The following is a 72,089-nucleotide window of genomic DNA, read 5'->3' as shown; positions in this document are numbered from 1 at the left end:
CGGTTATAATCAAATCAAAATGGCACCCGAAGATACGGAGAAGACAACATTCATCACACCTTGGGGAACATTCTGTTATCGAGTGATGCCCTTCGGTTTGAAGAACGCCGGAGCCACGTATCAACGAGCTATGACTACCTTGTTTCATGATATGATGCACAAGGAGATAGAGGTCTATGTTGATGATATGATTGCTAAGTCCCGAACGGAAGTTGAACATGTTGAGCATTTGTTGAAGCTTTTTCAGCGTTTGAGGAAGTTTAGACTTCGTCTGAATCCGAACAAATGTACATTTGGAGTCCGTTCCGGCAAGTTGTTGGGTTTTGTTGTCAGCGAGAGAGGTATTGAGGTTGATCCTGCAAAGGTCAAAGTAATACAAGAGATGCCTGCACCCAAAACTGAGAAGCAAGTCCGAGGTTTTCTTGGCCGCTTAAACTACATTTCCAGATTTATATCCCACATGACTGCCACATGTGCGCCGATATTCAAGCTCCTTCGGAAAGATCAGTCTCATGATTGGACCGAGGATTGCCAGAAAGCTTTCGACAGTATCAAAGAATATCTGTCTGAACCTCCGATCTTGTCTCCTCCTATGGAAGGAAGACCTCTGATTATGTATTTGACTGTTCTTGAAGACTCAATGGGTTGTGTACTCGGTCAACAAGATGAATCAGGGAAGAAAGAATCTGCTATCTACTACCTCAGTAAGAAGTTTACTGATTGTGAGTCTCGGTACTCTATGCTTGAGAAGACGTGCTGTGCTTTAGCTTGGGCTGCTAAGCGTTTGCGCCAGTACATGATAAATCATACAACTTGGTTGATATCCAGAATGGATCCAATCAAGTATATTTTCGAGAAGCCTGCTTTAACTGGGAGGATTGCCCGTTGGCAGATGCTGTTGTCTGAGTATGATATAGAGTATCGAGCTCAGAAGGCTATCAAAGGTAGTATCTTGGCTGACCATCTAGCACACCAGCCGATTGAAGATCATCAGTCTGTTCAGTACGACTTCCCTGATGAAGAGATTCTGTATTTGAAAATGAAAGATTGTGATGAGCCTACACTTGATGAAGGCCCGGAACCTGGTTCCAGATGGACGATGGTGTTTGATGGCGCTGTAAATCAATATGGAAATGGAATTGGGGCAGTAATCATTACTCCTCATGGTACGCATATTCCGCTTACAGCAAGGCTAACTTTCAAATGCACGAATAATATGGCTGAGTATGAGGCATGTATTATGGGACTGGAAGAATGTATTGATTTGAGAATCAAACATCTTGATGTGTATGGTGATTCGGCCCTAGTTGTTAATCAGATCAAGGGTGAATAGGAGACGAATCAGCCAGGTCTCATTCCATACAGAGATTATGCGAGGAGGATTTCAACGTTCTTTACAGAAGTTGATTTTCATCATATTCCTCGAGAGGATAATCGGATGGCAGATGCTCTTGCTACGCTCACTTCCATGATTGTTGTCAAGTATTGGAATGAAGTTCCCAATATTGTCGTGATGCGCTTGGATAGACCAGCTCACGTATTTGCAGTAGAAGAAGTGAATGATGACAAGCCTTGGTATTTTGATATCAAGAATTTCCTCCAGAACCAGGTCTACCCACCTGGGGCATCTGTGAAAGATAGGAAAACTTTAAGAAGGTTGTCAGGCAGTTTCTACCTCAGTGGTGAAGTGTTGTATAAGAGAAATTTTGACATGGTTTTGCTCAGATGCGTGGATAGACACGAAGCAAACCTGTTAATGAAGGAGGTCCATGAGGGTTCATTTGGTACTCATTCCAATGGACATGCCATGGCTAGAAAGATGTTGAGAGCAGGCTATTATTGGCTGACAATGGAGTCTGTCTGCTGCAAATATGTGAAGAAATGCCACAAGTGTCAGATTTATGCGGATAAGATTCATATTCCTCCGACACTTCTGAATGTGATTTCATCACCATGGCCTTTCTCTATGTGGAGAATCGACATGATCGGCATGATTGAACCGAAGGCGTCCAATGGACACAGGTTTATTCTCATAGCAATTGACTACTTCACCAAATGGGTCGAAGTCGCGTCGTATGCGAATGTGACCAGACAAGTGGTTGTGAAGTTTATCAAGAACCAGCTGATTTGCCGTTATGGTGTGCCAGATAAGATCATTACTGATAATGGATCTAATCTGAATAATAAGATGATGGATGAGTTGTGCGCTGAGTTCAAGATTGCACACCATAATTCCTCTCCTTACAGACCTAAGATGAATGGGGTTGTTGAAGCTGCTAATAAGAATATCAAGAAGATTATCCAGAAGATGACCGTCACGTACAAAGATTGGCATGAGATGCTGCCATTTGCTTTGCATGGATATCGTACATCTCTACGCACTTCAACAGGGGCAACCCCTTTCTCTCTTGTTTACGGCATGGAAGCTGTTCTCCCAGTAGAGGTGGAGATCCCATCAATGAGAGTCTTGATGGAAGCCAAGTTGACTGATGCTGAATGGATTCAGAGTCGTTATGACCAGCTGAATCTGATTGAAGAGAAGCGATTGACTGCCATGTGTCATGGTCAATTGTATCAGCAGAGAATGAAGAAAGCATTCGATAAAAAGGTCAGGCCTCGTGTGTTTCGAGAAGGTGACCTCGTGCTCAAGAAATTCTTGTCTTTCGTGCCCGATTCCAGGGGCAAGTGGACTCCAAACTATGAGGGTCCATATGTTGTTAAGAGAGCCTTTTCAGGCGGTGCTTTGATACTTACAACAATGGATGGGGAGGATTTCACTCGTCCTGTGAATTCAGATGCAGTCAAGAAATACTTTGCCTAAAAAAAAAGTATATGCAAAAGAAAAACAGAATAGCTCGCTAAGTTGAAAACCCGAAAGGGCGGCTTAGGAAAAAATGAGCGTCTCGGTGGAGAACCCGCAAGGGTGATCCAGGCAAAAGTTAGAGACTTGAAAAAAGAGATATTTGCATCCCGCTAGATTGAGTACCTCACCTTGGGCCGATCTAGGCAAAAATTAGGGATTTGGCAATTAACTGCGTCCTGACAAGACTTTCTGTTCCACAACTGTCTGTTCGTCAGAGGTTCTCGATTCGTCGTCAACCGAAGCTTCGAATACATCGAGATTCAAATTGGTAGAGAAAGGATCATTATGTTCAATGTAGCCCTCTTCCCATATATATCACTGATTTCAAATTTGTACAGATCTATGGAGTCTTGCCATTTGCAGGCTACCATTCCATCAAATAAATTTGAGCTTTATCCAATTATTTGCACTCCTATTTGTTTCAATTCAACAAATGTTTTGCATGTTTTAATTGATAAAATATCATTGTTTTAAACAAAGAATTTTTCAAAATTTTTGTTTTAAACAAAGTGGATATTCACAATGGTGAAAGGATACTCAAGAATGTCTCAGTGCTCTCCCGAGGGTGGCATGATTTCCAACAGGTAAGACATTTGTTTATATTCCTGGCTTGGTTGTATCCTCTTTCTCCTGCTTTGTTGTTGGGGTTGTTCCCCAAGCAGAGTTTGTTGTTGGGGTGTTCCCCAAGCAGAGTTTGTTGGTGGGGTTGTTCCCCAGTATAGTCGCAAGCAGAGTGTTGTTGAAGGCCCAGTTTTTCTCCAGCAGCAGTTTCTCTCCAGCATGTATGTTGTTTTTGGAAGATTCAGTTAGTGGGTTGACATCCCTGTACTTTATCTGTCTCCTCAGCATGGTTGCTTTCCATTTTTTCCCAGCTTAGTCTGCAGAATGGTTGTTGTGGCAGTTTTTGCCTGTTGAAAACTCTCTCAATCCCCAGTAGGGTCGGTTGGTGGCTCTAGCATCCCAAAGATTGGAGTGGTTTCCTGATTTGCTTGTGATCCCAGTAGAGTGGCTTATTGCAGATTCTACTTGCGCGATCCGTCGGATGTATGTTCTCCCCGAGTAGAGTGGCGTGTTGCAGAATCTACTTGTGTGGTGCTTTCTCCTTCAGTGGTTTGTTCTCTAGAAGGATAGCTGACAGCTTTCCCCAGTAGAGTTGCTTATGCAGTTAGATTCTACTTGGATGATTCTCCTGCAGTGGGTTGTTCCCCGGAGTTGTTTGGAGTTGCTTTTGCGGCAGTTCTTGTTTGTGCCGTGAACCTTTGTTTCTCAGTTGATACTGGGATCCCCTGCAGAATCTCGAGATTCTCTCGTTCCCCTACAGATTGGTCTTGGTGGCTGCTTGCCTGTTGTGACTTTCTGTACCCTGGTTGGGTTGGTTATGGATCCATCACTCAGAGATTCTGTGATATCTCTTGTTTTGCCTCCCCCAGATCTTTGCTTTTTAGCATGTGGATCTCCGCAGATTGGCTTTCCAGTTGGTTTTCCCCTGGAAGTATAGTACCGGGCGTGTGATTCCTGGGCCTGTTGTGTTAGATATGTCTGTTTTGTCAGCATTCATCAAACATAAATTACGCATATTCATGCATATTCATAAAACATTCAGATATTCATGTTGCATTGTTTGCCATATATCTCTTGTTTGTTGCTCTCCTGCTATGGGTGATATAGATCTCTTTATAGATATCCTTAAGCAGATGTTGGGTGTTTAATCTCTCCATATAGAGTCAGCCCCGTAAGCAGAAAGCGTCTGTCTTTCCTTCTGCAGTTCCCCACTGAGATATGTCCTCGTGGATGACGATTGCTTCCATTTCCTCCCAACATATATATTGGGATGGATTTTCCTATTGAGTTATATCCTCATTAGGACGTGTCTTGATTCAGTCTGTCTTTTCGGATTGATCCCGAATTGGCTATTTGTCAACTGTTTCTTGTGCTTCCCTGTGGAATAGATGAATAATTGCCCAGTAACCGGCAACAATTCATTTATCCCCAGCGGAATCTTTTTGGGCCTCTACCCAATAACCGGTAGTTGTAAGTCCTATGTTCCCTCTTCTTGGTGGAATTGGTGGTTATATACCTTTTTATTCCTCAGCAAGAGTGTTTTGGTTTTCTACCCAATATTCGGTAGTTGTAAATCCTAGTTTTCCTGCTCTCCAGCAGAGTTTGTGGTTTGTTATAAACCCTATTTTGTTCCCGTGCGGATTTGTGATTCTTTCATTCCCCACGTGGAGTTGTTGGTTTTCTGCCCAGTATTCGGTAGATGTAAACCCTAATTCTGTTTATCCTCATCAGAGTTGATTTGGCCACTACCCCGTATTCGGTAGTCGTAAGTCCTATCTCTTTTCCCCTAGCAAAGGTAACCTTTGCGGTTCGTTCTGGTTGATGGTGGATTTTGTGCTGTTGTGGTTTTATCCCCAACGGAACTTGTGTCTCCCTGTGGAATAAGTTGAATAATCGCTCAGTATTTGGCTTCATTCACCTTATCCCCAGTAGAGTCTGTGGTCTTCTACCCCGTATTTGGTAGTTATAAATCCCATGTTGTGTTTTTCTCCCCAGTGGAGTTTGTGCCTTATGGTACAAGTGGATAATTACCAGATGCTAGCAATCTTATCCCAGCTGAGTCTTTGGTTGTCTACCCAGTAGTCGGTAGTGTTAAACCTCTTGTTTCCTCAGCCAGAGTTTTGGTATTCTACCCCGTATTCGGTAGTTGTAAACCCTAATTTCTCCCTTTGCAGAGTTAACCTTGTTGTTCATCCTAACCGATGATGGTTACTCTTTGTGGTTATCTTCATTCAATATTTGATGTTGATATTCCTCTCTTTGCTTGGTGATAATTGCCGGTTGCTAGCAATTGTATCCCCAGCAAGTTGTCTTCTGGATCATTGCCGTATGCTCGCAATGTTATCCCTTTTGAAGTCGCCAGTGGGTCCTTTCACCGTTTGCTAGTGATTTGTTCCCCGGATCATTGATTGTTTATCAATGTATCCCCAGCTAGTCCTGTGGGTGATTGTCGGATGCTTGCAATTCATCCCCAGCGGGTCTTCTTTCATTTACCCTTTTGTTGGTAATGTTGTTGCTCCTTTTGATTGGTCATCATTATATACCTAGTTTTTGTATCCCGATGCCTCTCTTTTCGGTCGATTTATCCTTTGTTAACCCAGTAACCGGTTGTGGATAATCTTCCATGCGAGTATGTTATCCACGTTCGGACGGTAATGGATAATATATCTCATGCACTCTTCAGTTGAAACCTTTTGTGTTTCCCTGGTCGAGTAAGATTCGTTATTTTCCTTTTGCGGAATCGAATATTTGTTGTTTCGGATAATTGCCGGATGCTTGCAATTTATCCCTTTGAGTTGTCTTTCGTTTACCCGGATGCTTGGTATCGATTATCTCTCTTTTTGGTTAGTCACCTATTATATACTTCGGTATCTCTGGTGTCTTTTCCTTTCGAGTGTATTATTCACGGTCTGCCGGTAATGAATAATATGTCTCATGCGCTCTTTGGTTGGAACCCTTGTTGATTATCCCCAGTAGAGTAAGATTCGTATTCTTTGTAGAATTGAATATCCATCCTTTAACCAGTTTGTGTTTCGGATGATGAGTGTTTTGGCATATATACCAATCCACGTTTTCGGTAGATCACCTATTATATACCCAATAACCGGTATCCTTGGTGTTTCTTACCTTTCGAGTGTATTATCTACGTTCTGACGGTAATAGATAATATATCTCATGCGAGTATTCTATCCACGTTCTGACGGTAATGGATATTATATCTCATGCACTCTTCGGGTTTGTGTCCCCAATTGAGTAAGATTCGTTTTCCCGTTGCGGATTCGAATGTCCATCCTGTAAGTCGATTTGCTTTTTCAAGCCCTCCTTTCGGATGATGAGTGTCTTGGCATATATACCAATTCACGCTTTGGTTGGTCACCTATTATATACCTCGGTATCCCTGGTGTTCCTTCCTTTCTGCTCCCTATTATGACCTTGGTCCCCTGTGGAGTCAGATGTTCCTGAGTTGATGTACCTTTTTCAGGTCTTTCTCAGATGTTTGGTTGATTGATATCTCTCACCCTTATACCGGTCTTAGATATTCATTCTTCCTGAGTTTGTTACCCTTATACCGGTAACACCTCATTGCCTTGTTGCTTTTTCCCCGTGAGAGTCTCTTTGTTAGACACTTCTCCAGTGGAGTTTCCCGTGGTGATTTTTACCCTTTGCTGTATTGGTGTTTTCCCCAATATATGCAATTTCCCCCGGCAAGGAGGTTCTTTGTGAATTTTCTTTCCTGGTCCGAGTCCGGATCTTTATCCGAAGTATCCTTTGTGGATAGTTTGAGTCAGCTTGTGTCTTTCCAACGGATGTGTTTTCCTTTGGAAATCTTCTTTTCCCTAGTTTAAGTCCTTCACTCCCCAGTGAGGTCTCCAATCCAGTCGTGTTTTGTCCACGCAGGGTCAGTTTTTTCCCCTAATTCAGAGTCGTGTCCTGCTCATGCATTTATTTTCCTTTTATCCCCATAAGAGTCCTGTTTGAGTCTCTGTGCCTAGAGAGTGTACTACTCCGATGGATCGTCTTTTCTTCTGTGTGAACCATATCCCCACAGAGTTTATGTCTTTTACATGCATACATTTGCATCATGAGGTCTCTTAGGGACCAAAATTTGTCTCATTACTGTTATTTAAGCCCATTCTACCGCGTCGAGATGAAGATTTCTAAACTTCACTTCTCCGGCTAGAATGACCTTAAATAGGGGCATCTGTAAGACCCCAATTTTGTCCCTAAGATCCCTCATGGCATCATATCATATCATATCATTGCCTCAAGGATCATTGTGCACCTTGCCTCCTTCCCTGTGGGTGGGTTGCCTTTTGAGAGTGGTTCTTGATCACCAAACATGTGTAGCATTTGTATATCATTGCTTTTCATTTGTTTACTAACTGAAAGTACAAAAATATTGTCATCTAACCTTGTTACTTGCAGATGGAGCAACATTAGGTCAAACCAGTCAAAGGCAGTCATTGAGCCATAAATGGTGGCCATTCTGAAGAATTTGGGCACCATTGATCATTCATAAGAGATTCATATGAGTTGTGACATCATTTTGAATCAAGATCTCAAGTGGTAGAGGCTTGAAATTCATCAGAACATGGCTCAGTCAACCAAAACCCTAGCAAAGTCAATTGTGGTCAACAGTGCATTTAATCAGGGATTTGATGGTGGGAAATGGTTTGAGAGACCTTATTCATGTCCATACAAGCCTCATATAATCTGTCAAACATCCACATTGAAGAATTGGAGGTCAGACAAAAAGTTTCCAAAAATAGCAAGTGACCTGTAATTTCCAACTGCCAAAAATGGAAAGGTCTTCTCCTCAAATTTACATGTCCAAGAAAGCTTCAAATCAAATTTTGTCCAACATGAAAGTTTAAGATCTTGCTCTTACCTTTCCAAAAAGTCCAAGAACATCCATTTCTCATTTGTGGTTGGCAAGTTATGATCAAATCATTGTCAAGAATTTTTGAACTTCAAGGAGGCATAACTTTTGAACCAAAAGGCCAATTCATGTGATTCTTTTTTGAGAAAATTTCTTTTGATCCCCTCTATTCAAATCATTCATTACATTTCATCAAAAATCATCATACAAAAAGTGCATTTTTCAAGTGAATTCATTTTGAATTTTGGTGGGAAAAAGTGATTTTGAAAAGTATGCACAATTTTCACTCCAAACCAATTGCAATGGCCTTAAAACAGAATTTTGGACTTGCTGCAATTGAATTTTGCATTGTTCCATTGGCACATGATCATAAGGGTGGTTTTGACATTTTGGCATAACATGCTTATTTCACTTAATCCATTTACATTTTGCTAATCATGTTTAACAAACTGGATTAACAGGAAGTATAAAGTGTTAATCATAACAGAATTCTGCATCAACACTTCACAATTTCAGATCCAAAAACTCTTTCATCTCAATTTCTCCCAAATTCTCTCAAACTTTTTCAACTCTTTCCATCGAATTTCTTGATTTCTCTTGCTTGCTTCTTGTTCTAATCATCATCTGCAGGCATTGTGAAGATCTGTTGAAGCAAGATTGTGCAGAATCCAAGCTAGATCGTGGCTGTAGAACTTTGAGCATTCACATGGCAGTTGGAATTTCAAGAAGAATTGAGCATTGTTGAGCTATTCTGCAGCATCCATTCATCTTCCTCATCATTGTAGGACATCTGTTTTGCATTGCCAGGCTTTGAATCCAACGATTTCAACTCTGCATCTTCATAGAGGTTAGAATTCGAGTCTTCCAATTCTTGAAATAATGATATGCATCGTATAGATCTTGGCATGTAGGTCACGTTGAGCTTTGAATCCATTGATTTCATGCAATATTGGATTAGTTATGTTGATTTGAACCTAGGCATGTGAAACTTGTTTTGGCTCGATCCGTTTGTTTTAGCTTGAATTAATTGAAATGAATGCTGGATATGTGATGTATGAAGTGAGAGGATTCCATTGATATGCGTTTCATGAATTTTGGTGACGATTTGTTCTTGATCTTGATGAACACCAAGAACACGATGAGTTGTTTAGGGTTTCTGTTTCCAGGCAGCTTTTTATCCATTCCCCGCGTGTATGCATGAATTTTGGTGTTTCTGCCCATGGACTGGTCCACTTGGCGCGTTGAGATTGGGCTGCGTTTCCTTTTAATGAAACGCAGCGTTTTGTGTATGGCGCCAGAATTCAAATGTTCGGCCTATTTACATAATTGCCATTCGTTCCATTATTTCATTTTCTTTCTCAAATTTTTATTTCATTTTGATTAACATCTTCAAAAAATCATAGAAAATTCATTGTTGATCCAAATTGAATGGGATTTTTTGCATTGATCTCCATTTTTCCTCTAGTTTTTTACTAGCATGATAGCAAAAGTTGTGCACGGTTTGTTTTTATTTTGGTCTAATGCTTTTGTTCATGTGTGCTTTTTGCCTATGTTTTGCCATTTTGATTGTGAAATCATGATGCTTGATCCTATGGAGCTGAAATTATACATGTGTAATCTAGACACTTTTATGAACATTTTGGTAAATGGTTTGTGATTTTTGCCTTCCTGGATTGTGTGATATGAGCTGATCATTGGAGGTGTGACAATGTATATCACACCATTTCTTGTCTATCTTGTTGATTTTATTTGCCATGCCATTCATATGCCAATTGCTTTGAAGTTTTGCATGTTGATACTTCTGGATGTCTAGTTTGAGTGTGATTTTTTGTAAAATTTTGAAATGCATTTTCAATTTTTTTGAGAATTTCTCCCCTGTTTGACCAATTGTGAATCTTTTGTGAGTCATGATATCATATGACTTGTGAAATTCTTGGTGTTTATTGGATGGACTTGAAATTTTGCATGTGCATTATAGACATCTTGAAGGTTGTCATGGCTTTGATTTCATTCATTTATCATGTTTGGTTCCTGTTTTATGCTTGCATGAACTTGATGTACCATTTGTGGTCTTGTATGAGCTTGTTTTTGCATGCTTTGACTTAGGGATTTTAATTTACTTGCTTCCCTTTATCCAATTGGCTTGAATTTTGGTGTGTTGCTCATTCAATGTGTTCTGTTTAGACATGATTTTTCCTGGGATTTATTGAGCCATTTTGGTATTGATATGCTTGTGTTCATTCTGTTTGCTCCAATGTGATTCCAACTTGCATAGTTTGACATGATTTGTTTATAAAATGATTTTGGTGCAAAGTTTTGACATGAGACCAATTGGACTTTGTTCTTATTTGATTAATCTTGATTTTGGTCAACTTTCATGTTCTGTTTTGGTTTATTTCTTCTCTTTTGACCCTAGGCCTTGTCCTAGTGGTCTATTTCTCATGTTTGAGTTTGATTTTCAGGTTGAAAAAGCAATTGCTTTAAGGAGTTCAATTCAAGTTGATTGAGTTTGGTTTATTTGATTGTTATGGACTAACTTGATTTGTTTTGTAGGCCTCTAGCTCATTTGATTTGAGTTTGTGCTTTGCACATGTGATTGATTGTGTTGACTGTTGGTTCTTATCTTGTCTGTTTTGACTTTGTGATTGGTATACTGATTATATTTGATTGATTTCAGGTACCTTAGTTGCTATAGTTCCATTGTGAACTTGCTTTTGCTTTGCTTGATAGCATTAGCATTGAGGTATAATATCTCTTCTTCATGTAGTCTAGAAGACCTGGCCTGTTACTTAGCCAGGCACCTGTCTGAAGTCCTCCTTAAGAGGCAATGTTTGTGATTGTTTATCTTTGTCCCCAAGCAGGAAAAGTCCTTTTGATAAGGCAATTGGTAGACAGAAGAGATGTGTAGTCCATCTCCTATTATTCTGTGTGTCACTCACCTTGCTCACACCATATGTGTTGATGCATAGTGAGTAAAAACCCAAGATCTATAGAGTCATTAACTTGTGGAGAGAGTTCCAACTTTCTGAACTCCCACACCTTCTGATATTCAATGCTCTCCCTGACCAGGGATAAGAGCAATGAGGCACACCCCTCATATCCTTTCATCTGCTTCACCTTAACTCTCAATGTTAAGGTTAAGAGCGCCATTTACCCCATTCCAGTTGACTTTAAAGTCTAACCTTTGCTTGAGCCTAATTGCTTGGTTATAGTGTGTGCTAAATGACTTTGTTTGATTGAGTGCTTGATTCATATGTACATGTTTGCTTGCATGCCTCTGTGCATTTATCATCATTAATGGTTCATTATTGCATGATCATCATTTCATATCTTTGTGATTTATTTGAGTTTGCCCATTGAGGAATCAGTTATAAGTCCAGTTGTTGGCCTCTGTTCCTATGATTTGGAAGGGATTGGGTGTAAGACCATTTCATTGGCCACTCATGTCCTCTTTGCTTAGTGCTTCTATTTGTTTGTTGTATGTGAGGATGCAATTATAAGTCCATGTTGTTGGCATTTGTATTCCTATGATCATTCTTTGGAGATTAGAGTAAGCCCAGATAGATTGGCATCTGACATCCATCTTTTTGTTTGTGTCTGCTTTGTGAGGATGCAATTGTAAGACCATGTTGTTGGCCTTTGTACTCCTATGATCATCCTTTGGAGGTTGGTATAAGTCCAGATAGATTGGCATTTGACATCCATGTCTTGATTCTTTGGAGATTGGTGTAAATCCATTTATTGGTATCAGGTATCCGCTTTTATTGAGTGAGATTGGAGTAAGTCCATTTATTGGCATCCGGTATCATTGTTTTGTTTTAGGAGATTGGTGTAAATCCATTTATTGGTATCCGGTATCCGCCTTTGTTTGTGAGATTGGTATAAGTCCATTGATGGCATCCGGTATCACCTTGCTTTTATTTGCTTACTTGCTTTGTTGCCTCATTCCAAAGGACACACTTGAATCATCTTCTATATGATTTCAAGAGGTGAACTTCTAGGAAGTTTTACACTCCTTCACCCACATCCTTTTGTTTCAAAACCCCTTTTCACTTGTTGATTTTAAAACTTGTAAATACATGTTGTGCAAACATTCTCGTCTCTTTTCAAATTAGAAACCTGGACCTTAAGTCCTTGACTTTTCAAACTTCACTTTTGATAACACTTCTTTCTGAATTGAATACTAATCATACTCTGACCATATTTTGTAAATACCCATAATCAATTAACTTCACCCATTCAATTGTTTTGTGGCTTTGTCCATTGTTAATATGCTTTCATACATTAGCCATAGGTTTCAATTACCATAGTGGTTGATGTAAATCTTACCTTATCCTTAGTGAGTTGATTGTAAGCCTTCCATACTTATTATAGGGTTAACCCCTCACTAGTATGTTGAAGCCGTCCTCGCATGGTGGATTGTTGATTCAGGTTGAGTTTTCTCCCATTGGTAATGAAAAGCCTTAATGGTCTTGTTTTAAAATTGAACCCACTGATATTTTGGAAATCTTTTAGCCGAACTACGGCGTTTTGATCCTTTACCTTTGTATGGAAAGGTACGTAGGCAACGGGTTCATCCGTTCAAACACAAAAATAATAAAATTGTACATTCTTTTCTCATCTTCCCAAATCGTGTTTGCTCAATATGTCATAAACAAATAAACTTTTTCTTATACAACAAGTGTGAAAAGGGCTCCCTAGGACGTGATGGGTGCCTAACACCTTCCCATTGCGTAATTTACCCCTTACCCAGATTCTCTGATCTTTTCATTAGTTTTCTATGTGTAAAACTTCTTAGGCTTTTGTTCGCTTTTTAGCCAATCCTTTGGATAAATAAAAGTGCGGTGGCGACTCGATTCTTTGTATACTTTGCTTTTGATTTAATCAATAAATCATATAGCGACGAATACACCGCTACACATTGGTAAAGAACTTTGAAATTTATAAGATAAAACTTTAAAGAAATGGTGTTTGTTCACACGTATATTTTCCAGATAAGACTCTTTTCTCTCACACGGGTACTTTGAGTATTTTTGCAGGAATTTTGTACCAGTTTTCACACACTTTTTCTGATAACAACTATCATATTTATATACAAACAAAATAACTGTTACTAACGAATAAATCCTAAAACTATGACACTTGGCTTTCTGCATAACTTCCTTTCGCCAGGTGCTTCCACGCGTCTTCTGCCAAGCGTCATGACTCTTTTGAATTTGAATTTATGCTTTACGTCGAAATGATGCGTCTCTTCAGACTTGTCGAATTTGTTGAAATACCATAACATCATCTATACTTGTCAAAGACGTCTTTTCATCTGCAAACATCTTCTCTTGTCGAAATGTCGAACCATCAATCTGTCGAAGTGTCGAAAAACACTTATCAACTAAACTGTTAATTTCATGGCATCATCTGTCGAAAGAACTATTCTGCATACTAATCTCATGGCGTCAAAAACGCATGCATACAATTGGCAATATTTTACATTACCATGTTGGCTTCAACTTATTTTAATGCAATTACTCGTTTATTATTCTTATCTCTTGGAGCGCTGGATTATCTTTTTTCAAATATTTTCCATTCACTTTTAACATCGAAGTGAGACGAAACATAAACATCAACATGTTTTATATAATGCTTCAACTTCGTACAAGAAAAATATAAGCATAAACACAAATTTTCAACTATGGTATACCTAGTTTCTACATCATTTAAGACCCTACTGAGGTAGTAAATGTCTCTTTCGACGCCATTATGATCCTCCTGAGTCAACATGCTCCCCAAAGTCTTGTCAGATGCAGATATGTATAATCTCATACTCCTATTCCTACAAGGTGGTGTCAAAATTGGTGGATGACTCAGGTATTCTTTTATTTTGTCAAATCCTTTTTGCTAAGCCTGCCCCCATTCGAATTGTTAAGTCGAAGCAAAGGCGAGAAGGCTTACGTTTTTCCATTAAGGTTCGAGATGAATCTCCTAAAGAAATTGATCTTGCCCCGTAGTGACTGCAATTCCTTCTTCATGATAGAGCTTTCGCCTCCATTATGGCCTTGGTCTTATTCTGGTTTATTTTGATTCCTTTTTTGTGGACCACAAAGCCTAAGAAATCCCTTGCTTGCACACAAAAAGCACATTTAAGAGGGTTCATTTTTAGACCATGTTTTCTCATCCTTTCAAAAGATAGTCGAAGATGGCCTATATGGCTCTTCCCTGAAATAGACTTAACAATAATATCATCGGTGTAAATTTGCATGAAAGTCTCTATGAAATCATGGAAGATCGAATTCAGTGCCCTTTGGTATGTTGCCCCAACATTCTTTAAGTCAAAAGGCAACACCACCCATTCATAGGTGCATAAGGCTCTAGGACATCGAAATGTTGTTTTTGGGACATCCTCTTCAGGAATGAATATCTGGTTATATCCAGAATACCCATCGAGCATGCTAAGATACTCATGGCCCGCGGCAGAATCGACTAGCATCTCCGCCACAGGCATTGAATATTCATCTTTTGGGGTTGCAGTGTTTAAATCTCTAAAATATATGCACACCCTCAAAGTACCATTTTTCTTAATGACAAGTACAATATTTGTTAGCCATTCGACATACCTGGCTGTACGAATGAAATTACAACGAAGAAGCCTTTCGACCTCCTCTTTGATCTTTGAGAGAATTGCAGATGCAAATCGCCTTCGATTCTGCTTGATGGGCTTTTTCCCAGATCTGATTGGCAACTTCAATTTGACCAGATCTCTGCTCAAACCATGCATCTCATCGTAATCCCACACGAAACAGTCCTTGAACTCTTTCAGCAACTAGATCACTTCGACTTTGAGTTGAGGGTTGATATTGGCGCTAATGTAAGTTGGCCTTTTTGTCAACCCTTCTTCTAAGTCTATTTCCTCAAGTGGATCTTGCGCCAGCATCTTGATATTTATTTCCAGGGGATCCTTCTGAATCCCAGAGGCTCTTCATCATAGATAGCATCGAGCCTCGGGCCTTGATCTTCGTCCTGAACCTTATCGGGTGGTTCTGGATCAAAGTCCTTTCCATAACCTTTTTAGTGAAATTCCTTGTTGGCTTCAACAACCATATTTTTGACTTCAACCTCCAAGGCCGATTGTTGTTTGTTTTCGGCTATGTAAGTTGAAATCCTTTTTAGCGCTTCGAACTCAGTCATCATCACTGAACTCGCTTCCCTAACTAGTTGGGTTGATTCCTGACGTTCCTATATACCCAAAATCATCTTCACCCACTACTTCACGGTCCCATTGAAAACCATTGGAGGGGTGTAGATATAAAGAACAATAGGCATTATCGTCTGGAGTGAATGCAAAGTTGTTCGGATTGTATGGAGCAATATTGGCCAAATGTTTGTTGAACTGACGCATGTCGACATGATTGATATGAGTCTTGAAGTAGCCTTGGAATGCTTATATGTTCTCCACAATACCGTCGGGGCGCCATATTATGATTCTTTGGTGCATGGAGGATGGTACAACTCCAACTCCATGTATCCATTCGTGTCCAAGTAATAAGTTGTAGTTGGCATTCGTCTCCACAATCATAAACATTGTTGATCTGTTGATAGTTCCCACTGTTAACTCAACCTGGATTACTCCAAGGGTAGTCCCCACCTTTCCCTTGTAGTTGGTGTAAGACCCCAATTTTGACCCTAAGATCCCTCATGCAATTACACCATAAGCATTAGCATTGGGATCATACCTTGGCATCCTCCTTACCCCTTTTTTCATTGGGTTTGTTTCGGGAGAGATTACCAAGCACTTTGTGATTATATCATACTTGTATTTTATCATTTCACTAACCATAATACCAAAAATATGTCTTTATTTTTTGCCTAACTCTTTTGTAGGTAGGGCATGATCTCATTGATTCATTAAGATCACATCTAGGGTTTGAGACCCTCGTGAACAAAGAGTACAACCATGGATTGATTCAAGAATGGTTATGAACATCATATATGAATCCCAATGATTCCTACATGTTATATTGATCAAGTTTTCTTCAAGAGTTTGAGGGTGATTTGCCTTGGAAACCCTAGTTTGACTGGGTATCTTGAGTAACTTCTCCAACAAGCTATCTCACCAATTGATCAAATTTCTCAAGGGGCACTTCAAATTTCATCATCTTATGTATATATTATCTACCATGAGCCAAGAAAGTCAAGAGAATTGTAAATTAGAAAGTTGGTTGATGGTGCTTGGCCAGATGAATTCATCTGATCAAAACTGGGTCTCCCTAGACCCTATCTCCTACAATTTTCACCATATGAAAATGATTCCAAGAGAAAAATTACTCTAAATGAAATTACAAAGAACTTTCATGTTGAGACCTAGAGCTATTTTTGCTTGTAAAATCATTTTCTATGTTGAAACATTATAGGTCATTTTGTCTAAACCCTAATTTGAAAGCCAACTTACCAAGGCCATAACTTGCTCAATTTTTATGAGATGAAATATATCCAAGTTGCACGAGCAAATTCTATGTGTCTACTTAAACCATTATGTTTGGAGTTGGAGCTAATTCAACTTTTTTGAGCATGTGATATGAGGCTACATTCTAGGTCACTTTTGACCTATACCATTGATCGAGTGATTTTTCCAAACTTCAAAAATGCATAACTCTATCATTTCAAATCCAAATTACATGAAATTTGTAACCATTTTTAAGATCTTTGAGAGAGCTACAACTTTGATGAAAACACTTTTCTCATTTGAAGCTCCTATAAAAAGTTAAGCAAAATGGAATATTGAGACATATGGCTTGACACTTAGAAAAATTTTGATATGTCAAATTTTTCCAAACTTCCACCTCAAATTTCTCCAAGTTCCAAGCTCCAAATGAAAAAGTGTTCAACATCAAACTTGTTCCTCTTGATCTCACCTTTCCAAAGAGCTTAAATTCATTCATTTTGGATTAGAAATGCATTGCATGTGCATGGCTTAAACAGGCTGATATCATTTGGCATGGATCAATCTTCAAGCATCAATACACATGTGCCTTGCAATCTAAGCTAACTTCAACACATCTGATCATTCAAATTGGACCTTCAGCTATCATTTCATGGGCCTATGCGCGCCCATGCACCATTCCATCATCATTTGCCAATTTTGGAAAGTGGAAGGGAGTGTGCAAATATCACATGATTCATCTATAAATTGAGCTTCATTTGCTCAGAATTTGATACACCATTGCGCCAGCTTTGATCCCCCTCTTCAAACCCTTCACTCTCATAGGATAAACCTGACAAATTCATTTGAATTTGAGCTTGAATCTCCACTGTTTTGGAAATCAATTCTCCAGGAGTCCATTGCTTCTAAACCTTTCCATTCTCTTCCTGCAAGCAAGTAGAGTGAGTCCAAGTGCAAGCAAGCTTAAGATCCATCAAGTTCAGACCTCTATTGAAGGTAATTTGCAGAAATTTTAAACTCTTCGATTCTCTTAAATTGTTGCTCAATTCCATTGATTCTTTGGTTGTCTGAAGTCCTACCAATGTAGGCAAGAAGGTTGAGTTGCTTTGAGGTCAAATCGAAGTAACTCAGTTCGTGTGCCTCAGATTTCAATTCCACATATCTCTTAATATATTTGGAATTGGAGTAATTGGAGGTCAGATTCGAGCTCAGTGCCATTTTTCCTTCAAGATCATGTCCCTGTTTTTTATTTTGGTGATGGTTCATGTTGACCAGTCCGGTGAAGCTCACTGGGGAAGATGATCGGAGCTCTGGCTCCGGCGATGATGTGTCTTGCATCTGAACCATAGGATACTCCTCTCACGTTTTAATCTTGAGCGTTGGTTTTAAATACCATCTGTGTCACGCGGTTGACTAAGGAACTTGTGGAACGCGTGTTTTGGATCATCACATCTGCCACCTCAATTAATGAGGGAGATCTGATGGTCCACGTAATTTAGAATTTTCTGATTTTTATTTTAATTGCATTTTCTTCAATAATTCATATTAAATTTAATATCGATCCAAAAAATATGGTACTTTCACCAAATATTTTCAAATATTTTTCTCTCTCATATTCTGAATTAAAATTATTTTTTGGATCATTATTAATATTTTTCATGAATTAATTGATTTTTCATTTGTTTTTAATTGTTTAAAAATATTTTTAAATGTCCAAAAATTATGAAACTTTTTCTCCAAGGTCCTTTGACCTTGTTTGACCTATGATAAATCTCATGGCCATTTCTTTGGTGTTTTGATGAGATTTTAGGAATTGGACAAAACATATTTGAATTTAATGCATTATTTTATTATTTTTAATTGAATAAATGTCATTTAAATTGTGTTGACCATTTGTATTGACTTGTTTGAGTTTCTTATTTGTTGTTGGGCCTTGGTCAAGGTTGATTTGACTTTGTTAAGTTAATACCATTGGATTTAGGGGATTGATGGAATGTACATTCCATCTCACAAAATGAATGAATGATATTAATTTGGTAAAAGTCCTCCTTTGACCAATTTGTGATCTCATTCATCCCCTTCCCCCTTCATCTAATTCCTCTTCTTCATCCATTCATTTCCATTTGGCCAATGACATCTCAAAGTCCTAATGCTAGTTGATTGAAAGATTAACATGAGTATGGATGAGATTAGGCAACACCTTTTGCATATTTTTTGTGTGTGGTATGTTTCATGAGCATATTTCATAATACTATGTCTCCAACATGCATTAACACCAAAAGTCTATTGCCCGGCCTCAAATAGTTGTGACTTCTACATAAGTCCAATTATGATTGCTTAGCATAGCGCTAAATTTGTGACACAAAAGGTATAAGCATTCTAGTTAGTGAGATTGTAAGTCTCCCCTCTTCCATGGTATTGTATGGAAACTTGGCCTTCTTTCCTTCCTTTAGAAGATGTTTTGGTTCAAGGATCCATGCTTGTGGCAAGTGGGTTGAGTGTTCTCCAAAGAATGTCTTGAAATCAAAAGCAAAACAAAACTAACTTCTAACTTACTAACTATTAACTTTTAATTTCAAGCTTTTACTTTAATGCAATTTACTTTTAGCACTCTATTATCATTTGCCATTATACATATCATCTTAATTGTTTATGTTAATGTAATTTTCACTTTGTCCATTTGGACCATATTGTGTGATATATTTGGTTTTGTGTTACTTTGTCTACTTGTTTGGTCTTTGACCATTAATGTACATAATAACAACAAAAAACCCTAAAAGACTTTTGAGTGGACTATTGGTTTGATCTTGCCCAAAAGGACTTAGAATCTAGGCAACCTCCTTTGCTAATGGACTTGGCCAATGTTAAATTGTTGAAGAATCAAGTACTTGCAATTTGAAATTCATCTGATACATCTTTGAAGATCTCTCTAAGATTCATCTACAACATGATCCTGGTTAAGCTGTTATTTTGAACCTGTGACTTGTGAAATTCATCTGTTGCATGGGCCATTTTGAAGAAGATCATGAAGTGGATAAGATTGGATGAGGCCATCTTTATTTGATGTCTTGCTCTTCAAGATAATATAATTGTGCATTTGTGTGTTGCTTGTTTCCAAAATTCCAAGGGAATTCTGGGTTTCTATTGACATACTTGTCTATTGGATTGCTACCCATTTGGTCAGATCTTTTCAACTCTAAACTTTTAATTTTTGTGCATAGGATAGTCTCTTCATCTTCTCCCCATTTCTTTAATTTCAAAATATCTCCCTCCATTTTTAAAACCTTCTTTGTGTGAACTATTTTTGTTCTAAACTTTGACCACTTTTGCAAAAAAGATAGAAACTTTGGCCTTATGCCATTGTATTTTCAAACTTATTTTCTTAAATCAAACTTGTAAATAAATTTAACTATACTTGACTTAAATTTTCAAAAAAGCCAAAAATAACTAACTCATTCAAATCATTTTAGGCCTTTGTGCCTTTCAAACTTAAATTTTGTTAAAATCAATGCATCCACTTTGAAATTTGTAGCACGAACTACGAGGTTTTGATCCCTCATTTTTATGTTGGTATGTAGGCACAAGACCGAAGGTCTTGTCAAACACAAAAATATAATTAATGAATTCTTTTCTTATCTCCCCATTCTATTTGTTTGTAAACATCACTTTATACCAAGTACATATGCATACAAAAAGGGCTCCCTAGGAGTACCTAGGACACTTTGGATGCTAACACATTCCCTCTATGTAACCAACCCCCTTACCTGTGATCTATGACTTTTATTAGTTTTTATTTAAAAACTTTTTACTTATTGGGTTTTGTTCGTACTTTTTCCCTTTTCCCTTGGAAACTATAAAAGCGCGGTGGCGACTCTTGTTAATTGATCTCTAGCTTGTCAATAGCTTGATGATCATGAATTTCCTGCTACAATTGGAAAGCACCATGTTGTGGGGCTTGGCATATGTGTCATATTTGCCTATTTTCCTTAATATGTGATGCGGCATCAAATTCATCGTTGCGCCGTAATCTACCAAGATCTTGTTAATTGGGACGTCTTCGACCTTCCCAGTAATAAACAGAGGCTTAAGATGACTCTTCATTGCCTCATCTGGCCTCTCGAAGAAAGCATTTTGCTCCTCTACGCAACCATTGTTCATTACATAATAGCACACTGGGTTGTGAGCGGCCATTTCCCTTTTTGTGATGTTATCAGTGTCTTCGACCTCTGTTATCTGGTTGAATTCTCTAGGCAGCACTGATACCACACCTACTAAGATATCCAATGAAGGCTCTGACCCAAAGTCGAAGTCATCCGTTAGCATTTCGTCTTCGGTCACCATTCGATCATATTTCTCTTGGGCCGTTTCTGCCAGAGTGTTAAACTTTCCTTTGACAAGACTCATTTCCTTTTTCTCCTTCTTTCTGGCAGGCACATTGGTGTTGGATTCAACTTTTTCCTTTTCCTCAGCCTCCCTCTATGATTTCCTCCTTCTCTGTTCCCTTCTCCACTAGGACTTTGTCAGGGATTTTTCCCTTTGTATTTTTTAAAGATGTGGGATGTTTTTCTGGCAACCTGGAATTCCTTATGGTATGCCAATGACGAACCTCTGTCTACTTCGAAATTCTGCCATGTTCCATGGCCACATTTTCTGTCCTCAACTGGATTCACCCATTTTCCATTGGAAGCCTCAACATTGGGCTTGAAGGAGATAGGTTTAGCAGCAGGACCCCTTCGTTTTGTTTCATCAAGCCTCACCAAAGTTCTGCTTGGATCGAAATACCTTCTTGGGTCGAAGGCCCTTATAGGCTCAAAAGCATGTTGATCTTTAGGGGTTCTCTGGCACCCTTGATCTTTTTCCCTCCTAACTCATTCGAGATTGTGAGCCGCTTGTTTGTCGAACACAGCACTACAATGAGGGCACAACATAACTTCTGATTTTTTTCTTTGGCACCTATGGAGGAAATCCATCAGAGTCTCCTCTTCTTTTGGGAAGGCCACTTTATTATACTCTTCTTGTCGACACTCGTTATCAACTTCCATGGAGGTTTCTTGGGAGATTTCGACCATGTTGACCTCCATGTCGACATCTTCAGTGATGCATAAATTCTGGAATTTCAGTTGAAGGCCCTCAGTATCCTTATCAGTTCATTTGAAACTATCAGCAGCTTCTTTGGTTACTATCATCAAGTTGGAATCTTCAGTAACTCCGGTGTCGAAACCATCAGTGGTTCCGTTGGTGAAGCTTTCAGCGGCTTCCTGAACGAAGTTCTTGAGGAATTACTGGTCAAGGTGCTCATATACCCTAACCATGATAGCTTTATTGATGAAGTCCTCAGTAACTTCGACCATGGTTATAGTGTGGTTGAAGTCATCAACAACTTCGACCATATTGACTTCATCTGGCTCTGTGTAGTGAGCATCAGCCACTTGCAGAGGGTCAGAGTCAATCTTCATTTGGCTTCTGGGTTTGTCCCCGAATTGGAGTCTTCCTTCCTGAATAGCATTCTGAAAAAGATCCCTGAAAAGAAAACATTAAGACGTTTTATGACCCAGAAAATTATGGTACTTACAAAACCCTCTTTTCTTCTTTGTCCCAAAGGAGGCATTTTAGCACCAAAAGGCACTATCATTTGGCCATCCTTAACTAACAAATCGAAGATTTCGTCGCATTTTGTAACGTCGAATGTGTAAGTTTTCTTAGGAAATTTATCATTCTTTTCTGGTTCGATAGGGTTTTTCCCATTCGACGGGGCCAAGACCTTACAAGAGTAAGGTGGCCCTTGTTTCAACTCAACAAGGTTGATTTCATTTACGTCGAAGTCTAAAGGCTCATTATTGGATCCTTCATTATCATTACTGAATTCGATGTAGGCTACTCTTTTATTCTTATTTGCTCTAGCCTTCTCTTCCTTCAAGCGTTCTAGCTGACAAACCCTATCAGCCAGTTGGGCCATATCTCTCAAATACTGGGTGTCTAACTTTTTCTTGATAGAATAGTCAAGGCCCCCAACGGCCATTTTGACCAACTCATGCTCTGGTACATGTGTAAAACATCTAGCTTTGAGCAATATAAATCTATTTAGATAATCATCAATTGGCTTAGTGAATTTTCGTTTAATACTGGCCAATTCCTTCAGACTTATCTTCGTTTTCCCCATGTAAAAATGCTCATGGGACATTCTTTCTAACTGATTCCAAGTGTGGATCGAATTTTGTGGCAAGGTTGTAAACCACGTGAAAGAATTCTTCGTGAGAGAGAACTTGGAAAGTACTTTATCCTAAGATTTTCATTGTTCGAAATATCTCATGCCTCTATTATATACCTAGCCACATGTTCGACAGTGGATTCAGTGGTATCCCCAGAAAACTTAGTAAATTTGGGAATTTTCATTCTAGGGGGTGTATCTGTCTGTAGGATATATTCCGACAAAGGTGATGTATAATTTGGCCTTCGAAGGCCAAAAAATTCACCCAATTTCGTGTCATAATCCTTTCGACCATAGTTGCCAGATTGTTATCTGTTGTCATATTATCATGTCGAATTTTCTATATGACATCATCAATATTTTGATTTCTATTTACCATTAATATCCTTAGCTCTCTCTCCCTGGGGATTTGTGGTTCATCCCTATGGGGTTCGACTCCTACTCCCTGATTTACCATCTCTGGTGGCATTTGGTTTTGTGGAATTTGGTTAATAGTAGGGTCTTCTTCGAAGGTTACCCCTTGGTTTTCCCTTATCCCATCCCTTGGAGGGTGTCGATGGGGTTGTGGCACACCTAAGAAGTCAGCCATCCGCACCATCTGCGTTGTCATACGTTGATTCAATTATGTCATATTTTGAATTAAGGGATTCAATGCGGTGGTCAATGTTTGGGTAAGCATTTGGACCATATCATGGTTGCTTTCATCCATTTACTGCCTCCACACCGCTGTAGAATTATTGGTAAGGTTAGGCATTTGTGTTTGGTATCCCAAGCCTAAAGATTGGTTATTTCGACCCATGTTAACCCCAGATCCTGACCCTTGTAATGGGGAGGTTATGTTAACCATTAGTTCTGAGAATGTCGAAGCAGCGTTATGTAAGCTTTCCATTACTGAAGTCGGCATTCCATAAGGTTGTTCTCGACCACCAAAAGGCATAGAGAAACCAGGGGGTACTAAAGGCCTGTTTGGAACATTCCCAATTGGTAGGGGAGTGTTAGGAGGTCCCCTTGGTCCAATGTAAGTCAAAATGGGTTAAGTGTGGGAAATCGAATATGTAGGCATCGAACTTGCCATGGATGGTACCGGTTCAGACACGGGCATTGTGGTCGTGTTTGCCCCTGTCGAAGAAGAAGGGGGCGGCACATTATTGTTTGGATTTTAAGGATTTTGGTTATTTGGCGCATTTGAATTCGCCATTCTCCTTGGTCTATCTTCGTTGGTTGCGGCTACTTTACCACTTCTTAATAACATACAACGAACTTTTCAAAAGGGGAAAAATGATTAAACGACCAGAGTTAGAATAAATGAAGAAAAAATCACTTTTTCAAATGTTAGCACTGTCCCACTGGGCGTGCCAATTTGTTTATCGTGAAAATTGGTAAACAACCGTTGATCTTCCAAAGTACTATATTTGGTTACTTGCAGGATCGATCAGATTGATCCTAGGACATGTGATAACTGTTTTTAAAAGGGAAATTCTAATGAACATAAACACTTCGACAATGTTCATACCATCAATAATTCGTTAAAGGATTTAATGAAAGAAGGCAAAAAGAATGTTGTAAATCGAAAGTAAATGGCAGTACATATAAACTTCTGAGTAAAAGTATAATTCTGGAAATAAAGGATTGATTAAATTACTTCAAGTAAAAACAATGGTGTAACATCAAACGTACATTTCTCAATTTACTCTTTCTCTGCACACAGATACTTGGATAAAATTGACAAATTTTGTACACACTTGAGCACACACCGATCTTAACACTAAGATCTCTTATTTATACTAATCGAAGTAACCGGTTCTAATGACCTTTCCATCAAATTGAGACAAGTGGCATTTTGCATACATGTAACTATCCACTATGCTTCACGTGTATTTCCAACAGTTTAGATAAGAACAAAAGTTCCCTCCTTTATTTGAATTTCAATCCCTCGTCGAATCACAACTGGTGATGTCTCTATCGAAAAACACTCTAAACTACTAAAAAATATTTTCAAGTCCGCGCAACATCTTTACCCTTGTACCAATGCATCTTCGACTAGAACTTCAAACGCATAGTTTTGTTGAAACATCTTCACAGGAAACTTTATTCTCTTAATTTATATGGGCATCGAAATTGGGAGCTAACAAACTAACGCACGTAGATCGTATAGTTTAACTTCGAATTCGTTTAAGGAATTAGAGAATTATAGTTTAAATTAGTGAGTCATACACGAAGGAATTGGGTGCAGTGGTATTATTAATTTTCCGTAAAATTATAAGTCAAATCGATTTAAATAATGCACAATCATCAATATGGAAAATTAAGGGATTCAAATAAGATCTAATCGATTTCTCTTTATCGTACCTTTTAATAATTTTATTCGCGTAACTAATTTTCTCAAACCAATCTGAAAATCCCCCGTATTTACTTTAAAAAGCACAACTACAACCCTGTTAGAACTTAGAATCCCTATGGGAACGATCTTTATTTTATTACTTTGATCATTAGTACACTTGTTAAGAAAGTCAAAGTAACTAATTTTCGTAAACCAATTTGAAAACCCCCCGTATTTACTTTAAAAAGCACAATTACAACCTTGTTCGAATTATCAATCCCTGTGGAGTCGAACTTTATTTTATTACTTCGACCGTATTAGTATACTTACTAAGAAAGTCACCAGGTACCTTGATTGTCTATGCAGGTCTTGAAGGTTAGAGAAGCAAAACTACTAGAAACCTAGAAAATATCTTACAACGGAGAACAAAGATTGAAGAACACTAATAGGTTACCATTTGTATCAACAATATTGCAAGAAAACAAAGAAAGTTATGACACTATGAAGCAAGGAAGGACAAAAAGAATAATTGACTTCACTCAATATATTTATAGGTAACCGGGGGCAACAAGATTAGCGACCGAGAATTAGAGAAGCATCAAAGGTCACAATTGATTGCTCTGATGAGACTCAATTCCATAATGGCACTCAGTAAACTTGAGTACCTTAAGTGTGTTGTCTTCCTGCTCTAGGTGCATGTGTCCATGTGGAAGCCTTCCCCAAAGTATCGTTTTAGTGACATGATATGTATTTAATGTGTACTCCTGATGGCACCAACTCCCACTCAACTTCTCAACATAACTTTTCCTCTCCCCGGAGTACTCGTCCAACAAGTTTACGCTCCCATAACAAAACTCACCCAAGAGTCGGCCTAAGACTTTTACATTAACAATCCTTGCTTCATATCTGATAATAAGGATTGAGAGGAAACTGTTTCGGACTGGCCAACAACCCAATAAACTGACTTAATACACATGCCTAATCCAATCATAAGGTTACTCAATTAAAGAACAGGTGTACGCTCATATGGAAGTTCTGCGCTGAAGCATGACACAACTCTCACTCAACTGTTGGTATTCATCCAACGGCATCCTGCATCTCGCACCCTATCTACGAGTGATGGTTCTAATTAACATCCATATATAAGCATTATCACTCGTCACAGTAATGTACAATTTATTCGTTCACTCGCCACTATCATCTCTCTCATTTTGCTGACTTGAACATTAAAATGATAATCTTGCAAATATCTCCCTTTTCATTCATCAAAAACATCTACCACCGTGTTAGAAATCTTTATTTGACAATCATCATCAACATACTACATATTTTATGTTCCACGACAAAATAATAAGTATATATTATTTTAACCAACCTAAAGTCCATGATAATAGAACTTATTAATTTTCTTTGAAAGAATCTATAATTTTTCTCTATGTTCATTCAATACAAACAATATTTTTTTTATTTCTACACATTCAAAATATGCAATATATTAAACTTTTATTATTTATTAAAAAAATGTTTACTTGTTAAGAAAATATTCTCTCTATTTCTAACTTCCATTAAACAAAACGTCTATATCCCCATATGGATATATTTATTCAAAAAGAAGGGGGCACAAATGTGTGAGCCATCCATCTATCCAACCACAATATTTGTCACTGTCTCATTATTATATCATCATCCATCACATTTTCTTGTTTTTTAGTGAGACTTGTATTTAGCGGTGGAATCAAAAGTGAGGCAACCGTCTCAACTCCACTAAAAATACCATTTCCAATAATACATATTTATATTCATATTATTTTCAACAACTCCATTCTCAAAGCTCACAACAACAACCACCACCTCAATTTCCGATCCACTTTCATGTTTTTTCCAATCCTAAATTGAAGTTGAGAGTCGAAAAAGAACATGATGTTGTGTTTGGGTGTAGTTGGTGGGTCCACAAAATGTCTTCAACTCTATGATTCCAGTTACAGAATCAACAACAAAAGATTCCTTAATCTAAACAACAACAACGGTTTCAGTTTCAATACGAGGTGGCGTTTCATGGCACTTGAATCGGACTCTTCGTCTTTTGCATCGTCTATTGATTCTGACACCACCGATAAAAACGCTGCTGCTACTGGGTGAGTTTTCTAATTCTTCTATTTACACCTCCTCCTTTTAAGAAATGCACCCCTCCTATTTTCACGTGTTGTATCGTCTTTTTATTGTTTTAAACGCAGGTTCTGCATTATAGAAGGACCTGAAACTGTACAAGATTTTGCTAAAATGGAACTTCAAGAAATTCAGGATAATATTCGAAGTCGAAGGAATAAGATTTTCTTACATATGGAAGAGGTACAATTTTCTTCTTCAAGTAACTACTTTTTTTAAAATCTGTTATCGTCTGCGCAACTACAGATACTAATTCCTCTGGGAGGACCACATTGTACCGCAAAACTTGAAATTTTAGATTCGAATCTAAAACCTCCGATTAAGTTGAAATAGATCTCTTACTGTCAGCCGGTGCGGATGGATTCGCAACTACGCAACTTTATAGACTAATCTCTTAAACTCTGGAGAATCACAATGTACAATAAAACTTGATATGCTAGATTCGAATCAAGACCTCTGGTTAAGATACATATTTGATATGCTTAACAATATGCCGACATTGTAGAACTATAATATTAATATCAATATGGTATGTCATTAACAATACACCGAAATGTGGAATTCATAGTTAGATTCTCACCGGCATGTGGAATTCATAAGCTCTTCAGAACATTTAAGTGCTTATATGTCAAATGATGAGTTCAAAAAGATGAAAAATGCTTTTTCAAACTCACTCTAAATTTATAATATACTGCATTTATACTTATAATGAAATTGATAATGTGAAATATGTAATGAAGCTTGAGGCAATCCATTTTTCTTGTCAAGTCTTACAGTTATGCTTTAGATTTTGGTAATAATAGTATTCCACAAACAATCGTCGGCTTAGTGTGTGAGAATTGCATCGATCTTCTTTGGATAAGAAATTGTATTGTATTAATATTATGTTTATCTCTTTTTTCGTTGACTTTCCAAGTTTAATACGAAGAATGCTTTGGAAATTCAAATTAGTACCATTTAAGCATTTGACTCTTTGGGGTATCCTTTGCTTATCGACAATGTAAATCTTCGTTTTGCAGGTTCGTAGGCTTAGAATACAACAGAGGATTAAAAATGCTGAACTTGGAATTTTGCAAGAAGAGCAAGAGAATGAACTTCCGAACTTCCCATCATTCATTCCATTCTTGCCTCCTTTGGTATGTTTCATGTAGTTTGTTCCAAACTGCAGCACCAACTCATTCAATTAAGAATTTACTTTTAGTTTAGAGGGTTTGGTTTTGAAAACGGTAATAATCAACTACATGTGTTATCTGCAGACTTCAGCGAACCTCAAGCAGTATTATGCAACTTGTTTTTCTCTTATCGGTGGGATCATTCTCTTTGGTGGCCTTCTTGCTCCGAGTGTAAGATTTACGAACACCTAGTTTTGTGTTTTCATTTATTTTTCAACGCGTTCATTCCAACTGGTCTCATATTCAACTCATTTCTCAGTTGGAGCTTAAGCTTGGAATAGGAGGCACATCTTATGCCGATTTTATTCAAAACGTGCATCTGCCTATGCAGTTGAGGTAGCGTCCATTTCCTAATTTTGTCGCCTATTTACGTAATTCTTTTCTAACTTGTCGATATTAACTAAACTCTGTTGGATATTCTAGTCAGGTTGATCCTATTGTGGCATCATTCTCAGGTGGAGCGGTTGGAGTAATCTCTGCATTGATGGTTGTTGAGATAAACAATGTAAAACAACAGGAGCAGAAAAGATGCAAGTACTGTCTTGGTACTGGTAATATTTCTAAAACTCATCTGAGATCTGCATTTTACAAGTCGAATATCTGAACAATGGAATTGAAACTACGATTGGAAATACTGCGAAATACTTGAAGATTTTAAAACTTCATATGTTGAAGCAATTGCAAGAACGTTGACATTCCTGTTATGTTTTTTCCGTTTTAGGATATCTTGCATGCGCTCGCTGTTCAAGCACGGGTGCACTTGTTCTGATTGAACCGGTATCCACCTTCAATGGTGCAGATCAGCCTCTATCACCACCGAAAACCGAGAGATGTTCAAACTGCTCCGGATCTGGCAAGGTTGGTCATTTAAAAGTACTGACTTCATAATTTGCAATTTACTATAATACCCTCTATGGTTGAGAAAAATGTTGAAATTGGCATACTGAATTCTGATTGCAGGTCATGTGTCCAACATGTCTTTGCACTGGAATGGCCATGGCAAGTGAACATGATCCTCGAATTGATCCTTTTGACTAGAGATTTAATATTATTGTGGTAGATATCCTAAGTAGGGAATTTGAAATTTTATGATGAGTATGGTATGTGTTTCTGTTGTGAAATAATGGAATTTCTGTAAATATATATGAACACAATAATATCCAAAAGAAAATGGTTATGGATCTAGACAGTTTCCCTTATTTTTCAGAATTGAATGTGTTGCAGCAGGAATTTTTATTGTAACTTTCTGAGAATGGTTACATAATAAAATTAGGATCTAAACAGCATTTTGTTATTAAAAACTATAAACACACTACACATTTTTTTTAAATAAGTTGGAAATTCATAAATATTAATAATTGGTTTACATTAATTTTAGAACCTATTCTTTCCCTGTGAGAGAAGAATAAGATTAGAAACGTTATTTTGTAACAATTTTCAGAACTGATTATTGTTGAAATTCCTCCTACTCAATAATTTGATGAAGAAATTCAAGATCTACTTAAATACTCCCATATACATATTAAAAAACCAATCATTATTGCTATTTTGTTTTTGAATAATAATTCATCTTTTATCTATAATGCTTTTAATTATTTATTATATTTAGTTATTACATTAATTTTATTTTTTCATGTAATAATCATATAAGAGTAATTTTGATAAAAATGTAATTAATATTACTTTTGAATTTTTCAAGTGACAATTAAAAGTGATATTCAAAAAGGAATGAATATAGGAAGTAATCATTATTTTATTATGATCCGACAATTTTTCATGTATTTTATTTAGGAGTTTGGAGATGTAGGAAGGTTGAGAAAAAAATTATTAGTGAAAAATAAATAAATGTTTAATCATTTTTAAAAGAAGATTTTTGTTTAAATTGATAAACAATTTTTTATTATTAATATATTTTTAAAATTTAGATTATTATAATAATCTGGATTATATTTAGAGAATTTATTTAAGGTAAATTATTTGGTATCCATAAATGAATTTTTGCTTGAATAAATGTATATATAGTAAAAATTAATTAAAAATTGTAATTTATTTTAAAATAAAACAATTTTAAAAAGTAACATTATTTGATTGGAGGAATATATCGGTATCCAATTATTATTTAAGGATATTAGAATGTTCCCTTTTTTAATCTTTTCAAAATTATCAAAAATACTTTCTCAATATAATTTTTTATTTTCTAAATTATGAGAGTTGTGTTAAAATTTTAAAAAAAAAGAACCATTTTCTCCTTCAAACTCACCAACAAAGTCAAGAAGTTTTTATTTATAGGGTATATTGCTTTCCTTTTTTTCTCCTTAGACATGTGAAATCCTAATAGTTGAGGAATTTTATCACTTAGAAAGGTTACTGATTTAAGAACCAAACTAAGAGATCGAACAAGTAAAAAATTTGATTTAAAATTTGTTTGGTTCGACCAGCCAAACTTACTGTTGAATATTTATTACATAAATTAATAATATAAAATTAAACTCCATAAATATGTTATACAAAATTATATATTCATAACTTAATAAAATATATATTTTAAAAATTCATTATAAACATAGTAGAACAATATTAATAATACATATAACCTAACAACATAGATGTACATTTAATTTCAATCTTCATTTAAGAACAATTTGAACAAATTAAAAAAATTCAATAAAATAAATTAAACTAATTCAAATCAAAAATAAAATAATAAAATATAATATCTAAAATAAAATTCAAATAGTTAAGAATATTTAAATTAAATATGATAGAATTATCAAAAATAAACAATACAATATACTTAATTGAACAACAATAAACAAATGTGAGTTGAACGACAACAAACAAATCATAACTGGATAAAATATTAAGTTGAATGATAGTCAATATTAAGTTGGACAACATGACCATGTTTGAAAGAGACTGCTTGTGATAATGGAGTATAATTGAAAGAAAAACTATATCGAACCGATAGAATTTAGAAGTTTGTATGGTTTGTAGAAAAAATAAACTACTATTTTTTATAAATGGTGAATGTTGTAAGTTTTGATATTAATATATTAAAGTTTTCATATAAAAATTTGAAAATAAATGGCCAATTTAATGTATTTTTTTAACCGGCCAGTTTTACAAAATAGACTCCGGTTCTTTGGTTTGAACAGTTTTGAACAGTTTAATCCGTTTTTTTTACTCTGATTTTGATCCACTAGCAGTTTTAAATATTGACTGGACCGAATTCAACTCTAGTTCCTGGTCCAATCGGTTGAACCAACCAGATCTATTCGGTTTCTAAAACATTACTATCAAGTAAATAATTAAATCACTTAAATACTTTACTAAGCATCTCTGGTTACTTGGTGTGAGGCAATGACACCCTATTCTATCCAAGAAGGTTGGATTGTCAATCCATTAAAATTGGATTGTCATTAATTCCCTTAATTGTCCTTCATCTTCAGGATATTTATACTACTCAAAGGATTAGTTTGTAACCAACAAATATACCAATTATATCACTTCTACACTAAAAAATGTTACACGTGTAAGTTTATTAATGGTCATTTTAACAAAAATACTTTCCCGCCAAAATACACTCATTCTTCACACCCTCTCTCCATTTCTTTCCAATGTCACTCCACTTCAAACTCTCTCTCTCTCTCTCTCTCTCTCTCTCTCTCTCTTTCTCTCCAACCTCACTTCGGGAAGCTTCAAACTCATCTCATCAAACCCCATTCATTCCAAGGTTCTTGCTCATCTCCTTTCTTCTATTATTTGTGTTTCTCTTCAAAAATCATTGTTCATTTATGAAATATTGCTTGTTTCTTCTATACAAAATATTGTTAAAGAAAAAGAGGTAAAAAATATATTTCCATTATCGAGTTGAAACATTGTGTTTTGGTGTTCATCAATTTCTTAAAACATCATTCTTGGTTTTTTTTCAATATCGGATTCATTCATGTTTCTCGCCAATGTTTTAATAAATCGGTGAAAAAGTTGGATGCTTTGTTTTGTTGCAAAACACATATGCATCATTTATTCATGATTCTCACCCAACTGAACCGGTTCACTATGCTTTTCGAAGTATTCAGTGAAAATGTCAAATAGTTTGTTCATTGCATGTTAGTTGAAGGATTTGTTCATGTTTGTGCACATACTATGTTTATGTTTATGATAAATGATTAAATCTCTATTAAAACCAAGTTAGACCTTAAACATGTTTTTCATTTGCTTTGTTAACTATGATTTTCTCGGTTCACTATGTTTTTCTCGCGTCTACATTGTTTGTATTTGCCATTTAAGTATGATTTTATCAAATGGTATTGTAATAACATTTTATTTGTTGATGTTTCTCGTTCATGTTTGTCATTTAAGTAAGATTTTAAGTAAGATTGATTATGACCCAAAGTTCTATATAACATTTTCTTCGTTTTTGTTTCAAGCATAACAACCACCTTTTTCTTTCTACAATGGACGCTGATTTTTTTTGCTTTCCACAATCTTTGTTCCCAATAATGTCAAAGACCCTATTCTCATCAAGGAGTTGATCAAAGCAAATCAAGTTTGGAAAATGCATATTATATTTGTTGACCTTTGGGTTGTTAAGGAGAAAAGTGGACAACAATATTTCTAGTTGATCATACAAGATGAGAAGGTAATAGTCGTTTACATTTAATATGTATAAATGACTTTCTTGCCATTAATTTATCAATCATTTCAGGGAGATCAAATTCATTAATTTATCGCCTTCATTTAATGTTTCACAACTTTCATCTTTAACTTCCTTGTCTATTTCTTCTTGATTTATATAATATGCCTCACGATTTATATAATATGTCTCATGGCTTTCATCATGTTCATCTTCTGCATTTTTCGGTTATATGGGGTTCGTCATTCTGCTTTTTCATACTACTTTTCTTTGATCACTTTATTAAATGTCCATCTTCTTCTCAAATGTTTTTTCACATAACCTTGAAAGCAATATATTTTTTTAGCTTCCTCTCCTATCTTTCCAAAAGTATTTGTTTTTTTATGTGTTTTATAGTCTTTTAAATTGATTGATTTTGAAATGAATACATTCTTTTATGTGTTGTATAGACATGAAATGGATTGTTGTTTATATTTATTAAGTGTTTTATAGTGTTAACAACTTCTATTTTATTCTTAAGTGTTTGAAATGGATTTGTTTTTCTGTGAATTTTAGTCTTGAAAATAGATTTTTATTTTTGTTCTTTATATTGTTTCAAATATATTTGTTAAGTTCTATTTTTTCTTTATGTATCTTACCAACACTTATACAAACGGAGTCTTCCTTCATACTTTTAAAAGTCATACTTTAAAACTCATTCTTTTAAAGCATAGAATATCCACATGAAAATGTCATTTTGATATTATGAAACATCAAATATTGGAAATATGTTCAGAAGTTATCCCCCACCTTTATAATATTTTTACAACTTTTATAATCTTCATTGACATAATAGATTAATATAAATTATTCAAACTGAGACTTATCTTGCTGAATCTTTTCTATACGAAAATATATTCTTCCTTCAATACAGAATAATTTCTTCAAACAGAAATCATTCTTACACCATCATTTGTACTATTAAATATTAACTTGCTTTGAACATACTTTACATTTTCATGTTACATAAATCATATATTCAAATGTTGTATCATAATTTAATTTCAACTTTTATTACAGTATTCTTGTTATATTTATACATGTTTTACTATTATATTCTTGCTTTAAATACATCCAACATGTTGATTACTATTTGTACAACATCATCCTTTAAATAGTTCTAATATGTTAATTACTTTTGGTATATGTTGTAACATTTACCATATTACAAGAACATGAATTTCATCAATTATAAATGGCATGGTGTCAGGTGTCTGTTGTTAAGCTTACTCGGGATCGATAATTACCAACCAACCTATAACCAAGTGTCTGTTGTTAAGCTTACTCAGGACTGAGAAGTCATATGAATGGTTACGGATGCCATGGTTCCTACTCTGGTAAGTTTTTTGACATTATTAATCAGATACTTAGTTTCAATATCTATTTTATAATCATTTACTACTTGCAATGAATATTAACCCTACCACATGTGACTCCTTTTAGCAAACGACAAACATTACCAACAACTCTCCAACCATTAAGGAAAAATAAATTGCTTCCAACCAACACTTTGTTGATAATTACACACTTACTCAATCTTCTAATCCCACTATAAGTGTTTTTCGATTCATGTGGTTACTTTAATAGCAACAACTAGGTCTTTAATACCATGCTCATTTCCAATTTCAGAAAACCTCTTATGCTGCCCAAAACTGGAACCCCGATGCTAACTTTAACAATACATTATCTAAGAGGTTGACACACGATGATTATGTGGAAGAGGTAGGATGTTTTGATTTCTTTTCACCCAAGAAATCTTCCACCAAGAGTGAAAAGCATACCAAAACCGAGTGATGGCGACACGATGACATTACGCTACTAACTCATGATATGCATTATAATTTTTTTGGAAGTTCACCTTCTTTTGTGTAGGGATTTTGATCAAACTACCACTTATCTTTTGATGACTCTTGAAGTGCAACCTTCATAACCTACTCTAGATGTTGTCTTTTGCAAACCCTATTTATTAACATGTTATTTTGTAATGTAATGTCCACTTTTATGGAAATCATGTTTGTTGTTTGTAATGTTATGACTCTATCTATGATTATGATTTTACAATACTTTCAACATTATGCTAATGATACCTCAAAATAGCCTTACATGTTATGGTTATGTTTCAATTGTCATATGTTATATGATACATAACACTTCATTTTTATATGATCTCATGATGCATGGCATATCATTCCTTATTCTTCTATAAACACATTTGTGACCAACATAACTCAAAGCAAGTTCTGATATTACATTACAAACTGATACAACATTCTACTATTCTATTGTGCTTCCATAATATCCTACAAATGCAAAGGCATCACAAACTCAAATAGGCATTTCTAAATAATTCATTTTCCATTTGACTGCTCTTTGCCAACATCAGTTTAAACATGCTTTGAAACATCAACTTAAACAAATATTTTAGGGTTTCTTATTTTGCTGACTTTTCAATTATTTTTTCATGCATTCAGGGACTCATCAATACTCTCTTATTTTATTAAGTTCTAGATAATTCATCTTCCATTCGACAGCTTCTTTCCAACATCAGTTTAAACATGCTTTGAAAAAACTTTGTTCCCAACACTATCACTAATTTGAACATTTTTCTTAAACAAAGATTCCATGGTCCAATATTTTGCTGACTTTTCAATTATTTTTTCATGCTCTTAGGGACTCATTAATGCTCTCTTATCTTACTGATTTTTAATTCATTTTTTCATCCAAACATGGATTCATTCATGGTCTGTTACTTTCCTGCATAACTAGTTTTTCATGATACCAGAGACTCATTTCATGCATAACCATTTAATAAATATACATTATACATTATATCAGGTACTTGTTTCTTTCATTAAGGACAATATGTGTTTTAAGTATTGGGGAAAGATGATATTTACTTTTGTTGTTTTGTTTTCTTCATTTACATTTGTTGATTTGTTTTCATAAAAAAAATATTTAATAAAATGCATGCTTTTTCATTAGTTTTTGGAGTTGCAAGTATGAGTAATTTCTTTGTTCTCTTGACTAAAGACTCGTGGTGTGATGTAGTGATTTTCTTTACATTCTTAGTATGATAAGTATGACTAAACTCTAAATTGTAGATCATATATGGTTGATGAATGTTCTTTGTGAGATTTTGAGTCTTATAATGGATAACATACAAAAATTCATTTCTTTCTTCTTTTCTTGTGTGATTTCACTCATGTTTGTTAGTTATTCTAGAACTTGACTTGACTCTTGTTGAAACTTTTTGTTTACTTGTGCACACGGATATGATAAATGTAATTTATTTCTTTATTTTATTTTATTTTAGCCACTTAGCCAAAAAGTCAACCCTGAAATTAACATCCCTTGTTTGAAGCCCCTTTGAGCCTATTTATCCTATTTTTTGTTTATAACTCATTACAAGTCTAAAGTGAAAAGAAATATTATTATCCTATTTAAAGGGGTGAAGGAGTCTTGTTTGGAGTTGAATTAGTATATTTGGGATGTGATATTACAAAAGTTGGCAGGAAAAATGAAAAAAAATTGAAAAAAAAAATATAGAAAAAGAAAAGAAAAGAAGGAAGAAAATTCATATTACTATTCTTTTTGGGGAAAAAGATAAAAGAAAATAAAAGAAAAAGAGAAAAGAGAAGAGAAAAAATGGGTTATCGCTCTTGTTTAAAAGTGAATGAAATTTTGTTTGGTTAAACTCTCGTAGTTTCTTTCAATTCTATTTTATCTCTTTAAAGTTTAGCCTAGTACCCCTTATGATTTATTTCACCCTTACATTGGTCATGTTACAACCCGAATTAAGTCATTTTAATCTTTGTGTGCATGTATTTCAAGTGTGGATATTAGAGTCATTTCAAGCTTATGGTAGTATTAACTTTCATGATGTGTTTTGAGTATAAACATATAACCTAAACACTTAAGAGTTGAGAGAATTTTATCATGTGAGGATCTTACTACTTATAATGTACTCTTAACTGTCCTCTAATTTGCTTTAATTGTTAGAAGAAGTTACTCATTAACGTCATATTTCTTAAAGTTTAGAATGAGAATTTTGCTTACCCTTCTGATCTTGGAAGTCTTTGAAATTGCATGTTCTGTTTTATTATTGTTTTAATTCTGTTTTGAATTTTGAATATTTGAATTTATAGTTTTGCTCAGAGTGCAAAGGATTAAGTATGGGGAATTTGATCAGTGCATTTTGATGCACACTCTTTTACTATTGTACTAATACAATTATTTAATTTCTCTAGTTATTCTCTTGTTTTTAGTGTATTTTCCAATTTTAATTTAATTTTGCTCTTATTTTATTTTCGTCATTTAAGTTCTGAATAAACAATAATTTGATACTTTCTTACTGTGCATATCATAACTTGAGCTAAGAGATATTTTTTGTTGGATTCTAATATGCATGGAAAGCTAAGAATAAGAGTTGCAAGTTTCATGTTGAGCCCAGAGTCCAATTCGGAGTGCAAAAGAGTCAACTTATTGAATTTAGTTCCAGACTTAAGAAAATAGTTAGTTTGTTGGGCCAAATGTATATTTTTTGGGTCGGGCATTCTTAGAGACCGATTTCTTATACTATTTAAACTAAAACGCAGTGCTACTGCTAGGTATCTAGATTTTACATGAAATTAGAAAATAAGGCTACAGTTTCATTGGAGAGCTAATTTTGAAAGGTTGATCTACTGGATCATGTTTCCGTCAAGACTTTGAGGTTTTTTTACCTTTATCAATTCAATTTCTTTTCCTTTTCAATTGTATTATGTGAATTTTGTTTTCTTAATACAATATTTCATAGAGTAGTTTTGATTAAATTCTATTGATTCACATTCCTTAACCATAATTGCGTTTAAATGTAGCTTTTTCATTAATTCACATAATCTTAAGTTGTTTGCTTAATTCGTAAAATAGGAGCGTAAACCATACCATATCAATTGTGATTGCTCAATAAATATTATAATCGAATAGGGATTGAATCTGCTTAGGGAATTGGTAAGGTAGTAACCAGTGATAAGTCGCAAACCAAAACAGTATATTAACTTGTTAATATTATTCGTAATCAAATTCTCTTAATCATACTCATAATCGAAACCCTAAACCCCCATTGTTTTAATCGGTTGGTTAAAATAATTCAAGAGTCCTTGCAATACGACTCGAGTGTCACTTCCTTATATTATCTTTTAGTAACTCATTTTTTACCCGTGTGAAACAGCGGATCAATCGGTCTATTGAGCATGCCAGTCACATTCTGCATCCGAAGTGTGTCGACAAGTTCATTAAATTGTGATCTTATAGCCATTTTTCTATAGGATCTTAGGACATACATTTACAAGGAGGTTTACCTCTCTCAATAAGATTTAAGGTTGAAGTGAGCCCTTATGATTTGGGTAGCTTTGAGTGTACGAAGAAGGTTCATTCTGAAGGCATTGATCATCCCAAAAAGAAACCTTAGTATGTTGACACTCTCTTTTTGCTTACGACATACATCAAAGAGCAAACGAATGATATTTTTTATGAGGAAATGCTTCATCCTCTATTCTTGTAGTTTTATTTTCTTATTAATCTGTTATTATTATTATTATTATTATCTATCATGCACTATCTCTTTTTGCATATATTATGAACAATTTGTCAAAGTTGGTGGCTATGAAAAGGGGTAATTGCCACCATTTCACCATTTGTGATGTCGATGACATCCTCTGATACTGTTTTTAGACACGTCATAGAGATGGATGTCTATGTGGAGGTGGACATTACCATATAGGAGGCAGATGTTGATGACAAAGTCGGCAGTGGGAAGAAGTTTAATGGGCATGAATAAGGCTTATACAAATGTGACTTTCCATCCAATTGAAAATAAGGTTGATACTTCAAAGTAATAAGTGACTTTGTCCACAAAAAGAGGTCGAATGAGGAGCTCATGATTGGGGACCTATGGAGAAAAAATAGAAAGAGGATCCTAACTCGGATAAGTTAGATGTGGGAAACAACGATTTTTGTTGGCTTTGTTCGGCATTCACCCTCTTCCAACTTCCATCTATCTTCGTGACCAAAGAGTATGTAAACAACTAAACACAGATCCCTAAAACAACCACAAAGAGTCTGAGACACCAACCCCTACCAAGAGACTGACAAGGAGTAAGTATATCAAGATGATCTTAATAAATATTTGGCCAACCTGAACCCAAAACATGTAGATTATTGTATTTTCTTTGTAAAATTTTGGCCATATACTCTTATTAAAGTACTGTGGAAATTTGATGTTTATATCGATTGTTAAAATGTCAATTTCAAAAATTCAATGTTTGGTCATAAACTCTTGAGTATTTAGATTTTTTCTTTGAATTTAATAATTCATTCCTTTCTTTCTGTTAACAAAATTCAGACTTGTTAGTATTTAATTCTTTTTTTTATCTTATTTTTCTGTTTTTGTACTTTAGTTAGTTTGTTAGAGTCCTTTTAGCTATAGGTTGTTATCAGTTATAGTATATATAGATGCTTCTCTCTACACATACAATTCTTCATATTAATAAAATTACTCTTTTTTCTATTATTCTCTTTCTCACACTGAGAGAATTTATGAGTTCAATGGTCAAATATTAATATGGTATCAGGAATAATACTCTGGTCTTTTTTTCTCCTATTTGCACATGTATCTTTGATGCCCGCACTTCCTTTCCTCTCTCCTACATTCCTTGCATCCTTTTTCTTATTTTGTCATCCATATGTTGTTTTATCAACGGCGTGTGATCAGTGCATTTTGATGCACATTCTTCTATAATTATACTTAGGCATTTCTATAATTTATTATATTATTTTTACTAATTTAGTTTGTTTTATATTTAAGTTTATTTTTGGCTTTATTTTATTTTCGTACTTTATTTTCAGCATAAATAGTTATTTGATACATTGTGACTATTCAGATCATAACTTGGGCTATAGGACTCGGATTAACGCGTTCAAATATACGTTGGAAAGCTAAGAGAAAGAACTACAAGTTTCATGTTGAAGTCAAAAGCATATTTGGAATGAAGAATGGTCAAATAATTCATTGAAGTTCCATACTTAATTAAAATAGTTAGTTTGGGCCGATTTTTGTAATTTTCGGATCAGATCTCATAAGGGCCCGAATTTCCCTTTTATTATATTAGGTCTTACACTACTACATGAATCCTAATTCTGAATTTGGATGAGACAATGTTGCTTAGAAGATTTCATGGAGAACTAATTCCCAAAGAGATTATATGTTGTATTCGAATTCCACTTTGAGGTTTTTAATAATTTCAGTTTAATTTCGATTTCTTTTCAATTCTTCCTATAAACTCGTTTGCTTAATTTGATTACTTTCGTTTTATTAATTCGATTGTTTCTTATAGGATAGAGTTGATTAAATTTGATTGTTTGTATGATCCTTAAATATAATCACGTTAGCGTAGCTTTTTCGTTATCGTGTTTGATTAAGTCGCGTTTGCTTAATTCGCGTCTGCTTAAATCCGTTGGCTTAATTCGGAAATTAAGAACATACATCATATAATACCAATTTGCGCTTGTCAGTGGGTATTGTAATCGAATGGGATTGAACCCGCTAGGGAATTGAAATTATAAGAATCGATGATAAGTCGGAAATCGATACAATAGATTAACTTATTTATCAATTTTGATTTTACTTTTAATAATCATCAATTTAGGTTTTGAACCTTAAAAACCCCCTTATTTTCATTTGTTTGGTTATAACATTCAAGAGTCCTTGTGATACGATATTCGAGTGTCGCTTCCGTTTTACTACACTTTTAAACTCGTTTTTGGCCCGTGTGCGACAGCGAATCAAATTGGCGCCGTTGTCGGGGACACTTGTAGATTTTAACCATTAGTATAGTCTAATCATTATTATACTTTTAGGTGTTATGTTTTAGCATTTATTTGCCCTAACTTTCTTGCGTTTTGGTCTTTTTGTGTTTTAGGATAAAAAATATCAGTTTTAAAAAAAAATCGTCTCAGATTATTCCGATTTTTTGCTGATTCATTAGGAAAAAATCAAGGATTAAAAGCCTTTAGGAACTAAATAGTGGGAACCGTTCTAAAAATCTGACATTCGTTAGTTTTCTATTTTTTATGATTTATTTTCTATTTTGATAGTTTCAGAAAATTCCACAAAAATTCTCAAAATTCTTAATTGACGTTATTAGATTAATTTTCGTGTTTTTGTATTTTTTTCCTTTTATTTTAATAGTTTTTTTATCGTATTTCAATTGTTTTTTTAATAGGGACATTGTCGGTATTTTTCTATTTGTTGTTGCATTGCTGAATTAGTTGAGTTTTCTCATTGTTTGTTGATTTTTTTTTCTTTTCTATTGAGTTTAACATGGCTGACCAAAGAACTCTGAGAGAACTTGTTGCCTCTGATGTTGATTATAATGATTTGTGCATTGATAAGACTCCAGCTACTGTCAAATCCTTAATTGAGAAGATGTCACTTAACTCCCAACAGTTCACAACAAGGGATAATTTTTTGGTCCAAGCAAAAGGTGTGAATGAGATTCAGGTTTCTTCTTCCAACAAAGCTCTAGAAACCAGAATTGATGAACTTACCTCTTTAGTGAAACAATTGATGCTACCCATTCCACCACCACCGCCATATAACCCTCCACAAGTAACCACATTTTCACCTTCTGAACCTTCACTTGAGGATCTTGTCAAGCAAATGGCTGTAAATAATCTTCAGTTTCAACAACGAACAGATTCTAGTATTCAGACTTTACAAACACAAATTGGACAACTTGCCACTTCAATGAATGTCATGCAACAAGCTCAATGGTCAACCCAACTACATGCTCAAACAGTAGTTAATCCAAAAGGCTCTAATGTGAGTGAAATTTCCTTGAGATCCGAAAAAGTTGCAGAACCAGCCCAAAAAAAAAAATTGTTAGTGTAACACCTGAAAACAAACCTGAACCTTCTATTGTTGTTGAGGTTGAAAAAAAGTATGTATCACCAATCCCTTTCCCATAAGGAGTACTGAAAAATAAGAAGATTGACAAGGAAGAGCATTCTGTTTTTCAGATATAGTTGCTTTTTGAAGTTGTTGATGAATCTTATTCTGATTTGTTTTCACCTGATTTTCAAACTTTATATGGTTTTGATGATATTTACTCATGTGATGATTGTACTAACACTAACCTTTGTGCTATTTGTGTTGAGATTGATGTTGCCTTGCAGGGTGATAGTATAAACGAAGTTGTTTATGTGGCTGAAGCTCTTGACATTCCGGCTGCCCCAAACATACCATCCATTGAACAACCACATTCTTTAGAGCCTAAACCACTTCCCTAGGATTCATATTATTCATCAAAGCTTCAACTTAAGCAGAAACATAAGAAGGGAATTGGATGGACCTTGGCTGACACTCGTGATATTAGCCATTCTGTATGTATGCATAAGATCTCACTTAAAGATGAAATAAAAGTAGTGAGGCAGCCCCGTAATCCTTTGATTTTTGATATTGTGAAAAAGGAGATCAATTTCACGCACTCATTCAACACTTTTACTTATCAAAGATTCTTCTTTGATCCTGGAATACAAGGTGAAGACACTAATAAAAATTTCAAGCTCAATGAACACTACCCAAAGCTACTACATGAGAACCCGACTTTGGAAGAAGAGACTGTAGAAGAACTCTCTTTGGGAAAGGCTGCTTATGCAATCACTTATCTGTCTTGACTCCTCGGGTGTGTTCTTTCGTTTCTCTCACTGTTATTTTATATTTATGCTCTTTCACTGAGGACAACATATGTTTTAAGAGTAGGGGAGAGAACCATTTATTTATTTTATTTTCAGTTTTTCTCTGTTTTGGTTTTTGTTTGCTTTCTTAAAAAAATTGCATGTTTTTTCCTTTGGTTTTTGAGTTACAATTATGAGTATTTTTCTTAGTTCTCTAGATTAAAGTCTTGTGGTGTGATGTGAAAAATTTCCTGTGCATTTTTAGTATGATAGGTAGGACTAAACTCTAAATTGTACATCATTTGTGGTAGATCAATTAACCTTGTGAGATTTTGAGCCTTATATGGATAACATACAAAAATCCATCTCTTTCTTTCTTGTGTGATTCACTCATGTCTGTTAGTCTCTAGAACTTGAATTGGCTCTTGTTGATGTTGTTGTTTACTTGTGCACACTGATATGATAAAGGTAGCTTTGTTTTTTGTTTTTTTATCCAATTAGCCAAAAAGCCAACCCTAAAATAATTGCATCCCTTGTTTGAAACCCCCTTGAGCCTATTACCCTTTTTTTATTTAAAACTCATTACAAGGCGAGAAGTGAAAAACAATGTTATCACCCTATTCAAAGGGTTGAAAGATTCTTGTTTGGAGTTGTGTGGGATTGAGTAATTATGTTTGTAATATTTCAGAAGTTGGCAGAAAAAGAAAAAAAAAGGAATGAAAAAATAGAAGGATAAGAGGAATAAAAAATAGAAGGATAAGAGGAAGAAAAAAAAAGAGAATTATGTTTGTAATATTTTAATACATGTCAATACATACTCCTTCAAAAAAAAGAATAAAAAGAGAAAGGAGAAAAAAATATGAACAGAAACATTTAATATAGAGTTGTTAAAGTGAATGAAATATTTTGTAAATTCAACTCCCGCAATTTCTTTCAAGTCTCTTTTGTCTCTTTGAATTTTAGCCTAGTACCCCTTAGGATTTATCTCACCCTTACCTTGACCACGTTACAACCAAATAAAATTTATTTTGATCTTTGTGTGCATGTATTTCAATTATGGATGTTAGAGTCTTTTCAAGCTTATGGTAGTACTAACTTTCATGTTGTGCTTTGAGTGTAAACAGTTAACCTAAACACTTGAGAGTTGAGTGAAATTTATCCTGTAAGGATTTCATTACTTCTGGATGTACTCTTTGGTAATCTGTTTTCCTATCTTCTTTGAATGTCACAAGAAGTTGCTCACTAACATCATATTCTTTAAGCTTAGACTTAGAATTCTGCTTGTACCTTGTATCTTGATAACCTTTGGAATTGCATGTTTTGTTTGTTCTTGTTTTTTCTATTTTTAGTTTTGTAGGGGGATTTGATCAGTGCATTTTGATGCACATTCTTCTATAATTATACTTAGGCATTTCTATAATTTATTATATTATTTTTACTATTTTAGTTTTTTTTTTATATTTAAGTTTATTTTTGACTTTATTTTATTTTCGTACTTTATTTTCAGCATAAATAGTTATTTGATACCTTGTCACTATTTAGATCATAACTTGGGCTATAGGACTCGGATTGACGCGTTCTAATATACGTTGGAAAGCTAAGAAAAGAACTACAAGTTTCATGTTGAAGTCAAAAGCATATTCGGAATTAAGAATGGTCAAATAATTCATTGAAGTTCCAGACTTAATTAAAATAGTTAGTTTGGGCCGATTTTTGTAATTTTCGGGTCGGATCCCATAAGGACCCGAATTTCCCTTTTATTATATTAGGTCTTCCACTGCTACATGAATCCTAATTATGAATTTGGATGAGACAATATTGCTTAGAAGATTTCATGGAGAACTAATTCCCAAAGAGTTGATCTGTTGTATTCGAATTCCACTTTGAGGTTTTTAATAATTCCAGTTTAATTTCGATTTCTTTTCAATTCTTCCTATAAACTCGTTTGCTTAATTCGATTACTTTCGTTTGCTTAATCCGATTGTTTCTTATAGGATAGAGTTGATTAAATTTGATTGTTTGTATGATCCTTAACTATAATCACGTTAGCGTAGCTTTTTCGTTATCGTGTTTGATTAAGTCGCGTTTGCTTAATTCGCGTCTGCTTAAATCTGTTTGCTTAATTCGGAAATTAGGAACATACATCATATAATACCAATTTGCACTTGTCAGTGGGTATTGTAATTGAATGGGATTGAACCCGCTAGGGAATTGAAATTATAAGAATCGATGATAAGTCGAAAATCGATACAATAGATTAACTTATTTATCAATTTTAATTTTACCTTTAATAATCATCAATTTAAGTTTTGAACCTTAAAAACCCCCTTAATTTCATTTTTTTGGTTATAACATTCAAGAGTCCTTGTGATACGATATTCGAGTGTCGCTTCCGTTTTACTACACTTTTAAACTCGTTTTTGGCCCGTGTGCGACAGCGGATCAGCTTGATAGATTACACCTTATCCCCATCAAATTTATCAAGAAAAATCTTTTTATTTCTTTTCTTTTGTTCCTTGAGTTTTTATTTCTTTTGTAACTCTCTCTTTCTTTCGCTCAACATCACATCCCAGAATTCTTCTTCTTCATCATCGTTCTTTATCACCATGGCTAGAGATCATGAACACATTGTTAGACGATGGGCCTAGATCTAGAGGGGGGTGAATAGATCCCAAATTAAAATTTTATTCGAAAGTTGATTTAGAAAAGTTTATGACGCGGAAGCAAGTTTAAAATATTTCCTGAATCCAAAATCTTCTAACCGAACCTTCTATTGAAAAACTCGGATATGCGTACGAGTACAAATGGTATGATAATAATTCACAAGTTGATTTATCAATACTTCAAGCACTAAATTGAATACTCTATTATAGTAACTATCTATCTCCAATGTCAACAACACACTAAGGACTAGTTGACATAATTCATCAAATATTTTGTGTGCAATCAACAAAGTTTGGATATTAGTGTAGTATTTGTAGTTCTTAACAACCTATCACTACAAAATGGAAAGTGATTACTACACCAACACAATTCATCATAGATTTCAAAAGTTATTATCCAAAAAGTGTTGATCAAGAGATCAAAGTAATTAACAATTTGTGAACTGAAAAATAAACGAGAGAGAGAGAGAGAGAGAGAGTATGCGGGGATTTGTTTAGGCAATTCACCAATCGACCTTGCTATAGGTATGTCTGCCCTCAATTCGAATTCGAATTGAGATATTAATATGATAAATCTTACTTTGCAAAAGTATCAATACAAGAGATGAGAAATCAAATCCCATAAACCCAAGGTTTGTTCTTGACTCTAGCAGCTCCAAAAACCTTGATCAAAGCTTGATCAAGTAACCAATAATGCCGCTTTAATTCACCTGTTGTTGCTACTTCTTTGCACGGTCTCCTTGTCTCAATGCTTTCACCCGGCTGAATTTATCCCAAGCGCACACTTGTTGAACCCAAGATTTGTCAATGCAATCCATTATTTCACTGTACTCCCTTGCCGACACACCTAGTCTCAAGGCTTTCACTCGACCGGATCCGAATTACACAATCTTGACAAAAACCTTTAAACCTTAAAGATATTGAAGGAAAGCCCCAAACTGTTTTTCTTATTTGAATCCCTCAAAGATCACAATCCAATATTCTCAATATAACAAACCTAATTGGACGTTATCAATCCTAATTTAGATGACACCTAATCAAAAAATGATTATGTGTAGTTTGATTGTGTGTATGCATAGATTGAATTGAAGATGATGAGATGCTTTGAAATCCTGGATTCATGTAGGTTTACTCACTCTAGAAACCTTACTAGAGAATGATGCATGTACCAAGTATTTATATGTGTGAGACTCATAAGAGGCAAAAGGAATGCAAAAGGAAAGGGAACAAATGCGATTTTTCAAAATATTTAGTCAATAGGTCGACCTATACGAGTCATGTATCGACCTATTCAAGTCATGTGTCGACCTATTGGAAGCATGTGTCGGCCTGTAAAGCTATGTGTTACATATAGGTCGACCTGAAGACTCAGTACATAAAACATAAGATGCAGGCTTTAATACTGCAGCATATGTGTCGACCTGTACCATCTATGTGTCGACCTGAAGTTTAAAAAAGTCATTTATAGGTCGATTTGTAGTCGCATATGTCGACCTATAATGAGGATTTTTCACTTAAACTAAGTTTATCATGCTCAACACACTATTTTAATGCACAAATATTTTCCAGGCCATTTCCAATGATGTTGACATGCTTCCTAATGCAAGAATGCTAAAATTCATAGCTAGACTCGGATGATACCGTCCATTGTACATAAATGTTATTTCCTAGTTTTGACATCATGTAAAACATATCTAAACGGAAGAGGCACTCACATACTCTCCATTTTTTATGATGGAAAAACTTGAGACAATGCGTTCTTGAAAAGCCCCCCCTGAATGTGTGCATCATACTTCTCCCCCTTTGACAACATCAAAAAGAGACCAAGGAGACAATTATAAGAATCACATATATATAGTAGAGGATACAGAGGCAGTTTGCAAAGATGAGAAATATGCTCACATATAAACACCATACATGATAAAACACAAACTAAATAAACAGCATAACAATAACATTAATCATAAGTACTTGATACCACAACCATTGTCTAAATCCAAACAGTTATAGATCCATTGCCAATACATAAACCAAGACCCAAATAAACCATAATCCAAAAAGCTCATGCATAAAGACACTAAAACATGAATTAAAAAAGTGCAGAAAGACACAAGACACCCAAAATAATCGGACACCACAAGACCAATCTCACAACACATTATTCAAATACCAATCTATCTTCTCCCACGTTCACTTGGTGCACCCTTTTCCCAGCCCTATTCATCATTACGGTATTGAGAATCAATAACATCACACATTTCCCTATATATACTCTCATATCAATGAGAATCATCGTCATGTACATAAATAATGTGATTGATTCTAGCCAAAATGGCTTCATTATTTACATTCATGTCAGTGCGTAAGGACACCAATGCCTCGGTCACGTATGAAGCAAAAGCCTAAAAGTTAGAATCTTGAGTGGACAAATGTTGTTGCATCAGATTATATTGTTCTATTTATGCAGCCTCAAATGTGACTCGCCTTCGACACTCGTCAGCATAGCGCTAATCTTGTTGTACCTGCATATTTTGAAGTATGGTAATAATGGTGGCAGTGTCAGCAGAATTAGCACCAGAAGTTGCACCGTGATAATCTCGAACAGGTGCATCATGCATCATAGCATCTTATTCATGGGGATTTTATTGATTCCTAGTGTGATGTTCATCCTCCATATGAACACCTTCTTCTGTACCTTCATCCTCAAAAGCAGCAGGATCATCAAAGTTGAAAATTCTTTTGGCATTCTTACCAGCAAGAAAGTAATATGCCCTTCGCTGGACATCACAAAAGTATTCCAAATTTGTAAGAGTCCTTTGAGAAAACTCTTGTACAGACCCAGGAGACTTGTATGACAGGTTAGGCATGCCAATATTGAAGAATTTCATAATCTTTGAAATCATAGACACATAGCAAAATGAAGTACCTTTGTTGCACTTCTTTATAACAAACATCCTCGAAACAATGTAATGAGGCCAATTTATCTTAACTTTGTTGAGAAAAATGTAGACCTAGTGAACTTCAGAATAATCAATTCTTGAAAAAACCACCATTTTATGGACGGAGAACATGAGAAACAAGCCAAAGAAAAATCCTTAGAACCATCTTTAGTTGTCCTGCAGTAATAGGTATAAAGCTACCTTCAGGACGAGAAGCTCTAAGCATTTCGTTTACCGTATCACTCCCATTATAATTAACATGAGCATAAACATTTGTCACCAACGGATTTGGTTCATCTTCCACATCATGATCAGTGATAGTTGTGAGAAAATTCTTTACTTTGAATTAATTTTGAATGATAGCAAATTGTGTGATCATCATCCAAATGTTAGTTGTGCATTGCATTACATGAGACATTTGTGTTTTTATTGTGGTTTTATCCCATTCTATTGTTGCATAACTGTACATAAAGACCTACATTGACACATCTCTTAAAATAACACATAAAATCCATTTTCTGTCAGTATGCATCAACACATAAGCCTATGCATCGATACATACAACATGTGGTATATCACAAAACTCTTTTTGTTCAGTATGCATCGATGCATACGAGTCATGCATCAACACATGAAAGGCAAAAGGCTCTATGGATCGATCCATACGATCCCTGCATCGATACATGATCAATTGAAACAGCCTGTGTATCAATGCATACGCATTATGCATCGATACATGTTAGTAGAAAGGTCATATGCATCAATACATACGAATTATGCATCGATACATGATTAATTCATTTCACCAAAAACTCACTTATCTTACAGTATGCATCGATGCATACTCTCATGTATCAATGCATAAAGTTGTTTTGTGCTCTAACAGTTTCTGTTTTGCTGCATATATAAGACATGTTATGACAGCAGTGAAAAACACGAATTCTTAGAGGGAAAAACAATTGAACACAAGATCAAAAGCAGTGTAGCAGCAATTGTTTGAGAGCACACAGAAACCTGAAAGAGACTTCATCTTCTTCATCTTCTCAATCACTTTTCTTCAAGAACATCAACACATAACCATTCTTGTTCTCTGAATTAAAGGATTATCGAGATAACGTTCAGTGGTACGATCAAGATCTAGCTGTGGTTTTCAGTGGAACGATCAAGGATCTAGCTGAGTGGAAGATTGAAGGGGGTTTCGAAGAAAAACCTACTGGTTTATCCTTCAAGAACTGGAGTGTTCTTGAGGGTTTGTGAGTCACGTTTGCAGAACAGATTCAGCCACAGCGTTGCGTTTGGAGATCGGGGGATTTCGCAAGCAGGTCGTGGAACCGGTGAATTGTTTGCTTTTTCGTGCAGGAAATTCTTGATCGTGCTCAGATCAAGTGAAGGTTCATACAAGAAGAAGTTCTTGGAAGTTAGAATTCTGTCTTTGTATCATAACCTTGTATCAACGAATTCGGCAATAATTGATAATCAAAGTTCTCAATTTCATTTGAAATTGAGAGGGAGACGTACCCACACGCGAGGACGACGTGGGGAACTTCCTTACCAAATCTCTGCGTATCGTATTCTTACCTTACTCCTCTTTACGTTTAAAACAGTTTTCGCAATTTCAGTTAGTGTGTTGTGATTGTTCCTTTTGCAAGACAGCAGGGGCAAGAAAACCTTTTTTAATTAAACTCTACTGTTGTTCATCATTGATCACATACACACCAATTGTTTGACAAAATTGTTAGCTAGGTTTTATTCATTGGAAATAGACTTTAATGATAAGTGCATTCAATTAGCTAAAATTCTGGTGTTGATTGCTTCTGTCATTCTTATTCAAATCCAGCATTAAACTCGTGTGTCCGGTTTTCTAGTAGCGGTTCAGAATAGACGGAAGTCGATTCGGGACTGATATTTTCCGCCAACTTTAAAAACTCTGATAAAACTTTAAATCCGTTAAGTTTCAAAGAGGTGATCTATTCACCCCCCCCCCCTCTCGATCACTAGCCACACCGTCTAACAAGTGGTATCAGAGCGCCGGTTCGCTGGTGCTCTGTGGCTGCCTGTAACAGTATGGATTCTGAACCAAAGGGGGCGTATAATAGAGCGCCTATTTTCAACGGTGAAAATTACGGCTACTGGAAAGACTGCATGCGAGTTCATATAAATTCTGTGGATAGGTTAGTATGGGCTGCCATTGAAAATGGTCAGTTTCAAATAACTATGACAAATGCGGCTGGCGCCATAGTACCTAAACCAGAAGATGATTGGAATGAGAAAGATGAGAAAAAGTGGTCGTGTGATTGGAAAGCTCGAAACATGCTAATTTCAGCACTTGGTGTTGATGAGTATTATCGAGTATCCCATTGCACGACAGCTAAAGAAATGTGGGATGCTTTAGAAGTTGCCCATGAGGGTACTACTGAAGTAAAACAGTCCCGCATTAACACACTCAATCAAGAGTTTGAGCTCTTTCGCATGAAACAAGGAGAATCTATCTCCGACATGAAAAAGAGATTCACTCATCTAACTAACCGATTGAATGCGCTTGGAAAACCTATTTCCAATGAAATTGCTACTAATAAAATTCTCAGGTGTCTTAGCAGGGAGTGGCAACCTAAAGTAACAGCAATTAAGGAAGCCAACGATCTAACAAGACTTACGATTACAACTCTGTTTGGAAAGCTGGAAGAACATCAGCAAGCATTGGAAAGTCTTGAAAAATATGAGAACAAAAATAAGAAGGAAAAGGAGAAGAAAAGAGACAAAGAGGGAGAGAAGAAGCCAATAGCTCTTGTGGCCTCTAGCTCTAAGTCCTCACGAAAAGAGCAAAGCGACAATGATTCAAGTAGTGACAAAGACTCGGATGATGAGGAAATGGGACTGTTTGTAAGGAGATATAATAGATTCATTCGAAAGAATGGAGTCAAGCATTCCGACAAAAATCTCATGAAGTTTCGAAGACAATCTACAAATTCGAAACAAGAAGAGAACAAGAAGAGTAGAGGAAGAGGATCCTGTTTTAATTGTGGTAAATCTGGACATTATAAAACGGACTGCCCTATGAAGTATAAGGATCAAAGAAAAGATTCACCAAAAGGGTACAGCAAACAAAGAAGAACGTACATTGCATGGGAAAGTGATAGTGATTCATCAAGCACACAAAGCTCAAGTGATGGTGATGAAGCCGCAAATCTGTGCCTTATGGCTCACACAAAAAATCTGTCCTACCACAAGAAGAAAAACAATGACAAAAAGGTAAAACAAGCCTATTACAATAATTTCTCTTCCATGTCATTTTCGGAACTAAAAATAGCTTTTGAAAAACTGCATAACGAAGCTGTAGATGCTTTTAAAAGACTATCTTCCGACAAACATATTTTTTCATTTTTGGAAGGTAAAGTAAACAAAGCTGAAATTGATTTAGAAGCGTTGAAAGCTAGTATTGCAGAAAATTCAAAAAATATTGACATTGATGGATGTAGTAGAGTTAGGTATTGTGGCGCTTGTTATATTTGGCAAAAAGAGGTAAACACTCTTAAGGTCAAATTAAAAAAGGCGCTACAACCTAAAGTTACTTATGCCGTTAACTCTAGGTTGTTTAAGAAGTCATTAAATCCTCCATATGCAAAATCCTCTTTTATTCTAAAGGATTCAATGAACAAGAAACAACAAACACATCATCATGGTTTATGTCATTATTGTTGTCATGCTGGCCATACCATTGAGAAATGCAAGTTTAGGAGATTTCTTGTCCCTAAAGGTATTTATCAATGGAAGCCAAAAGGCAACCATGTTAGCACTTACCCACTTGGACCCAATGAAAATTGGGTACCAACTTCTCTCTTTTGATATTGTAGGATGAGTGCCTTGCCTCCGCAGATAGAAGGTGGTTTCTTGACAGCGGCTGCTCGAGGCACATGACTGGTGACATATCGCTTTTTATAGACTTCAAGGCAAAGAAGAAGGGATATGTTACTTATGGAGACAATAACAAAGGAGCTATACTCGGCAAAGGTAGTGTAGGTAATCCCTCCACCACTACTATTTCAAATGTCCATCTAGTAGAGGGACTTAAACACAATTTGTTAAGCATAAGTCAACTATGCGACATGGACTATAAAGTTTCGTTCACAAAAACTTGCTGCATAATTCAACATGCTGAACAGAACATTGTGTTTAAGGGTGTAAGAGTAAACAATATCTATATGCTTGATCTGTTTGATGTACCTTTGACAAGTACTAAATGTCTAGTCACCTTGAATGATGATTCTTGGCTTTGGCATAGACGTTTAGCGCATGTTAATTTCGATTTGCTTAATAAGGTTGTATCTAAGGATCTAGTAGTCGGTCTACCAAAAATAAAATTTTCAAAAGACCACCTATGTGACGCGTGCCAAATGGGAAAGCAAACGAGGGTCTCTTTTAAATCTAAAAACGTAATTTCAACTTCACGACCCCTTGAGCTTCTCCATATGGATCTCTTTGGACCTTCTAGGACAAAGAGCCTAGGTGGAAATTACTATGGCTTTGTAATAGTTGATGACTACTCTAGATTTACTTGGACTATATTCCTTCATAGCAAAGATGAAACTTTTTCTGCGTTTAAGAATTTTGCAAATCTGTCCCAAAACAAAATGAATTCCAAAATAGTTACAATTCGTAGCGATCATGGTGGTGAGTTTCAAAATTATCACTTTGAGAAGTTCTGTGACAAGTATGGTATTGAGCATAATTTTTCAGCTCCTTGAACTCCACAACAAAATGGCGTTGTGGAGCGTAAAAATCGTGTTTTAGAGGAGTTGGCAAGAACAATGCTTAATGAGGGTGGATTACCAAAATACTTTTGGGCTGATGCTGTCAGCACAGCCTGTTATGTTTTAAACAGAATTTTAATTCGCCCTATTTTAAATAAAACTCCTTATGAACTTTTGAAAGGAAGAAAACCAAACTTGTCATATCTTCACGTATTCGGTTGTAAGTGTTTTGTTTTGAATAACGGTAAGGAGAATATTGGGAAGTTTGATGCAAAAGCGGATGAAGGTATCTTTCTTGGTTACTCACTGTCAAGTAAAGCATATAGAGTGTATAATAAGCGTTTACTTACTGTTGAAGAATCTGTTCATGTTTCTTTTGATGAGTCTTATCCGAAAAATGTCGGAAAAGGTATTTCTTTTGATGACGCAGGTGTATCTACAGAAGACATACTCAAGGAAGCTGTTGAGGAAACTGATCAGTCCAAAACAGCTGCCCATGAGAAGGAGGAAGATACTAGTCATGAAGAAAATAAGGAAGAAAAGACAGCTGAAGTGAAGGATCTTCCAACAGCTTGGAAATCCTTAAAAGACCATCCCATTGACAACATCTTGGGAGACATTTCAAAGGGAGTAATGACCCGTTCTAAGATAAGTAATTTTTGTTCTCACTTCGCGTTTGTTTCACAAGTAGAACCTAAAAATGCCAAAGAGGCCTTGATTGATGAATTTTGGCTAATGGCCATGCAAGAAGAGCTTAATCAATTTAAAAGAAATGACGTTTGGGAACTTGTCCCTCGTCCGCGAGATCATCATATCATAGGCACTAAGTGGGTTTTTAGAAATAAGCTTGATGAAAACGGAGTGATTACTAGGAACAAGGCACGGTTAGTAGCACAAGGGTATAACCAAGAGGAGGGCATAGACTATGAAGAAACTTATGCTCCAGTTGCTCGCCTTGAAGCTATACGTCTTTTGCTTGCCTATGCGTGTTCTAAGGATTTTAAGCTTTACCAAATGGACGTAAAGAGTGCGTTTCTTAATGGTGTCATAAATGAAGAAGTATATGTTTCACAACCTCCTGGTTTTGAAAATGCTGAAAATCCAGATCATGTTTACAAATTAAAACGAGCTTTGTATGGTCTTAAACAAGCCCCTCGGGTTTGGTATGAAAGGCTTAGCAAATTCCTAATTGATCATGGATATTCAAGAGGTAAGGTGGACAATACTCTCTTTATTAAACACAAAGGGAAGCACATTCTTTTAGTTCAAGTTTATGTCGACGATATAATATTTGGTTCAACTAACATACACTTGGTCGAAGAATTTTCTAAGGTTATGCAGGGTGAATTTGAGATGAGTCTAATGGGGGAGTTGAACTACTTCCTAGGACTGCAAATAAAGCAACTTGATGAGGGTACAGCAGTATGTCAAACAAAATACTGCAGAGAACTACTCAAGCGCTTTGGAATGAATGACGCAAAATCAATTGACACCCCAATGCCTACTAACGGAAATCTAGATAAGGATGAGAATGGTAAGTGTGTAGATGTCAAAAAGTTCAGAGGTATGATTGGATCTCTCTTGTATCTTTCTGCTTCTAGACCTGACATCATGTTTAGTGTTTGTATGTGTGCACGCTATCAATCAAATCCTAAGGAATCGCACCTAAAAGCGGTGAAGCGCATATTTTGATATCTTCACGGAACACCTAAATATGGGCTTTGGTATTCCAAAGGAAGTGATTGTAGTTTAGTAGGGTACTCCGATTCTGATTTTGCTGGCTGCAAATCAGATAGGAAAAGCACAAGTGGTACATGTCACCTGTTTTCAAATTCCTTGGTAAGTTGGCATAGCAAAAAGCAGGTTTCTGTGGCTTTGTCAACTGCAGAGGCAGAATACTTTGCAGCCGGTAGTTGTTGCGCTCAGATTTTATGGCTGAAGCAGCAACTACAAGACTTCAACATTCAACTCAAATGTATTCCTATAAAATGTGACAACACTAGTGCCATAAACCTTACTAAAAACCCTGTTTTACACTCACGCACTAAACACATAGAGATTAGACATCACTTTCTTCGTGACCATGTTGAAAAAGAAGACATTGTATTTGAGCACGTTGACTCCAAAAATCAGCTTGCTGATATTTTCACTAAACCTTTGGCAACGGAACCTTTCTTCAACATTCGTCGTGAATTAGGGATCTTAGATCTTTCTCATTTGATGTCTTAAGCATGTTGCCTCTTAATTATATTATGCCTCACCTTGGTTGATAAGATTCGTTTTAGATGACACTTATCCATCACAAGATTACGCCAACAGAGGTAATATCAATCCTTTCTACAATTCTCTTACTGCTAAGTGGTTGTGTATGTTAGAACAGATGTTCTTACTCTTGTTGATATAAATTTGATTGCATATATTGTTTGCCTATAATGCTTGCACATTAAAAAAATCTGACTTATGAATCTTTCTTGAACATAACCATCATGACATAGTGCATAATGCATATCCATACTGCATCAAAATTCATTAAAATCTGGTTTAGCATCAGTATGCATCGACACAAAACATGTATGCATCGATCCCTATATTCTGGATTTCAATTTCTTTTAACGAACTGGTTCAGGATGCATCGATGCATCCATCGCATGTATCGATACACAGGCCTGTTATAAACATATGTGAATGATAGGCATCGATCCATGGCCACTTGCATCGACACATACTGATGCTATTTGCTTTAAATACACTTTTTCTCTCTCATGCATTGACACATCAGCCAACCCTATCACTTCCTATCTCAAGACTTCATATCATCTGTCCTCAAAACCCCAAAACCAGTGGCTAACCCTAATCTTCCTCATCTTCACTCCCTCTAAAACCCTAAATCTCACATCACCATGCCTCCACGCACTATTCCAGCCAGAGCAAAAGGAAAAGGAAAGGGAAAGGAAACAGCCGGTACTTCTCAGCCACCACCAGATGTTCCTTCAAATGCCTTAGACTTACTTCATCCTGCTATTGCTGCTGAATTTGAGGAATCCTTCAAGACAAGGTTAGTCATGAAACCCCATGTCTTTGATAAAACAGATGCTATTCACCTGTACCTAAATGAGGTGGTTGAACTCCTACATGCACAAAGACTCGGGTCATTTCTGTCTACGAAGGATGACTACCATGAGGATTTCATCCGGGCCTTTTATGCTGGCTTACAAACCGGTAGAGGCTATATGTTCCGGTGTTCTATCGGTGTCAGAACATATACCTTTGAAGCCTCTGATTGGGAAACGGTGTTTCAAATTCCGCATCCGTCAATGAATGTCAAGTCATGGCATGACCTGCATTTTGATACTGAATTTGACATGAAGGACTTTACTCCATCTATCCTAAAGATAGACAGACCGCTGAGTGAGGATGAACACGTCACGTCAGGTATGATTAAGCAAACTCCGCGTATTCTTCACTGGATTATCACACACATTCTGCGTCCAACAAACAGTGGACATTCTCGGTTGGATAGGCCAAGCATACATCTTCTCTACATTCTGCAAAATAAGGTTCTCTTAAATTGGGCAAACTACTTTGTAAAACGTCTATTTTTCGTGCGAGACAGCTCCAAGAATGTGGCTCTAGGGTATGCTTCTCAAATTATGAAAATTCTTAAGTTTTGGAAAGTTGCAATACCTATTGTTCCTCTCCTATCTCCATCTGCTGCTCAAGAGTTTGACTCTTCCACTCTATCGCATATGGGATATCGGTGGGACAAGGACCGCAAATGTTTCTACTTCTTTGAACGAAAATCCAAAACCAGAATCTACAACTTTGACGTGCCTTCGGAACGAATCCATGTTGCTGAAGAACAGCCTGATGAAGAAATGCAGGATGCGCCTGAAACAGATGTGCCTCAAGCTGAGGCCAATGCTGGTTGGGGTGATTGGGTGCCACGAAGGTGGTCTCCTACCAACTACGTACCTGAACCTACAGCCCCTCCCTTCTCAGGTGGTACTTCATCCTCAATACCTACTGCGGACATCACTCATATGCTTCAACAGATGGAAATTGCCAACAAAGAACGCCATGAAGAAGCACGGTATTGGAATGTACAACACTCTGAGTGGCACAAGGAGCATCGTGACTGGCATGATGAGCATACACGGATGTATCAGAATCAACACGCTTGGCACCAAGACTTGGTTAAATGGCACCAAGTTTTCTACAATGAAATGTCTGGCTTTATGGACGACTGCCGCGAAAATCCTGGTATTATGGACAGCTTTAGAAGCATTGAAGTTCAGAACCGATTTAGGCAATACTCCTTCATGGGCCAAAATCCAGACACAATGCCTCCTCCTCCGCCTCCACCAAGCTACAGAGATCCTGCCAGAGATGATGAAGAGTCCTGTGGTGGACACAATCCCAATTAACCCACCATCATTTCATCTCACTGTATTTCATCTCATATTGCTCAAGTTTTTATTTCTGTTGCACAATATATGGTTTAGCTTATGTAATTCTTAAACTCGTTCGAATCCTTAAACGCTTTTCAATTTCTGTTTATCTCTACGGTTATTGCCCTTATTCGTCATTCTTTGTGAATGATTCTTTACTTTGTGAATGATAGTCTTTTTATCAATATTTTTGCCATGCCCTGCTACAACATGCTACCTTGATAAACCTGTTTCTTCCTCTTTTTGATGTTGACAAAGGGGGAGAAAATGCAGATATGCACAAACTCAGGGGGAGTATCACACATCTTGCCAAGAATTTGCCATCATCAAAAAGGGGGAGTTTGTGAGAAAATTCTTTACTTTGAATTAATTTTGAATGATAGCAAATTGTGTGATCATCATCCAAATGTTAGCTGTGCATTACATTACATGAGACATTTGTGTTTTTATTGTGGTTTTATCCCATTCTATTGTTGCATAACTGTACATAAAGACCTACATTGACACATCTCTTAAAATAACACATAAAATCCATTTTGTGTCAGTATGCATCAACACATAAGCCTATGCATCGATACATACAGCATGTGGTATATCACAAAACTCTTTTTATTCAGTATGCATCGATGCATACGAGTCATGCATCAACACATGAAAGGCAAAAGGCTCTATGGATCGATCCATACGATCCCTGCATCGATACATGATCAATTGAAACAGCCTGTGTATCAATGCATACGCATTAGGCATCGATACATGTTAGTAGAAAGGTCATATGCATCAATACATACGAATTATGCATCGATACATGATTAATTCATTTCACCAAAAACTCACTTATCTTACAGTATGCATCGATGCATACTCTCATGTATCAATGCATAAAGTTGTTTTGTGCTCTAACAGTTTCTGTTTTGCTGCATATATAAGACATGTTATGACAGCAGTGAAAAACACGAATTCTTAGAGGGAAAAACAATTGAACACAAGATCAAAAGCAGTGTAGCAGCAATTGTTTGAGAGCACATAGAAACCTGAAAGAGACTTCATCTTCTTCATCTTCTCAATCACTTTTCTTCAAGAACATCAACACATAACCATTCTTGTTCTCTGAATTAAAGGATTATCGAGATAACGTTCAGTGGTACGATCAAGGATCTAGCTGTGGTTTTCAGTGGAACGATCAAGGATCTAGCTGAGTGGAAGATTGAAGGGGGTTTCGAAGAAAAACCTACTGGTTTATCCTTCAAGAACTGGAGTGTTCTTGAGGGTTTGTGAGTCACGTTTGCAGAACAGATTCAGCCGCAGCGTTGCGTTTGGAGATCGGGGGATTTCGCAAGCAGGTCGTGGAACCGGTGAATTGTTTGCTTTTTCGTGCAGGAAATTCTTGATCGTGCTCAGATCAAGTGAAGGTTCATACAAGAAGAAGTTCTTGGAAGTTAGAATTCTGTCTTTGTATCATAACCTTGTATCAACGAATTCGGCAATAATTGATAATCAAAGTTCTCAATTTCATTTGAAATTGAGAGGGAGACGTACCCACACGCGAGGAGGACGTGGGGAACTTCCTTACCAAATCTCTGCATATCGTATTCTTACCTTACTCCTCTTTACGTTTAAAACAGTTTTCGCAATTTCAGTTAGTGTGTTGTGATTGTTCCTTTTGCAAGACAGCAGGAGCAAGAAAACCTTTTTTAATTAAACTCTACTGCTGTTCATCATTGATCACATACACACCAACTGTTTGACAAAATTGTTAGCTAGGTTTTATTCATTGGAAATAGACTTTAATGATAAGTGCATTCAATTAGCTAAAATTCTGGTGTTGATTGCTTCTGTCATTCTTATTCAAATCCAGCATTAAACTCGTGTGTCCGGTTTTCTAGTAGCGGTTCAGAATAGACGGAAGTCGATTCGGGACTGATATTTTCCGCCAACTTTAAAAACTCTGATAAAACTTTAAATCCGTTAAATTTCAAAGAGGTGATCTATTCACCCCCCCCCCCTCTCGATCACTAGCCACACCGTCTAACAATAGTTATTTCAAATAGCGACTTCCACAATTCATCTGTAAACTCATAAATCATATTTCCAATAGTAAATTTAAAACGAGAACCATATTTTGCATGCAGCCCGGAATAGAACACACGAATAAGATCTTCATTGTAATCTTGTGTAAGTTGCAAAAAGTAGTCAATCTTCTAATGAGAGACCAACTCAGCAACACTAGGAAGATCCAAATGAGCAACATATTTGGCTTTCCACAAATATTGTTTTACCACTAGCCTATACTTGTGCTTTTCTTCAAACTTCTAAATACACCTTTGAGATACCAACAAGAAGGGATTTTTGATAGCAGTAGATGAGGAGATAGCCTTTCCTTTACCTTTAGAATCAACCTTAGTCTTTGCTAGCTTAGGAGCCATTGAAAAAAGTTGAGATAGGATGTGCACATCACGTGTTTGATGAAAAGTTTGAATGAATAATGAATTACGTCAAAGTAGTATAAAAGAATATCGATCCCACAGAGACCAATCATCAATCTATCGATTACTATCGTTACAGTGTTTATCTAAGACGGTATAAAAGAGATATTGGGTTTGCAAAATAACGGTAAATAATAAATGTAGGTAAAGACAGGTTGAATGTATTTCACGTCAGTTAAGTGATGTTTCGATTGTCTAAATAGAACTACTTATGAGGCAATATTTTCTACTCTTAAAAAGAATCCATTTAACAGGAATTGTCGCTTTCGCGTATTCAGAACCGAGTTTACCCTTAAATTAAGGCCTTTTATTGTCACTTATAAAAGGTGCGCAGAACACTAAAGTAGTAAACCTATTTTTAAGAAATGAGACTCCTAAACTTAGTTGAAAAGTGATTTTGATTTGGAAAGTTTACCCAAGGAGTTTCCTGATTTTAAATCTATCAACGCGTCCGAAAACAGTTTCAAAAATAGTTTTTCCTTAAAGTGATAAAAATTCCTAGTTACTAAGCCAGGGTGTTTTCGCACTCCTCGAATAATTAAAACTAACCAAGTTTTTTTTTTAGGAAACTCAAGTTAAAAATCAAAACAGCCTTTAAAGTATTTCTACATATTCAATATGTGAAATATTACTTTAACCGCGATCCTTACATTCTAACCTTTAAAAGATTTAGCCAGACATAGTAACACAAACAAACACAACAATGTTAATCATGATGAAAAGTTTGTTTTAGAATGTGAGGCGTGGAGAGCGAGTAAAGTGCATAAAGTAAATAAAGTAAAACGAGTGCGGAAAATAAATAAAGTAAAGCGAGTGCGGAAAATAAATAAAGTAAAAGCGAGTGCGGGAAATAAATAAAGTAAAAGCGAGTGCGGGAAATAAATAAAATAAAAGTGATGCGGGAAATAAATAAAATAAAAGCGATGCGGGTAATAAATAAATAAAGCGATAAATAAGAACCTGCTCCAAATGGAGGCTTCGATTCTGGTACAAAAATAAACCTCCGACTCCTGAAGCTAAAGACAACAGCAACTCGAAGTGACCCAACTCAATCTCACAAAGGTGCGATAACCCCCCGATGTGATGGATTATCGCTATTACAAATGATAAATATATGCTTAGTGTTGTAAAACTATGTTGGATCATTATAAAACGAAATGGAACGAGCTATTTATAGAGGTTTTCAACAGCTTGTAAAGACCATGGTGCCCTCCAACTTCCCCTTAGTGGGGACGTGACTTCTAAAGGTGGCGCCCGCCATCCCTTCATGGCGCCCGTCATGTGTGTAAATGGGGTGGATCATGGGAACGTGGCGGTTACCTCCTAGTTGAGGGATGGTGACTCATGGCTTCTCTTATAGCGGCCTCCATGTGTGTAATTTCGCCGAAAACCCCTAATTTTAGGTCTTTTTGCTTCGGTTTTTCCTGTAAGACCCTAATTTTGACCCTAAGATCCCTCATGGCATCATAACATTGCATTTGCATAGCCTCAAGGATCATAAGTATCTTGGTTCCCTTTGCCTTTAGGGTGGGATCTCTCTTGTGAGTGGTTTAAGATCACCAAGCATACTTGAATTGTATATTATTGCTTTTCTCATTTTATTCACTAACCAAAAGCACAAAAATATGTCACTAACATCTTTTGTTTGTAGCTTGAGCAGTCACAAGGTCTAAAGCTTCTAAGAGATCCTTTGTGCATTGATATGGTCAAGAGAAGATGAAAGCAAACATGGCAATGGTTCCCAAATCTATCATCCATCAAATATGCCTCCCAAGTATCTCAATTCATCATTTTGATCAAAGCAAATCAAGGGGCTTGAGGTTTGTTTCCCAAGGAAACCTTAATTCACTTATTCATCAATTGTGCCTTGCTCATGAAGCAACCTCAACCCATGGTCAAATACAATCAAGGTAAGTTCTTTAATTCATCATTTCATGCATATTTGAACTTATTTGAGTGTCCTCAATCATTAATTCATCAATATATAAGGTGTAGACTTGAGAAGTTGATCAGTAAATTCATCTGACTATTTTGAAATACACTGAGACCTAACGTTTTATGTGTTGGTCAAATGGAGATGACCCCAAGAGAAAAACTGTTCTCAAGGATAATATGAACAACTTTCATGTTCATCAAAATTTTATTTGAAGCTTGGAAGGTCATCATCCATTCCAAGACATTATAGGTCATTTTGACTGAAACCCTAATTTTGGGTCAACTTCCCAAGGACATAACTCCTTCATTTTTCATGATTTTAAGGTGAGACTTTATTCATTGTAAAGCTTAATGTGTTTACTTCAAATGTTATGTTGAGAAAAATTACAAAATCTCAAAAGAAGTACATGTGATAATGCAAAACATTATAGGTCACTTTGGGCCAAATGCATTGAAATGTGAAAAAGTCCAACTTCAAGTGCCCATAACTTCTTCATCAAAAATTAAAACGATGCAAAATGTAAGTCCAAATTGATTGCCTTAAAAATATATAAAACTTTCATGTTGAAGATTTTGTCATTTGGAGCTTGCATCATTGAGACGGAAGGGCTTGAACATTGGCCAAATTTGGAAATTCCACATATGCATGTTTTGCACCCTACTCTTCAAGTTCAATTTTCACTAATTTCCCATGCCCAAATGGAGTTTTGATCCACATGACATTTGGTCCTTATGCAACAAGCTTTCCAACCATTACTCATAAGGTTGCATTTTGATTTTGGACGTGGCATTTTCGAAGGCTTCAATGTGATAGTGCATTTTGTGAAAATCATTTCAATTGTCATGCATGAGCTCATACAGTCCAATCTGCACGTCCATTTCATTTAATTTTGATCTCAGCTTGCCAAATCAAGTGGAATTGGGCCCTCCATGCGCCTGTACAGGCCCATGCATGGAGGCCCTCTTCACTCATGCAATGCTTTGTTCATGCTTCTACCTTGTCATTGGCTATATATAGGAGTGCTTGGCCTCTCATTTCTTCAACCTTAAGGCGCCCTACATGCTGTGCAACTGAAATCCCACCCTCACACCAAAGGAACTATCTCACTTTTCTCTCAAATTTCAGATCTGAATTTTGATTTCCTCGATTGAAATCTCAGATCTAAAAGTTCCTAGACCTCTTCACCTTCATCCATAGAGTGAACTGCAAGCTTTAGCACCAAGGAATTGTGAATCCAAGCTCTGTAAATCAGAGGTTTACTTCTGATTTTAAATTCTTCGAATCAACTCATATGTTGCTTGTTTCTTGTTGTTGTGGTGTTGTCTGAAGTCCTCTTCATAGAGGCAATCATTTCATGCTTTGAATTTTCAAAATCCAATAAGTTTCAGTTGAACTCCATGAAATTCAACCTCTGATTTCTCTCTCAATAGGAATCTAGAGTGAATTTGGTTGGTACAGGAGTGATGTACATCACTCCACCTTTCGTTTGGTACCTGGATCGCGCGTTTTGTTTAACTTTTTATCCTCTGCAAATTTGAACCTTCGCCTGAGCTAGCCGGAGAAGACGGTAGCGCTGGCCACCGTCCGTTTGCCAGTTTTGATTCAGGCCGTTGATGATGATTCCCATATTGAATCAGGGCTCTTGGATCTTATGACTTTTTTAAAATGTTTGTGTTGCTCAGCTGACTTAGGTCCATGATGCACGCGCATGCCACAGCCGTCTGATGCTCCAGCTCAATTAATGAGCTTGAATCCAACGCGTGTGGATTTCCCATAATTTCTAATTTCTGATCTTATTTCCTTTTATTTCTTTTAATTCCACTTTATTTCTAAAATTCATATCTCTCTCATTATTGGTCCAAAAATTATGGGACCAATTGCATTATTTCTCTTTTAATTTCTAGTTTCTAAAAATGATTTTTAATATTTTTTATTTTATCATTTGCTATTTTTTAGTAATTTTCTCTTTTCTGGTTATTCTTAATTCATTTTAAATAGTTTTTGATATCCAAAAAATACAAAAATATTTTTCCAACCTCTTTGAATGATGATAGATCTATGAAAAATATTCTCATCAATTTATTAATTGATTTGATATTTATTTGAGATTTTAGTTCAATTAGGTTATTTTTATGCATTTTTAATTGATTTAAAATAGTTTCTGACTTTTAAAAATGCTGACATTTTTTGTCAAACTTTGTTTGACCTTGTTGAACTTGGGATAATTTACTTGGACTTTTCAAAGTTGATTTGAAGTGAATTTGAAGTTTGACCTTTCTTTATTATTTTAATTCAAGTTTTATTTTAAATATTAAAAATGCCAAAAATACTTTGTTTATTTCTTAACTTCTAATCTTCTCTATCTTTGGTCAATGCTTGTTAATTGATACATACCATTTCCATTAATGCACTTTAATTCTTCATCTCTTTCTTCTTCTTCTTCTTCTTCTTCTTTTTCTTTTGATCAATGAGTTAAAGATTGGTTGTTAGCATTGATACATGGAGGTTTAATCTTCCTTGATTCAAATCTAATTCATCTTGATCATGGATCAAGTGAATGGCTTTGCATTAAGGATAGATTGCTTCCTAAATCATGCAAAGAACCTAAATCGATACAAGATCATTTCTCATCTTCTTTTTGGCATGGCAAGTTGTTGGAGTTTGATTCACTAATCAAGATCTCTAACTTGTGTTGTTGCCTACATTATTATTGACCGGCCTCAGCTAGTTGTGACTTCTACATAAGTCCAATTACGATTGCTTAACATAGCACTAAATTTGCCTTATGGCACACTAACTACTAACACTAACCATTAAAAATTAACATTTAATTCTTGCTCTTTACATTTATGCAATTTACTATTCTTGTACATATTATTCATTTGATTTTCCCCCTTTGCTCATTTGAGCACATGTTTATGTTAATGCAATTTGCCTTTTGCTCACTTGAGCACATAATGGTGTATATATTATTGTGCTTGTGTTTTGTTTTGATTGTTGTGGACCAAATGCAAAGAAATGGACAAATGGACTTAGTTTCTAGGACTTTCCCTATGCAAATTGGAGTAAAAGGACTTTAATATTGAAGATGGATTAGAAGGACCAAACCTCTAAACTCACTCTTGTCCATTCTTGATTGGCTTCATAAGACTTTTTGATGTGTGGTGCTTTTGTGCTAGGGGATCCTATGAGAACTCAACTTGAAGAATCATTGCCATGTTCATCCAAAAGTGAAAGATACAAGAGACATTGGGAATCTTCTAAGAAGCTTGTTTGATTATGTTGATTGCTTGAGCTTACACTTATTTTGCTTGCATATTCCAAAGGATGGGAGCTACTTGGATCATCAATATGATCTCAAGAGAGGAACTCCATTTGTGGTCTTGTTTCTTATCCCTTATCTCTTGTATGATTAGGACTTTAGCCACTCTTCTTCTTCCATCCACTCTAACCCAAGCCAAAACTTTTGTGCAAACATTTAACACTTGTTTTCAAACATTAGAAACCTAAGCCTTATGCTTTTGATTTTCAAACTTTCTTTTCATAACAATTATTTTGAATTGAACTTCTAAGTCAACTTTGACCATATTTTGTACATACTTTTCATTGGTAAATATAACCCATTCAAATGCTTTTGTGGTTTCAATGGCCACTTTCTTAATCAAAACTTTTCCTAACCTTTAGCTATTAGGTTTGAGTTATCCTTGAGGTAGATGTAATACTCACCTATATCCGTAGTGATGGATAATGAGTCTTCCATGCTTATTATAGGGTTAACCCCTCACTAGCATGTTGAAGTTATCCTCACATGGTGGATTTGTGGTTTTAGGTTGAGTTTTATCCCTTGGATAACAAAAGACCTTAAGGCTTTTGGATCAATCAATTCACCAACTTGTTTTGAGATTTTTACCCCGAACTACGAGGTTTTGATCCTAATCTTTTTTAAGATGGTACGTAGGCAATGGATTTATCCATCCAAACACAAAATGTAAATAACTTGTATATTCTCTTCTCATCTCTTCAATCATGTTTGCACAAATAAATTTTCATAAAATACCAACCTTACAACAAATGTGAAAAGGGCTCCCTAGGAGTACCTAGGATGTTTTGGATGCTTAAAACCTTCCCATTGCATAACCAACCCCCTTACCCCGATCTCTGACGTTTTTACTAGTTTTTGATTCGATAAAACTTTTAGGTTTTTGTTCGCTTTCTAACCATTCCTTTGGATAAATAGAAGTGCGGTGGCGACTCGACTTGTATGGTTTACCTTAGATTTAGTCAATAACTCTAATGGTAACGAATACCCCGCTACACTTCCAAAAGAGTTCGAAGGTGCTAAATATTTGAAAACAAGAGAAAAGAGAGCATAATACAAACAAAATGATAATAAAGTCCTAATAAACATGTGAAATCCGAGTCAAAAACACGGTGTAATTCAGTGTGATCAAATTCTCCCACACTTAAACCTTTGCTTGTCCTCAAGAAAAACTGTTTATAGTTTATGCAAGAAAAATAGTATCAACTAGAGTTGATTCGAGGCAAAAAGACTTATGAGTTCATTCGAGGAATGTATCAATAGGTACTAACGAATCGAACTAAGGGTATTGTAGTGACACTTCCCGCAATTGCGGTCGTAGGCTTTGTTCCTATACAAATCAATCCACATTACCCCACCATACCTAAGCCTTCTTTTTGTTTTCTTAAAGTCCTTTTCATTCTGGTGCAATCATATTAAGCCCGTTATCCGTACATACTCATAGTAAAGTGACCGATTAGTGTTTATGATCTTAAGCATGGGGCTCTGGTACATAAGTTGGTGTAACCCTTTTATTCAACCCAATTTGCAGTCGTGGGGGATTGGATCGTAATCCACCATACCAAGTTCAGCACCAGATACCTCTGAACCAATAAGCAAATAGACTTATTTTTTTATTTTTCTAAGCATGGGGCTCCGGTACATAAGTTGGTGTAACCCATTTATTTAACCCAGTTTGCAGTTGTGGGGGATTGGATTGTAATCCACCCTACCAAGTTCAACACCAGATACCTCTGAACCAACAAACAAATAGGCTATTATTTATTTTTTTCTTCTGCATGTTCCGCATATGTTTTTATTTTGCTGGGTTAAATGACCGTGTGATAGTCACCTAGCCCGGAGTTTCATGCGATTTAAGAATAAAGCAGGAATTTTTATGATCATTCACTTATTTTCATCGATCCCCTATGTAGAGCATGCTTAAGTCGGAGCTGACTGTTAGGATAAACTACTTAAGGACTTATTTGGAATAAATACTGGGGCTACAACATATGGGGTATTGGGATCGAATCTTATAATCATGAAGCCTAAGGTGTTAAGTGTCATACCCCGATTTTGTCCCGGTTTTATTTTTCACGGATACCACGACATATTTGTTTTTTAACCATCAAACCTTGGTTTCCACATCTCTTTGTAATGGACTTGGGCCAAGCCATATATAGGAATCTAGAATCCTTTAAGGTTCTATGATGAATATGGCACAAGACTTAGTTGCTTGTGGGACATCCTCTCTTGTCATGTTATAGCCTCACCACATATTGTCACGCACTCCATTCACAAAATACCCAGGTTGAGTTCAAATGGTGCATTGGTCCATAAGTACGAGTTGTAAATTAATTTGTCGAATTGCTTTGTTTGGTGTGTGAGCGCATCATTCTTGGTCCTTTACAAATCTCATGTCGATCCATTCCCGTGTTTATTGTGATCCCTCTACGTACAATGGTTCATAATGTGGCAAAGATATCAAGATCCAAATAAAACCAATAGAATTTCATTCAAATAAACAAACATCATTACAATCCATCAAATTGCATTATTTGAAACAAAACTACGGAGTTCGGTATTATTGACAAAGAGTACAACCCATCTATATCCCAAGTTACCCATCCTAATTCTAATCACCTCTGAAAGTTTCACTTTGATCTTTGGACGGGCCATTGGTGTGTGGACGTTTTTTCCAACCTTGATAACATGACCGTTTGAATCATCCTGTCATAAACACTAGCAAGAAGACAAGCAGAATGTAGTATCGTGAAAGTCACAATTACAAATGTAAGAAACCTGTCACAGCTATACCAAGACAAAGCCATAAGTAGATGGCCGTGAACTTTCCATAATAAAGTTGGAGCTACAATCAATTCTTGTTATAAACTATCCATGGATACATTAGAATCATAAAGAACAAATGTCTAATGGAGTTATACTGTTACAAATCTATAAACCAATCACATCTCATGTTGATCCATAAACTACCAGATGCTATATTCCAAAACTGTAACTCGTTTTACATGACAGGGATATTATTTTTACAACAAGTATTTACAGCAAGATGATCCAACAGGAAGCCTGCATCATTCAAATCCAAACTCTCGAACTGCAAACAGCAGCCTAGCTGTGGGATGAACCAAATATGCTAGTGACCACGCTCCCGGATCCAACACCGCCAACAAAGTTGCAAAACTACAACCTGCAAAACAACAGCACCCCACACATATACAAAAGCAAACCATGACAGTATGCAATCATTGATGAGGCCCAATGGCTAACAAAGGGAGCTTTCTTGCCCGACTTAATGATTCTTCAAAGGTTAAGGAAAGGCTTCAAATCCAAAAAAAGATACTGGCTGCTGTTTTGCTTTGATGAACCAAATCAAGGCTTATGGAGCATGGAAGTTTAATGTGGCCACCTTGTGCTAGGACAACTGTGTTAGTCGCGTATTTGCCTGCAAAAAAGGTCCACATGTCAACACTAAAGAAAGAACTTCCAAGGCTAGTTGCATTATCTTATGGAATCTCGAAACGTCAATCATTACAAAATGCTGCTATTGAAGTTCCTGATTTTCTTTGGTCCATTTATGAAAATTTCTAGTTCTGATGGTTGGGTGTCTAAGATAGTCAAACATGCCCTCAAAATTGGAAGTATTAAAATATTGGTGATGAAGAATATAGGCGCAGTCTGTGCATGAGAACACCTGAACCTGTAACAAGGGAGCCAACATATGCATGCCACAACATGAACCTGCATCAGGACCTGTACACCCCGAAATTACCAGGGTGAATCGTAAGGCGTAAACCATGACAAGACAGGGACATATTCATTGCGACATCACGGTAACCTAGAGTGCACGATCTCTCAGAGCATTGCCAACATGCATTTCCGTAAGACCACCTGTAATATCTGCAGCAAAAACATGCCAAGTTAAGCCTACACTCTTGAAATTCCAAAATCAAAAAACAATACAAGCGAATACCGGCGGTGTTCACATGGAAGCTCAACCAGAACAATGAAACAACAGCATAGGGACAGTTCCATAGCAGTTTGGTCAGAAGTAAAAAATAAGTGCAAGATTATAGTGTGAAGCATATTATACAGGAGGCTATGCAGGAGAAATATAGATTAAGGTCATCCCATTGGTCACATTAATCTAAAACAGCAATGGCATGTTAAAGCATACCGCAAAAAATGGTGAATTGTAACCAAGCAGGTAGAAGTTGATCTTGTTATGACCAAACTTTGAATTCTGGTAAGGTGTGGTTGTCGGTCGCGTTTTTGATTGAAGTAGGTTCCACCTGGGATATGAGAGTTTAGAAGAAGTGGATGAAGTTTGATCACAGACTCCACTTGTCAACCCCAAAATAGTTAGTTTTTTAGTCAAAATTGTTGGAAAGGAATGTCTTTGGCCTATGTAAAGAAAAAACTAGAAGGGAAATGATTGATTTACCTCACTCTTCTTGAGAGAAACCAATCCTAGCCTACATCAAGCCAAATAATGCAAACAAATTATACATAATAAAATAGCATGGCAGTGTCCCTGTCATTGAGGCATTCACATCCACTTCATGGATTAATTAAGCTAACTGTGGTGAACGAAACCGACATGATCCTGCAATCAGCAACCACAGTGCACTGCTATGTCAAGAGGAAACACAAAGCGTTCAACCACGAGTAAACCTTGCATCAACAACAAAGACTTACCATGATCATGAACTTGCTGCAAGATGTGTATTATCATAAACATTGGAGCAATGCGTGAGAAATAGGGAGCTATACAAGGTTTTGGGATCATCTACTATGGGAGGTACAACCAATACACAACCTGCAAATATAATTCCAACAGAGTGTATACAACCCTATGGTGTGGCAGCATCTCTGTCGTGAAAAGCACTTATGGCAATACGCATTAGGAACAAAATCGACACGATGTTCCAACCTGCAAAACAACCACAAGTTGTGAGAAGGAGCGAGAAATCAACATAATTTACAGTGGATCCAATCCAAACGTAGGCAACACACGTGACCGAATTCAATTACCATAATAGGAACGACCTTGCTAGCCATTCCAAAAGCGTGATGCACAAGTCATGATGAACCATTGGTGGAAGACCAAGAAGAGCAAAACTGCAAAATTCAAACCAGTGAAGAGTGCTCGTCACAAAAAGTCAAATACGCCAGTAAAATACAAGGATTACCGCAGTGAAAAATTGAAATAAATGCTTACCACAGAGTGTCATCAAGGAATTCTTGCAAATGCCACGTAATCGCAGAAGAGGAGTTCTCACTCACTACGGACAAAATAGAAACAAATTTCACCACCTTCATTTCCAGGACCACACCAAGATCTAGAAAGGATTTGATCCTAACGGATTTTTGGAATCTTTGTCAGCTCAGGAGTGAGAAACCTCGTACCCCCAAAGCTCTATATAAGGACCATCCATCATTGGGATAAGAAAAAACCCTTTCCAATGTCGTTACTCTGCAGAAATAGAAACAAAACATCACTAAAGCTCTAATCTTTCTTTTAGAGTTTGTTGAAATTTCATATTGAAACTCAGCAAACTCGAGCTAAAGCCACAGACTACCCTAAAACGGTTACTACCGCCATAGCAGCGACGTAAGAAGGAAAGAGAAGGAGAAGAAGCGAAGAGGACAAAAGGTGCAGAAGGAGGAAAACGATAAGAAAGCAACATACCTTGAAGAGTCGGTTACATCATCGCTACGCTCGTCGGAAAATCTATTTCTCGGTGAGCTCTATATTACTTCCCTCTTCGTTGATGTGCATATTCTGCTTTGTACCAGTGACATGTATACATTTCTGTCTGCTATACCATTATGAATCATTTACTTGCTTTGATTGAATCGTGAATCGTTAGAGCTTGCTTGCTTGTGTTTGAATCCGTAGCGTAAGAGTAGTTGGTTGCTCGCTCCGATTTAGGGTTAGACTTAGAACAGATCTTGGATTTGGGGGTTTTTCTTTGTTCTGTTGAGAGTTCAAAAATGGTTTTCTTGGTTTAACGTTCATGAGAGACCAAATGGGGAGGACGAAGCGTGATGTTTTTTTCCTTTGGTTTGTGCGTTTTATTTTGATTTATCTGTGGAGTTATTTGTTTTATTATTAATTAATGTGAGCAGCTAGCTATTAATGGACCCTAAGGTGTTGGTAAGTCCCAAGGCCACACGCGTGTATTCTCCGTTTGGGGAAGACCAAATGGTCACACGTCATAAGATCGGTGTCCCTTTGCCTTCCATTTGCTTTCTCCTGCTCCTGGACAGATTGTTTAAGTGGGTTTAAGACCTACTTCTTTTCTTTTTATTTTACTGGCTGGTTATTTTTTTTGGTGTGGGAAAGTCATGGACCTTAGGGCCCATTTCGAGTCCCTCCTAATTTAGAACTCTGTCGGGCCTCTATAGTTTGGTATTTTGGGGTTTCAGCCCCTCCTTACTCCCTATACATCCTGATTTATCTTATTTGGTTTAGGTATCATCTTTTAAAAAAAATACTTTAATTAAATATTAAAATAACCATGATTAATTAATAATAGTAGAAATATTTATTTGTTTAAT

At 36.1% G+C, this 72,089-nt stretch overlaps 1 protein-coding gene across 1 annotated transcript; it reads left to right on the top strand.

The window, feature by feature from the left end:
• The first annotated feature begins 26,847 nt into the window (after positions 1-26,847).
• LOC127101585 (protein ORANGE, chloroplastic) lies at positions 26,848-29,785 on the top strand. The gene is made up of 8 exons (XM_051039039.1): positions 26,848-27,397; positions 27,497-27,611; positions 28,448-28,564; positions 28,685-28,771; positions 28,860-28,936; positions 29,024-29,151; positions 29,322-29,458; positions 29,561-29,785. Exons 1-8 carry the CDS (start codon positions 27,180-27,182, stop codon positions 29,636-29,638), a joined length of 957 nt encoding a protein of 318 aa, XP_050894996.1. The 5' UTR covers positions 26,848-27,179; the 3' UTR covers positions 29,639-29,785.
• Positions 29,786-72,089: the final 42,304 nt, after the last annotated feature.

Source organism: Lathyrus oleraceus, chromosome 7, assembly GCF_024323335.1.
Source record: "Lathyrus oleraceus cultivar Zhongwan6 chromosome 7, CAAS_Psat_ZW6_1.0, whole genome shotgun sequence".
In the NCBI taxonomy this organism is placed as follows: Eukaryota; Viridiplantae; Streptophyta; class Magnoliopsida; order Fabales; family Fabaceae; genus Lathyrus; species Lathyrus oleraceus.
The sequence above is the reverse complement of the archived record's forward strand: the minus strand, read 5'-3'. Positions and strand labels throughout refer to the sequence as shown.

Coding starts and splice junctions, on each gene's coding strand:
- LOC127101585 (XM_051039039.1), top strand. CDS start 27,180: ATGATGTTGTGTTTGGGTGTAGTTGGTGGGTCCACAAAATGTCTTCAA. Junction 28,565..28,684: donor TTCCATTCTTGCCTCCTTTG/GTATGTTTCATG, acceptor TGTTATCTGCAG/ACTTCAGCGAACCTCAAGCA. Junction 29,152..29,321: donor CAAGTACTGTCTTGGTACTG/GTAATATTTCTA, acceptor TTTCCGTTTTAG/GATATCTTGCATGCGCTCGC.